Below are 72089 nucleotides of genomic sequence, written 5' to 3' on the forward strand. Positions count from 1 at the left end.
CCAAACGCCAACCCTTTCTGCTCTGCCGACTCGTCTGAAAAACGCCTCATGTGGCTTCACTCTATTAAAATCATACCTTTTTCATAAGTGATATCAATGCTAGTTTCCCAGTGAAAATATTACTCCCATAAGTTGAAATGTGATTATTCTTAGTCGCTAGGCCGTGCTGAGTGGGAACAGTGCAATCACAACTCAAGAAAATCATATTTTCACTGAAACGGTAACTTTCACTATTACTACTTATATGTAGGAATTCAGCTTAGAAATAATGGAGTGCCTGTAGTTGCTGCCTTTGAAAACCAGGGTTCAAATCTCTAGGAGGCCTGATATTTTTCTCGGGTCATTCCCGTGTTTGATTCTAAATGTTTTCCATTTACAATTTCTACGGTTACAGTGAGATTCGCTTCTAACTGTGGGCATTCATATGATGGGAATCGTTGATGCATCATCGAAAAGGAATTCTGACAGATCATGATAATAATGTGGGTGAAGCGATATAGTGAGGTCCACGTTATAATGGCAGTATTTGATTAACGTTGGTGCTGCTTTCGACAAAGTAGGTACCAATATTCTCTTCTAGCTTCGCAACATTACCAGAACGTTTCTAACAATGTAAAAATACAATTATCCAACAAAATATTCAATCTCAATTATCAAAATTTATCATTTAATCACTGAAAGATGTATATATTTTCTTGTGGAATGAAATATGACTGATAATTAAATTTCAAACAGTTAATATTACATCAAGTCTACGGGTTTCAGCTATCCTCTATAAATAGCAGTGGCAAGGCCGAGAATCGGCAACGCTAATCTCATTTCTTTCTCTACTGCCATTATAGCGTGTGCCTCAATGTAGTGAGATGGTTCACGTGGATTAGTTATTGGGAAATAATCACAAATCGTTTTTCGAAATTAGCTTATATTTACACAATGTAACATGTGCTCATCATGGTACAACAGCATCTCTTAACAAGATAGTCTTAAAATCTAGAAAACATCATTATAAAAAGAACTCTAAAACTATAAGGAAGAAACTTTACCAGCATTATTATTAACCGAAACAAGAATGAACTGTAACACAAATCAATTTTGAAAATCAACTAATCCAAAACTTAATCAACTGTCCGATATTTCAAATATAACATTAGATATAACAGTCTTTAACGCCATACAATATTAATAGTTCAGAAGTGTAGCAAATATTCAAGTTTTTTTTCTGTGTTTTGAATTGTAAATTGAGTGTCTAATTGAAAAATTATTACAAATATAAAAAGTAGCTTCGTGATACAATAAAAAAATCTATTCAATCCAATATCATAGCTGAACAGCTATGGAAACAGTTGCAGAATCGACATGTCAGCAATAATAAAATATCAATCATTTATCACAATATTCTAGTGGAAAAAATATGTATGTTCAGAAGAAATAGGGAGCCTATAAATAAAGCTGATATCAGCCCCTCTGATGAAGAAGCTCACTTTCCAAAACTTGAAATATTTTTCAAGTAAGCATAGTAAGAACAAAATATGACAAATATCAAGTTAATCCACCATTTAGCACAGTATAGTAGTTCTAGTGGCAAAAAAAATTATTTCAGAAGAAATAGTAAACCTATAAAGCTGACAAACCTTTGATGAAGGTCATTTTCCACCACTTGAAATATTTCACATTCAAGCATAGTAAGAACAATATGACTGTAATATGAACATAGTAATGACTGATAATAAGAGTGTTTATTTCAATATTGTACTGACAGAACATGAAACAAAAATAATTGAAACAACACTAACAGTTCTTGTTCTCATATTTAAATATTAAAAATCTCCATCAGACAACTTTTTATTTAGTACAAATATGATAGAAAAATTATGATGGAATGATAAGTTAATGTTACTACTATTTCCAAACGAACATGACTGAAAATACTGCTAAACATGATACAAAATTGTAAAGAAATTCTCTCGACAGCTTGAAAATAATATTGTTGTGAGCGACACTTAAAATGGCCCAAATAGTTGAAACAGCAGATTATGATGAGTGTTTTTAGGAATTTTCACTGCACTGCCTTCAATTCCACCTGGAAGACAAGTGTACTGTTGGGTGGAATAGCGGGGGGAGCTCCTCTACTGCCGTACCTGTAAAAAATATTATAATATTAGAAAAACTTCGAAAAAATGTTCAACTAGTTTTTGATTTTCCTGGTCAAGTAGTTTCTTAATTTGACATTAAAAAACCTATTCTGTTATTGATTTATGGAGCGTTTGTTCGTAGCTACAGTATAACTCCAATTTATTATACGAATCAATTAGGACCAGACACCATTTGGTAGATGAATCAAATTTTTGAATAACACGAGTTTTCATAAAAAAATCGGGAAATTTAGAAAAAATGTCTAGCCTTCAAAAAATGTCATTAGACAAAGCCGATAGCTCTATCCTTTTCAACCTCTGCACTGTTATAAAATCGTTTTTTGGCTGAGACGAAATAATATTTATATTATTGTGTTGTAATAATTATACAGAGTGTTTCAGAAGTGGTGTCGAACATTTTAGGATATTGTTCGTGGATGATAGGAGACTTCAAAATAATGTCCTATTTGGAGTGCCCAAAACTCAGAGGTTATCCTTATAGCTGTCATTTCGTTTCTTTTCACTTGGGAATTTTATCTCAAAAACGAAATGTTCTATTGATCTGAAATTTGGCATGAATATTTATGCTATGAAGACTCACTCAACTTTCAAAATAATAAAAAAAAATCTATTCCCTCAAAAATAATTTTTTTCAAAGTTGAGTCTCTTCATAGCATAAATATTCATGCCAAATTTCAGATCAATAGAACATTTCGTTTTTGAGATAAAATTCCCAAGTGAAAAGAAACAAAATGGCAGCTATAAGGATAACCGCTGAGTTTTGGGCACTTCAAATAGGACATTATTTTGAAGTCTCCTATCATCCAAGAACAATACGTTAAAATGTTCGACACTACTTCTGAAACACTCTGTATAATTTATGAATGAATAAATAAATAATTTTAAAAACATAATAATATAATGTAACTACCAGAACATTCAATCTCAATTATGAAAATCTATTATTAAAATCGATTTTTTCAAGAATAAAATATATTTGAGACAGAGTTTATCATTATTACATCAGATATACAGGAATAACTTGAATAACGGCTTCCCTATACAGAAGGCTGTGATAATGCAGAGAATCAGCAACACTGTAGTTCTATAATTTCGACTGACGTGAATCTCACTATGGGATAAATGCTAGGCACAATTCAATAAATTCAATGAGACACAACCCGGCAACAAATGTGTTGACTAACTGAAAATATTATCCGTATTAAAAGATATCAATTTGACAACGCTGATATTTCGTCCATGTTTTAGGGGAGAGACCATATTAGGCGTTTTTCAGGCGACAAACCAATCATCTCTATACTATAATAAAGAAAAAACCGGCTTATACACGTACGGGATAGAAAAATTATATTTGACGCATCATCACGTCTGAACAACTGGACTGATTTACTTTAAATTTTGCATATAGATTCTTAATTAACCGAGGATTGTTATAGGCCTATTTGACAACGCTGGACTTACGCGAGGTTTGGCGGACAAACAATGGTGCGTTGGCCGCCTACTTTCATGCCGGCAACACCCTCGTCCCAGGCCTTGATCACCTCGTTGCGTCCCAGGCGGAACTTGAACGGCGCCCCGCCACGCCGGCACGAGTCGAATGTGCGGCCTGTCGACTGCAGCCGACCCTCGTACCACACCGAAACCTGCAGTGAGATGCACCTCATCAACTAACCCTGTCTCCCACCTCCTCACTGTTGCCAAATTGTTCATAGACAATCTATGTATTTAATGCACACTTCAACCCTGAGACCAGTAACCACTGAATCAAGTTTAATACGTCGAATATAAGGGAATGATGAGTAAGTTGCAGAAACGCATTAAAACTTATGTTTTTTCTAAGATACCTATAATTATCCTATACTATTAAACAATCAATTTATGTTTATTTGTTTATATTTATGTTTGTATGTCACCGGATTTCGAAAACGGCTTTAACGAATCTCACGAAATTTGGAACATAGTAGGTTTATGAAATAAAAATTCGATTGCATTATTTATTTATTTGTGGAAACAATAACAAATCATATAAATATGGTTGGGAAGGAACAACAGGCTTGGCCCATTAAGTCTCATCCTTGGGAAAACTCGCTGAACGACATTAAAAGGATAATAACTATTCATCCTATCGTCGTCTGTCGATAATGGAAGTGAGTGAACGAGGGCATGTGTGTGCAACTGAGACAAAATTATGACTCAGGTACTTAGTGCCGGTTGCTCAAGATCCGGTTAAATTTTAATCCTGATTAATTCCAGGAGAACCAGTCTTTTTAAAATGGTCTTCTCTGATTTGGTTCACGTGGAATTAATCAGGATTAAAATTCAACCGGCTTTTGTGCAACCGGCCTTTGTGAGATTTTTGCATTCCACTGGAAAATCTCAACCCACTGTGATTGGATAGAACCTTTCTGTATAAACTATGAATATATTATAATTTTCTCTTTCGTAATAAATTTTCTATGCTTTTGCACTCCAGTGCGATGCTTGGTCCCTCGATATTTATTCAATAATTTGTCCATTCCACACACCCAACTTAAACTTGGCTGTGACGTCATTGTCAAATTCCATCAATTTCAAACAGCTGATCATGTGTACTATTTGAAAATTTGCTCGGCTCGGCAACGATAGCAAGGCAAAACGATAGGAGCATTGGAGCATCAGCATTTTAAAACTTGGTCACGCGCGCTTTGTAAAAAAAAAAGAAAAAGAGAGGAAAAAATAGAAAAAAAGGAAGAGAGAGAAAGGCGAAAAGAGAGAAAAAGAAGAGAGAAAACCAGAAAACTAAAATGAGAAAGAAAAAGAGATGAGAAAGAGAATGAAATAGAGGAAGATAAAGAAATAGAGAAAGGGAAAGAGATAAATAAAGAGAAAGAAAAATAAATCGAGAATGAGAGAAAGAAATAGAGAAAGTGAAAGAGAGATAGATAAATAGAGATAGAAAAAGAAAGAATTTCAAGTCGAATTTTTCCATATAGATTCTCAATTTACCAAGGATGGTTATAGACCTATTTCAAATTCTTCAAGATTCCAGTAGGTCATGTTTTCAGTTTGTCAAGTTGCTAGTTAGACCCTTGCAGGGAGCATGGCTTACCTGCTAGTGTAGTAATTAAGTGTAGTGAACTACAAAAATATTCAACCTCAAGACCACGTTAAGTTGAACGCACTTGCAGAAATGATAATAGATCAGTGTTAATTTGATAGCCGACTGCAAACACGCACTCTTAAATGTTTTCCTTCTATAAAACCTGTATTGTTGTAGAACATGTACTGTGCACCTTGTCTGAGGTATCACCGCAGGGATAACAATACGTCCTCACATCAAATGTGGTAATGCCGTCAAAATATCATCTATACAGCAGTTTTATCACTACCTATTTTTCTAAATAAAAAAATTTCTCACCGCTACTAAACGTTCCAAAACAGTCGAATGATTCTTGATTACTAAATGGCAGTATGTTCACATAAATAGTCTGTGTAAAATAAATTGAGACTTGGCCCTCCATAGGAAGAAATTACAGTGTTGCCAAATCGTGTAAAATTGCAACTTTCTCAAATGTCCAATTCAACATCAGAATTGGATGTAGAATATCATCCTCGATATCCTAGTAGTGCTAGAAAAGATCCAGGGTTGAAGGATTAAAAGGAAATTTAACTTTTATGATAAAATTGGAAACATCGCGAAAATTTGTTTTTCTTTTGAATATCACTTCTCTTGAATCATGGGGCGTCGTAATGCGTAATAATTTTATATCAAATTAACGGGGAGAATGTCTACTTTCTATTGGTGTCTGGATAATTTTGGCGCGATCCCCAATGCACGTGCCTTGCATTGAAATCACCACCAAGAATATAATTCTGATAATTAGAATACTTCAATTCAATTATTCATAATTTCAATTATTGAATACTAATAATTATGTCCTACATGATTATTGAAAACCAATGATTAGAATAATTATCAACTTATGATGGATGAAATTACTGTCGAATTTTAGAATAATTTATTGTCAAAGCGGTAAGTTGGAATTTTCCGTGTTTCTTCGCTTAAAAGTTGTTTACAACCTCCAAATAGCTAAATATGGTGAGAAATCTCGCCAAACGCCAAGAGTCGCCATGTTGTTTATCAACCTTATATGTGAGGTCTTTCAGGTCTGTTCACAGTGATGTCGATTGAAACTTTGCCCGATGCCAAGACATTGATTGGATAGAAGCATGTACGGAAAAAGATGATTTTGAAAAAAAAAATTCTGTGAAAATTGAGTTTTAACCTCTTTAACCTCAAAATTGTTCCAGCAGATTTTCAACTTGAATGTGTAACGCTAGTTCGCCTCCATGGTGCACATTGGGTAACGTTAAATGGACTAGCAAATAATGGCGGTCAGACAAACTTATGTTCTCCTGACCGAAAACTGCACATCTCAAAAGAATTTGGAAATATACAGTGTGTATCTAGGCATTTGAGACTCATGAGCTATATAGGCTATTTGTTGAGTATCTGCCATACGCTAAATAAATAAATAAATAAAATGTACGGAAAAAAATGAATAGAGCTGCAGTGTGACATGTGTGATGCTAATTGGAGATATAGGTAAATGGGCTTCGGCAAACGACTGTGCAATAGTGACCAACCATTTATGTCAGTGATTTTAATCTACGTCTCACATAGCTATGTTTGATTTTATGTAACGACTCTGCAACCGGGCCTAAAAGTTGAGTTAACATTGAAATTTGGAACATAAACACCCTATACCATGGGGTATCTTCTCTATAGTATATGAGGATAGGAATGATCGCCTACCGTTTGGCCAGGCTTGGCAGCTGGTCCATTGCCAACCTTCAGGTCCTTTATCGTGAGTCCGTTGCTCAAGCGCTGTTTCTTGGCCTTGTTTTTCTGTTGGCTGTTCTGTTGCTGCTGCTGCTGCTGATTGGGCACCTGTTTCTGCTGATTGGGTGTGTTTGACTGCTGCTGCTGATCAGCTGCTCCTCCCTTGCTCTTTCTCTTGCGCTTCTTGCCAGACTGCTGCTGATTATCGGGACTGGTTCCCTGCTCAGAACATCATTTCAATTAGATTACTTTATTCATTTGCCAAAAACAAAATATATGAAAACTTTACAAGAGATAAGCCACTGCACTGAAGCGATACATACACATACAAGAACTTCAGTAACTAAAAATGAGTAATAAAATATTATATTCACTTTGTCTTTATTATTTTGGGCTACTTTTGAATATAAATAAAAATTGAAATCTAATGGAATTATATAGCCGAAACATGTCGAGATTAAATAATTTAAAAAGGGTACTTGAATTTCAATTTTTATAATCATTTTGTACAAAACTATAATATACATTCATTGATATGATAAACCAGCTGTTTCCAATATCATAACCAATATCAAATATCATACCAATATGAAAAATATGATATTGATAAACCAGCTGTTTATATGCGTTGCTATGATTAATTAGATAGTTATCTCAGTTTTTGTTGAATAAAACCCAAGTTCACATCAGAATTGGATACTTCTTTATTACAATTAAAAAACTGAGATAACTATTCAATTAATAATAAATCATATTAACACACGAGTAGTCGCGCCCGCGGCAAATTGTCGCACAATCGTAACTTTTGTATGTAGCTTTGGGAATTTCGTTTTCCAAGGTTGGCAGCTCATGTAATCCTCGCTGTGACTATCCTCTAGACAACCTTGAACAGTTTGAGGATGACAGAATGAACGTTGACTAATTTCAATATATAGGTATTATCTTCCTATTTTATATTTCATCTTCTGATTTAAACTTTCATTATATTTTTATTCTATCTAGATGTCGAAAAATGGGTCAAATAAAGAAGGAATATTCATTCCATTCATGAGTAAATTATTTTATCCCATAAAAATGATAAATTCTAACAATAAATTTGCAGTATGTATTTTTGGAATCTCCTCCATGTATTATGTTATTATATACTATTAAATAGTATATAATAACATTAAAACACGTTGAGAAAGATTTGAAATTAATAAATATTGAAAGAGCATTGTCAAAACCAATTGTTTACAGTCTAGGGAGCCATAAGGGTTTGTTTTTGGTTAAGGAGCCATAAGGGTTTGTTTGGTTAACTTTGTTTTTTTAAATAGGAAGGTGGTCATGCAATACATGATTTCGATACGGAATTTCAAGAAAATATGAATGTTGAAAACCGCACATCGATATCTCAAACCATTTCGAAGATATTCACATTATTAATCAATACCATGAAAATCAGAAATTAAATGCATAAGTGGTATTGATTAATAATGTGAATATCTTCGAAACGGTTCAAGATATCGATGTGCGGTTTTCGCCATTCATTGTCTTGAATTTCTGCATTGAAATCATGTACCACCTTCTTATTTAAAAAAACAAAGTTGCATTCAAAATGGCGGATCAGATTTTAAAAGTCATAGTAAAGTAGTATTTTCAATTTGAGTAGGATCCTCAATCACACCCACTGTCAAATTACCTTTGTGTATGAGATATTGAGCCGTTCTTGGACTTTCACCCACCCTGTATAATTCTTAAAAAGCAAAATTTCAAAAAACCTTGGAATCTCATAGAATTCTATCAACACGTTTGGCCGTAAATGCGTTACAAACATACAGGCAGACGAAGGAAAAATCGAGTGAAACATAGACCTCCTTTCAATTTACATAGTTATTACAACTGAATATTCATTTTATAAATTACATAAAAAAAAACTGCGTAACGGGTCTAAAAACTCACTCCATATTATATTCGAGTCATTCTTGAACTTTTTCGAAAATGTCATTATTCAGGGCATCATGATTACTCACGAGAATTATACACAGGTTGAATAAGTTGAATCAAAGAAAGTAGTGCAGAACTGTGACTGAGAAGTAATTCGTTTTTTCATTTATTTGCTTTTGCAAACAGACGACTCATTTGATGTAATAAATCTTTATTAATTCTTTATTGATTCATAAAATGAATATATCATAAAAATGATCGGAGAGAAAAAATAAAGTGACCTTGTGCTATCCTCTCCCAAATTCAAATAAGGTTACAACTAGATAAATTTAAATATATGCTAAAACGCTATTAATTTTAAACCATGATAGTATGAATGAGTGGGTGGCTGTTGGGTGGCTGGTTGGAGTAAGTGATAACGCGCCGGTCTAATAATCAAGAGAACCCGAGTTCGAATCTCGACCGGGGCAAAAAGTTTTTGACCACAGCACAGGCACATAAATATGGCCACCCCGTCTTCCGGAGGAGACGATAAGCCGTCGGTCCCGGTACCTGAAAAGTAGTCGACATCTCTCATCATCATCCCTCTCACTCATTACCCACGCACATGCCTAAGAGCCCTATGTGGGCATCACCATCAGTATTATTATTATTGATACAACTCACATTGAGCATTTTACCAGCCGGAGTCTGTGGCTTGCTGGTGGGTGTCTGGGGCTTGGAGGCTGGTGTCTGGGGCTTGGAGGCGGGTGCCTGGGGCTTGCCCCCCTTGGCGGCAGGGCTTTGGCCACCCTTCTTTGCCTGTGCCTGCTGCTGCTGCTGCTGACCCTTCTTCAACTTCTGGACAACTTTCACAACCTCCTCCTCGTCCACATCCTCCTCCTCCTCCTCTTCATCATCATCCTCTTCCTCTGTCTCTTCATCATCATCTTCGTCATCGTCATCTGCAATCAATTTATTCATTATTATTAATACTAGTAGTTCTGTGAACAGTAGACCTCGCGCTCAGTAAGTTACATTGATCTGTTGTTATGTTTTCTCAAAAATTAATAAATAATTTATCAATTTAAAATGTCTAGAAAAAATTAGTATTTTCAGAAATACATTAAATTGAATAAAAATAAATAAATAAATGAAAGTGTCCCCAGAACCAGTGATGCTAGTGGAAAAATCCAACAGCCGATTACTGATCACGGAGGTATAGTGCTTTTGCATACCTATGACTCAAACACCTTCAATATGAAAGTGGATCTAAGGGGTATGCATGACACATTTCAAAACAATGCAAGTCCTTCAATACCATAACGATATGACTTGAATAGTGAGGTTCCCACTATAGTGAGGTTCACGTTATAATGGCAGTATCTGATTAGCATTAGTGTTGCAGTAGAATAGTGTAGTGTTATTATTATTCGACAAAGCATCTGAAGGGCCCTACACACCTACGGATTTGGCTCGGCTCGGCTCGGGAGAAATCCGTGAGTGTGTAGGCGATTTTATTGCGAGCCGAGCCAAATCCGTCCAGGGCTACTGGCGCGGCTCGGGCGAAATCCGTGCGTGTGTAGGCTCTCCCGGCCGGGCGCGTGTAGTTACCAAAAATCTAAATCGCCTAAAAATCGAGATAGCAAAATTTTGATTTCAGATTAGGATTCAGCGCCCTTGAATTAGTAGAATGGTTCGCGAGAACTCTAAAAAAGTCGAAAATAAAAACTCTGTGAGCACTTTAATGTTATTATTGAAGAATCCTATTTCTATGAAGAATTTGGTTGAACTTTTAGCAAGAAAGTACTAGTACTGTAAAATAATAATACCAGTGTTTCCCAAAAATTTTTATAAGCTGTAGAATAAACATATTTCAATTATTTATTCAATAAAAATGTACTTATTTTTATATTATTCTTGCCTACTTATGTGAAATTTTAATGAGGAAAAATTGAATCACTATTTTTTGTCTCTATTTTTACAGGATAATATCGAGTAAGACAACCTTTTTCAATCAATGAGCTGTCATAGTATTTTGAATACTATATTACACAAAATGTGAAAAGTTTTATACTGTACTTATTGGGAGCTGGTTGAGGCTTTACAGTATCAAGTATAAAGGTACAATTCTCTCTCTATCTACTGCTAAGCTGTGTGAATTGAGAGTTGGTGTGTGTCTGTGTGAGAAAGAGAGAGAGAGAGATTGATTGATTTTATTAATAGTGTGCTAGGTCTCGAACGACCCATTGAACAAAAACAGCATTACGAAATATATATCCAGATAATTAAACAAAATAAACGATAGTACCATGAACAAAATAGTATTAATGCAATTAAGAAAAAGATAAATTAGTAGATAATTGTATAATGACAGATGAATTGTTATAGATCTATCCAGAAAGCTCTATCCAGGAGGAAGAGAGAATAGAGAAAAATAAGGGGACAGGGAGAAGAGTTGGAGAGGAAAAGTAAAACAAATATATAATTAAAAAGAAACTACGAATAGAGCATAATTACTTCTAAGTGGCGTTGAAAGATCTGATAATGAAACTGCACTTCAGCGGATCTCAAGAAGCCTACTGAATTCACATCCGTCAGAGAGAGCGAGAGAGAAAGAGAGTGAGAGAATGTGTGTGTAGAGAGACAGATAACATAACAATAAGGAGGAAATAGAAGTGAAAATAGTCGGAGTTGAATTCATATTCATAATTGATTTTCTGGTTTCATATTTGGATTCATCTTTTCAACGTTTAAAATTAAAAAAAAGTTTTAAAAATGTTCTTTTTCTGACCTAAACTCTTAAGTGTTCAAACACTTCTAGAAACCTTTCCCTTTGTGAGCAAAAAATTATTATCTCATTAACCTAGTATGTTTTTACTATGATAATAGAAAGCTACATTAAAAACAGCCATAACTCCCTTGTTTTCGGGTATTTTCCAAAATGGGACTTAGGCTACGCTTTAAAGAATTTGGGGTAGCAGAATTCACATCTGAAATCAAAATTCCTCTATCTCTATTATTGGACGATTTAGATTTTGGTGGAGAGGATAGCGTTGAAAAGTAGGGCAGGCCAGGCTCGCGTTGCTTACTACTAGTGTGTAGTGATTTTGCTCCGAGTCGTTCAAGGACACGAGCCAACACAGACCAAATCCGCCAGCCAAATCTGTAGGTGTGTAGGGCCCTTAAGGATCTAAGGGGTATGCATAAAGCATTTCAAAACAAAGTAAAAACAATTCTAATTATTTAATTTGATACAAGTTTTTTTTTTTATTTTTTTGTTTGAAGAGGATTATCTTGAGAGCAATAAGCAATAGTAACAGAATTACAATCATTATCTCTATCATATTTAGTGTAGTATTCTGTTTAGTGTTTTTTGTGAATATAGATCACTCTTGTCAAAGATCTCGCATAAGTTTTGATTTCCTGCAGATTGCTATTTTTATTTTTCAATCAGGCTCTCTGTATTTTTATGTGAGACTGTTGGATACTCTTGAAGATGTACATTACTTCTGTGGCCCGTGTCAAAGTTAGATAGTTAGTTATTTAGAATTGAATAAGAGGTCGGATTCTTCGTTTCTTAGGAAGAAAGAGTTTCTTCTTACTACAATTATTTCCTCAACATGTGTTTAACACTAATTAATCTAGCTCTGGAAAAGAGGTCCTCGTATTGTAAGGAGTGCAGAGATCCATATAAAAAAACTTAATCCATTTTCATTTCCTAAAAAATCTATCAGGTATTGAATGAATACGATATGAGTATCAATGATTGCTTAGGGTGAAATTTCAAGACCGAATCCTCAAGGATATCCCGAGAGGTTTCAGACTAAACCATGAAGATGACAAATCTTGTGAACTAGAGTTGATTTATCTATCTAGTCACAACCTGACTTCAATTATTCGAAAGACTGTTAATACCACAAGTCCAAAATTGCTGTGATTCCAGTTAGTAACTGTTGAAATATTGGAACAATAGCTCCAGATAAAATTGTAGTCACTTTAGAAGCTCTTTTTGTGCTCTACAATCTGAGATCAGGTATAGCGATCTATCTCATATTCCAGGTACACCTGACAACAATGCTCCTTGTATTGTGAAAAACACCTAATTTTCAGCTTCAAGCATCATCACCAACTACATTGTCCTCACATTGATATTTCGCACAACGACATAAGTTCTTGAGATTATGTTCTATGAGAATCACCCGTAAGATACACTTCATTTCAGTATTTCCTAGTGGAGAGGCGCGCTTAAGGATACCTCAAGGATCAAAATTTCAAACACATAACTTTTGACACAATGCTCAGATTTCATCGTACTACACTTCATCCTTCTCGGTTCGTCACGGCGGTTCAAAATCATGCATAATAAGTCAAATTCGGTCGAAAAATGGAAAATGTATTGTTGAGTGTACTTAAGCTCATATTCCAATACACAGAAAATGACCAATTTCTTTATTCAAAGTTGCATGTCTTGTGAAATACTTCTGATAAAATTTCCAAATCTAGTGAGAATGTGGAAATGACCCCCTCTACCCACTCCAATAAAATAATAATACTTTCGATTCCAAAACAATTTGGAAGTTAAGATTTTAAAAATGGCGATTTCAGTTTTCACATTTTTTCGTAATTTTACTGTTGATCAAGAGTTTCTAAAACGAGTCTGATACATCATAGAAACTTACGATTGATTACAAATTGTAGATAAATTCATCCTGTACGAGCTCAGTTTCCTAAAATCCATCTTGAATCACTTTTAGCTATCATAGAACTGCCAAAACCGTTAATATGAGAAAAATATCTACAATTTCCGGATTTTTTTCAACAATCAAATCTCACTTTACGAACATATTTTTTCATGAATTGTTTACAGCAGATGAAATAGAAAATTCTATTGTACATTTCAAGATCATGTAATAATTTATATAATAAGGGGCTACCGAGATACATAGCTTTGAATATAGAAATTGGCCATTTCTTATGTATTGAATATGAATAAGTACCTACACTCAACAATAAATTTTCTATTTTTGACCGAATTTGACTGTTGATGCATGATTTTGAACCGCCTTGGCGAGCCGAGAAGAATGAAGTGTAGTACGATGAAATCTAAGCATTGTGTCAAAAGTAAATTATAAGTGTTTGAAATGTTGATCCTTGAGGTGTCCTTAAGCGTGCCTCTACTAGGAAATACTGAAATTGAGTGCATCTAACGGGTGATTCTTACCCATGAACTTATGTGATTGTGCGAAATATCAATGTGAGGAAAAAGTAGATGGTGATGATGGTTGAAGCTGAAAATTAGGTGTTTTCCACAATACAAGGAGCATTGTTGTCAGGTGTACCTGGAAATCTATATGACATAGAGCGCTCTACCTGATCTCAGATTGTATAGCACAAAAATACGCCTAGAGGGATTTTGAAATATACATCTAAATTGTAACAATCGGAAGATATTGTTGATTAAAAACTAAAATCCATCAAAATTGATTTTTTCTTCAAATTTTACTCATTTTTGAAAAATTATTACAAAGTACTCATTGGAGATAGAGAGTTCCGAGTGATCTCATTTTTTCAGAATTATATATAATCTGGGTGGGATTTGGCAGAAATAGCTGAAAACTGGAAAATGAGCCGAAAATACGAGGTTTTTGGGCTATCTTGTATCCAGCACAAGGAAATCTTGCATGAAGAAATTGGTTCCGGACTTCTCTTATGTACCCAAATAATATATTAAAAAATCAGAACAACAATATAAATTGCAAGCACACCCCCTTTTTTATGTCTATATTGACTGGACTAATAGTATCATCATAAAAACGTAGGGCGATAAACGATGTTCAAAACATCGATGTTCAAAACATCGATGTTTACTGTTCGATGTTTTTCACTTATCGATGTTAGGATGAAAAAAACATCGATGTTCAAAACATCGATGTTTTGTCTTTCGATACCATCCCTAATTTAGTACCATGAACAAAATAGTATTAATGCAATTAAGAAAAAGATAAATTAGTAGATAATTGTATAATGACAGATTAATTGTTATAATTATAAGATAGCAGAAAGCTCTATCCAGGAGGAAGAGAGAATAGAGAAAAATAAGGGGACAGGGAGAAGAGTTGGAGAGGAAAAGTAAAACATAAATATATATTAAAAAGAAACTACGAATAGAGCATAATTACTTCTAAGTGGCGTTGAAAGATCTGATAATGAAACTGCACTTCAGCGGATCTCAAGAAGCCTACTGAATTCACATCCGTCAGAGAGAGCGAAAGAGAAAGAGAGTGAGAGAATGTGTGTGTAGAGAGACAGATAACATAACAATAAGGAGGAAATAGAAGTGAAAATAGTCAGAGTTGAATTCATATTCATAATTGATTTTCTGGTTTCATATTTGGATTCATCTTTTCAACGTTTAAAATTAAAAAAAAGTTTTAAAAATGTTCTTTTTTTGACCTAAACTCTTAAGTGTTCAAACACTTCTAGAAACCTTTCCCTTTGTGAGCAAAAAATTATTATCTTATTAACCTAGTATGTTTTTACTATGATAATAGAAAGCTATATTAAAAACAGCCATAACTCCCTTGTTTTCGGGTATTTTCCAAAATGGGACTTAGGCTACGCTTTAAAGAATTTGGGGTAGCAGAATTCACATCTGAAATCAAAATTCCTCTATCTCTATTATTGGACGATTTAGATTTTGGTGGAGAGGATAGCGTTGAAAAGTAGGGCAGGCCAGGCTCGCGTTGCTTACTACTAGTGTGTAGTGATTTTGCTCCGAGTCGTTCAAGGACACGAGCCAACACAGACCAAATCCGCCAGCCAAATCTGTAGGTGTGTAGGGCCCTTAAGGATCTAAGGGGTATGCATAAAGCATTTCAAAACAAAGATTAAATAAAGAGAAAAACCTTGAACATTTCCTATATTCAATTTCTGTTTATTTGCAACACATTGGAATCATAAGATCACTTACGACAGTCATGTAATTCAAAATTACATTTTGAATCCAGAGCAACGCTGTGGTACTACTTTTTTCCATCGACATTTTAACGTGGACCTCACTAGTAATTCTTTCTATTTCATAAAATATTCTACTCTATTCTAATAAATGTGATTATTACATTTTATATAGCCCGTGCACCGCAATGGTATATTTTGAAACTTCACAAAAAGAAAACTTGAAGTAATAAAATCTTGAAAAATTGAAAATAGGCCTATAACCATCCTCGGTTAATTTAGAATATATACAGTATATGCAAAATCAGTCCAGTAGGTCAGACGTGATGATGTGTCAAACATGATTCTCCTATCCTGTATGTGTACAAGCCAGTTCTTTTCTTTATTATAGTACAGATTATTGTTTATGTAAGGTTACACACTGACCTGCTGATAAATCATCATCATCATCATCCTCCTCATCGTCCTCATCATCTATAACAAAAAAGAGTATTTATTAGCAATATTATTTACCATAATTTACTTTATTATTATTATAACGAAAATGAATCTCAATATGGTAGATTCTAGTAGGCTTACTATCAACGCATAAATTAGTAGCTACAAAATATATGTGGCAACAAAAGAATAAGTAGATTAGACACAAGAATCTATTCATTTATTTATTGGATAGAGCAAACAATACAATCGTGAAAAAGAAAAAACAGGTCTAACTTCTTCTATTTCCTAATTTTGTCGGAGATCGTCCGAATATTATGTAGGTTATGAACATACACTGAGATTAACGTTATCAAGTCAGCACCTGATTAACACTGTTGTTGCTATTCTTGTCTATCATTGAACACAGCAGATAGCTCTAAACATTTCCAACTCTGCACCGTTGCAAAATTATTTGTAGACTATGAAGAATATTCTACCAGAATATTCAATCACAATCATCAAAATATTTTATTTCTCTATTATAATTGAGAATTGATCATTACTGTATTAACAAGAATCGACACAAAAGCCGGTTCAATTTTAACCGTGATTAACTCCACGAGTACGAATCAGAGAAGCAGTCTATTCAAAAAAGTCTTCTCTGACTGGTTCTCGTGAAATTAATTACGGGTAAAGTTAATATAACTGAAACTGACTAATATAACTGACATAACTGAAACTTAGCTATGTAATACAGAAGGCGGTGAAACTGAAATCCGTCTTCCTATTATTCTCACTGATTATAACTTGAATCTAACAATAGATTAGATTTATATATATAAAAGTGCATATAAAAGTGCAGGATATAGAATAAAACTGTAAACAGTTAACATAATTATAAAAATGTAGCAGATCTGATTGAAACAAAGACGATAATTTCATCTCTATCTCACCCACAGAAAAGCAAAATAATTTACTTCCGTTGACGGCCACAATATCAAAAGAAAATTGAGGTGCTTTTTGGAAGAAACATTAGAGCGATAGTTGCGCTTGTTACACTACAATCAATCTCTAAAAAACAGAAAGCTCAAACATTGAGCAGCAGAATAGTGTGGGTAAAGCCCTACAATAATGTCCAATTGGCTGTCGACCAAAAAGGTTTGAGAAAAAAATTCAAATTATATGAGTTTTACAGACTGCACTGATAAGTTTCTTCAATGTATAAGTAGGCTAGAGCCATGTCAGTACTTCCCAAAGATTCTTATAAATAATTGAAAGTCCTTAATTATAAATCCAGCATTCAAGATGCAAATATAAGAATATAACCTTTACAGAAACGCTACTCTAAAAGAGACATATCTATGTTTTCAGTCAATAAAAAAGACGGATAATTTAATGTGAATTTACGGCCGGTTTCCGAGCTCAAGATTTAGCTAAGTTCTAGACTTTAAACAGCTGGAGTCAAAAAATTGGCTTTCCGAAACTGGATGTAGTTGTAGTTTTTATGATCTTTATCTTGGGAGAATCGAGATGGCAGTGAACAGTGATTGCGAGTTTTCATGTGGTGTGTGTACAAAAGTTGTTAAAAATAATGATAATGCTCTGGAATGTGATGGGTTTTGCAATAAATGGTATCATATTAAATGTGCTAAAGTATCTGTGTTCGAATATCGAAAAATTCAGGATCTTGTTGACATAACTTCGTGGTACTGTGCTCCGTGTCGTGTTGAGGTTAGGAGTTTGATCTCAGGAAAAGTTGAAAAAACTAATTCTGAAGTTCTAGAGAATTCTCAAGTAGGTGATATTCTTATGAAACTGAATAAAATTAGTGAAAATTATTTGAGTTTGTGTGATAGAGTTCAAAAAGTTGAACAGTCTGTTTCTTTAAAACCTGCACCTAACGTGTCTCAAACTGAGAAGTTGAACCTGCAGTTACGTGATGACTCTGATTTTGTAACATTTTGTAACTGATGTTATTTGTGTCAAGCCTAATGAGACTTCTAGTATTATTTCTGAGAAAAAATCGCGCAGTCTTAGGGATAGTATTGGAAGGAAGAAATCTAATATTACATCAATCCGAAATCAGGAAAAGAGTTTAAAGTATGATGCAGTGCTATGCACAGGTGAGGTAATTGGACTTAAAACTACAATGCATGATAGATTTTCTAATGATTCTAGTCATTCAAGTGAAAGTAATCATATTTTTCTTTCCCGTATTTCTTTAAGTGAAACTGTTGATACTGTGAAATCGTTCCTAGCTGATAGGAAAATTGAGGTGTCTCAGTGTATTGAACTTAACACTAAATTCAATTCATATAAATCGTTTAAAATTGAGGTGCCTTCCGAATCTTTGGAAAGGCTATTAAATTCTGAATTTTGGCCTTCGGGAGCTCTTGTGCGCCGATTCATACCCTACAGAAACCATGTTAATTCCCGTGTTTTTTTAGGGAAATCAAGCCTCAACCACTACTCAGGCTTATAAATGATGATACTCAAAAGAATATAAAACTAATTGTGGGTCACTGGAATGCCCAGAGCGTGAGAAACAAACAAGGCTTACTTTCATTGTTTGTAGAGAATGAAAAACTTGACATTTTATGTTTGAATGAACATTTTTTGACTACTTCTGAAATTGATTTCTATATGAAGATATCAGACCTAGTTCTTGCTTCAATTTTTTGTAGATGTGTGACGAGATGTGGGGGATGTGCCCTCTATGTTCGAATTGACCTTGACTTCAATGTTATTGATGTAACCCCTTTTTGTTGCGAACTTGACCTTGAAGTGGTTGCCATTTCAGTGCCTAAATTACGTGTTATTATTGTGTCTTTGTATCACTCACCTAGTGGGAATTTTGTGCATTTTTGTGAACTTTTTGAACGGCTATTGATATTTTTAACCAAGAAATATGATTCTGAAATTCTGATTGCTGGTGATTTCAATGTTGATTTTATCAGTGATGCCCCAAAAACTCGATCTGTTATTGAATTGCTAAAATGTTATGGAATGTATATCACCTGCACTGAACCTACAAGAGGAAGAGCTTGCCTTGACAACGTTGCAGTTAGCCTTCAGTCTGAATTTTGCAGCACAAATGTGATAGAGTTGCATGGGGATGACCACTCTGCTTTGAGTACTGCTTGCATCCTCCCGAAGGCGGCTGAGGCACGTGTCGCGCCCTCTTCTACCTGGCATGCTGATTACATTTTTCGAACGAGACCTGTGCATGAATCAGCCCTTGAAAATTTCAGAGGTATCTTGTCCAGTACACCCTGGAATGATATTTTCCTCTCCTCAGGTGGTACTGAGTTGTTTGCAGCTTTTTTTCAATATTTTCGTGACAGATTCGATTTCTTTTTTCCTGAGATTGTCAGGCCGCACCGCCCCCAGGCACTAAGGAGGAGACCTAGACATCTGGATGGCCACAGGGAGTGGTATACTGATGATCTGGCCAGACTTAAGGGACTCATGCTCGCTCTCAAGAACCGATGTGAGGATGGTGATGCTGACAGCTCTGCTAGATATAGAAACTTTAAACAATTCTACAAGAGGAGGATCGAGCTGGCTAAGAGGTTGGCAACTGAGCGACAGATCGAGGATGCACCTAACCAATGCAAAGCTGCCTGGGATGTGATAAATACAAACAGATCCATGCCACGGAAAAAGATCGACTTTGCAAGCCCGGATGATTTTAATGGCTTCTTTGTGGGTTCGGTTCAGGATATAGTGGATTCCCTGCCTGATACTGCCATTGATCCAATTGATCTGTTGGAAGGAAGAATCCAGCCGGGACAGGAGCATCTCTCCTTCTTTCGCCCCACCACACCAGCTGCCTTGAGGAGGATCATACGCTCTTTCAAACCCTCAAAAAGTCCAGATGTGTTTGGCATGTCTGTGAGCATGCTTCGAGAGGTTGTTGATGCCATTGCAGTTCCTCTCTCTGCATCTGTCAATGAGTGCTTGAGGTCTGGAAATTTTCCTGATTTCTTGAAAACATCAAGAACTGTCCCAGTCTTCAAGAAGGGTGATCGTGAGAACCTTCGTAGCTTCAGGCCAATCTCCATAACTCCTGTCTTTGGCAAGGTGATTGAGGCAGTGATAAAGCCTCAGCTGGAGGCCTTTTTCGAGGAGAATGGCCTGTTCTCCAACATGCAGTTTGGTTTCCGAGTTGGGAGATCAACAGTGGGTGCAGTCGACCATGTGGCTGAGCGGATTGATGCTGCCTTCGAGGATGGTGAGTCTCTTGCTCTTGCTCTTTGTGATCTGAGCCGAGCCTTTGACTGCGTGGACCATGGCATTCTTCTTAGAAAGCTGAGCTTTTATGGTCTTAGAGACTCTGCCCTTTCCATCTTGGGCTCTTACCTTTCTGGAAGGACTCAGCTTGTCTCCCTCAGTGGTGCTGACTCCCGGACACTTCCGGTAACTTTTGGTGTTCCTCAGGGATCGGTGCTGGGGCCTACACTGTTTCTTGTCATGATAAATGACCTCGACGACCACGGTTCCTCTCTGATGTTCGCGGATGATGCATCTCTACTGTCATCGGGTGCTGAGCTTGAGCGGGTTTTGGAGGCATCTGCGGAGCATCTTCAGTCTGCCACTTCATGGTTCCTGGCTAATCGATTCCAGCTGAATGAGGACAAGACCCAAAGGATCATCTGCAGCTTGTCACGTGAGCCGCGTGACCCTCAGAATCCAGTGAAGCTGCTGGGTTTTGTCTTGGACAGCAAACTCAGCTGGAACAGTCATATACAGCAAGTAACCAGTCGACTCTCCCGCATTTGCTTTCTGCTGCTCAAGATGAGGGGCCTGGTGACTGAGAAGTACCTGATAATGATGTATCATGCGCTCTTCCATTGCCACATTACCTATGGCTTGCTTCTGTGGGGTCATTCAGCGGGGGCTGCTGATGTGCTGAGACTGCAAAAGAGGGCTATAAGAATTATAACAGGCAGCGATCATCTTGCCCACTGCAAGCCCATCTTTGCTCGCCTTGGTGTACTGACTGTCTTCAGCCATTACATCCTCCTGTGCTTGGTGTATGTCAAGAAGATACAGCATACTCTAGCTGCCCGTAGTGACATCCACCGCCACAACACCAGGCGCAGTGAGCTGTTGGATATCCCCAGGAGACGCCTCCACCGATCACAGGCCAGTTACAGGATTTCAGCCCTGAAATTCTACAACAAGCTGCCTAATAGTGTGAAGCAATTGGATGAGGCCGCCTTCAGGAGAACCGTCCGGAAGCTACTGTGTGCAAAGGCATACTACAGTGTGAACGAATTTATGAGTGATAATTTGAATTTTTATTGAGAGCATGAGCACTGGATCACTGCCATCTGAACTGTTACAGTTTTTTTTTTCATGTGTTTGTACGTGTTTTGATTTTTTGACGCCATCGATCCCACAATTGTGGGTAATGGATGAAGCTGAAGGTATTAAGGTATTAAGGTATTATTTTCTCATTTCTATAATTGGAAACATTTTTCCTTGAAGGAATGAAACAATCCTAAATAATACAAAATAGCTGAAACTTTACACTATTTTCTCTTCATTTTATTTTGTGCTCAATTTTCTAGTTTTTCGAAATAAAATTTAAACGTAGACTACGACTACGTCCCGTTTCCAATTTTCTGACTCCAGCAGTTTAAAGTCTAGAACTTAGCTAAATCCCGAGCTCGGAACCGGCCCTAAATGGTAAAGCATCTCTTAATAACATTCTACACAACACAATACCACACTATAACCATAGATGCACAATGTGATAGAAATGTAGCAGTTCTGATTGAAACCAAGACTATAATTCAGTCTCCATCTCACCCAAAGAAATGCAAATTAATATTCTTCCGTTGATTACCACAACATCAAAATAATATTGAGGAGATTTTTGGAAGAAATGATATTCAACAATAGAATTCAAGATACAAATAAAAGAGTAGAACTTTTTCAGTAGGCTACTTTCAAAGAGACTACTATAATAAAAACCACAATAATAATTTTGAAGATTTGAACAGTGGTAAAAACAAGAAATAAATGGTAGGCATGACGTCAAACTAACAAAAACAAAATATTTAATGAAATGTGAACAATTTTCTAGAGAATGCACACAATCATTTCTGCATGATTCGCTGGCAACTGATCTCATATTTAGTATTGCACCACTGCAAAAACCCATGTCAAAACATATGACACATGTTGATCGTTAGTGCTAAAATCATCTGAACTTTTCCAATACAAGCAAAACAATATTAAATTCATCAGTAGATTAGCAATAAAGTTATCAGTTTTGAGTGCAATAAGTATAAAAAATATTTTTTTACAATGTGAATTGGCATTTTGAACATGCACTAGCATATATATATAATAGAGTTATTCAATATTGTGAGTGCAACTCAAACTATGATATTGATGTAATGTGAGCAATTTCAAGAGAATACATGCGATTATTTAACACACGACATTCACTGTCAACTGATCTGTTGTTTAGTTTAGCACCAATGCTGAAGCAGTTATCAAATAGTATGATATCTGTTGATCTTTGATGCGTTCCAAAGACTATAGTGAGGTCCACGTTATAATAGCAGTGAAAAAAGATAGGAGAACAACGTTGCCGATCGTCTATCATGTCAATTCCTTCTATGGAGGGTAACTGATACCAGTTAATTGATGTAATATTAACTGTTCATTCTCGTTTAAAATAATCAATTGTATTTCTCAAGCAAGAAATAAATTATATTTTTCAATGACTTCATGATACATTTACATAACTAAGATTGAATATTTTGTTAATTATAATTCTATTTTGTAAAAATCAATCTGGCAACAAAGCAAAACGAGAAAGAGATAGCGTTATCAGTTTTTTTTTAATGATAGACAAGGACATATCAAACACTGCCTTTATAACGTGGACCTCATTGGAGGCAAATATACATTCAATTCACACGCTCTGTCCATATTTGAATGAATCACCCAATATTAAAAATATAACTATTGCTAAAGTACTACATCTCAATTTATCACAAATGGGATATAGTACTTTAGCAATAGTTATATTTTTAATATTGGGTGACTTATTCAAAGATGGACAGATTTGATTAGAATTAGTGATAGGCCTACGTCACACTGCTCAGCAAACATGCATTCAATTCACTCGCTCAAACGTCCTACAATGATCAATATTAAAGTTATCATTTATATATTATTGCTGTCTTTTGCTAATCACAACATAAGAAAAGAATAAAACTGTCAGTTTCGAAAACAGCTGATCCTAAACCTGATCTCGTATAAAAGTGATGATTCATTGGAAAGCAATAACACTTTTAGGGCCGGTTTCCGAGCTCGGCATTCAACTAAGTCCTAGATTTTAGACAGCTGGAGTCAGAAAATTGGTTTTCCAAAACGGGGCGTAGTCGCAGTCATTGTCAAAAATTGAACAAAAAATAGAATGAAGAGAAAATAGTGTAAAGTTTCAGCTATTTTGAATTATTTAGGAATGTCTAATTTCGTCAAGGAAAAATGTTTCCAATTACAGAAATGAGAAAATAAAAACTACGACTACTGTTATAAAAGCTGCGACTACGCCCCGTTTTGGAAAGCCAATTTTCTGACTCCAGCTGTTTCAAGTCTAGAACTTGGTTAAATCCCGAGCTCGGAAACCGACCCTTAATATTCAACTGCAACCGTAACGTTCATACATAAAAATCTTTCGAGTCATCTAATATAATGCATTTATAGGTTAAGTGCTCTAGCTGAGGCGGCTCTAACCACGCGTTGAAAGACGCCGTTAAGGAATTGCACCTTAGATAATTGAAAGAATTATCACACAAGAGAATGTGAGTGAGAAAAATCTGGTGTGGCGCACTCACACTACTTTCCTTGCCGTTATGAACATTGATCACCTGACGCTAGTGTCCCGCGCATCTCAAGTCTACTTAAAAACAAAGTAAAGTAAATTCCAAGGGACTTCCCGCAAGGGACTCCCCACCAACAAAAGCCATTCGAATTTACTAAAAACAAAGATCTAAGCCAGCTGGTGACAGGACTATAACGCTGGAGACACGAGGTCTGCCATCTCTTCATAGTGAATGATTTAATAAAATCAACAGTTGCCAACAGTTTGCAATTGAAATAATAACATTTTCTCGAATTTCGAACTTATTTTAAATTTTAGGTGAAAATGTTACTGAACATTAATTGTGGAGATTTTCTTGCTCAATCTTTTCCATTTGGAATTTTTTGTTTAAATTTTATCTGAAGCCTGATAATTGAGAATTTAAAATCAAACTTTGCATAGATGGGGCGGAGCTCCTGGAATTTTTGCAGATATGGGATTTGTGGAAGTTGATAGAGCTTATCAATGACTATTTTAGGTATAAACTTTATCAAAATAGTTGGAGCCGTTTTCGAGAAAATCGCGAAAAACCCTGTTTTTGACAATATTTTGCCATTTTAGCCGCCATCTTGAATTGCATCTGATTGAAATTGTTCGTGTCGGATCCTTATAGTGTAAGGACCTTAAGTTTCAAATTTCAAGACATTCCGTTAATTGGGAGATGAGATATCGTGTACACAGACGCATATACACTCATACACACACACACACACACATACAGACCAATACCCAAAAATCATGTTTTTGGACTCAGGGGACCTTGAAACGTATAGAAAACATGAAATTAGGGTACCTTAATTTTTTTTGGAAAGCAATTCCAAATTCTTTCCTTACCTATGGTAATAGGGCAAGGAAAGTAAAAATATGGATATGATCACATTGTATGCACCTATTTGCAAGTGCACGAAATACCATGCATACTACGCGTGCAGATGGAAAACATATTCTAAAAACATCAGAAAATATTAAATAAATTGTGAACAATTTTCTAGAGAATGCATACAATCATTTCTGCATGATTCGCTGGCAACTGATCTCATATTTAGTATTGCACCACTGCAAAAACCCATGTCAAAACACATGACACATGTTGATCGTTAGCGCTAAAATCATACCAACTTTTTCGTCAACAGAAAGGTCAAGGTCTGAGACGTTCTTCAAATCAAACAAAGCTTCAAATAAACTATGCACTATGATCAAATAAATGCATTTTACCACACTTGAGATCTTCTTGTGCCAGTAAAGAAAGCAACACTACAACTCTAAAAAAAATAAGACTACTATCTTTACTTACCAGATTCCTCTAATTTCTGCTTCTTCGTAGCATTCCTGATGGCTTTGTCCAGAGCTTTTTTCGAGCCCTTGAGCATCAACTTGTCTGCAATATAAGGAAAATATTCATATAATATTTATTCGATCAAACACTTTACAATTTTAAATAGATACTAAATTAATAAAGAATTGAAACAAACAATGAGACAGAACTGTAAAACGTGAAAATTAACTACAATCCAAAACGTTTTTCCTTTGAAAAAGCCTTCAATACTTTACTTAAGGTACAATTCCATAGAGGCATTTAAGCAGCGCCGCTCGAGCAGCGACCTATAAGCAGGAAGCTCTTGACGCAGTCAAGCAAGCTTACAGCTGCGAGCTTCCTGCTTATAGGTCGCTGCTCGAACGCCTCTAAGGAATTTCGCAGCTGTAAAGCTTGCTTGACTGCGTCAAGAGCTTCCTGCTCATGTTCCATCTTTTTGGGAACTATCGGCCGACGAAAAAATCAACAGCGTGAACCCAGCCTAATGCAGCAGGGTGACAGGCAAATGGGAAATACTAGAATTTGCTCCTAACCACACCATTGAACATCATTGAGCTAGACAAAGAAAACCTACCGGTTATCGATTCGTCTTCTTCGTCTTCAATTTCGTCAAGATCATCATCATCCTCATCACCGGGAAAATCATCGTCTTCTTCAGGAAGAATGTAACCTGTAAGACACAACAATCATCATGAATCTATCAAAATACAAGACAACATGTTTGAATAAACTACATTCAAGAAGCAAGACCAAGAATAAGGAGGGAGGATGAAGTAAGAGACGATATCCGAAAAATGGGATGTAGAGGATGGAAACGAATGAACCGAGTAGAGTGGAGAGCTGCAGTGGAGGCGGCCAAAGCTCATATTGGGCTGTAGTGCTGAAAAAAATGTTTGCATAAGTTACATCTGTTTTTACCATTGAACGCTAGAGAGTAGATTCGTGTGGCTTTTTTGATGGTGGAGATTCCCTTGCGGGAAGGTCCCACCCTGCCTGAATATATAATTTAAGCCGTCAATGGGCCTTGCGACTGTCATGCTTCAGCCGGGACCGACAATCAACGTGCCCATCCGATAACACGGAATACAGGATAACGCTGTACCCATCGTTTAAACTATGAAATCCATCTTAAGGGAAACGCACACAAGCTACAGACAGCCGCCGTATGCAGACAGACAGGGAAACAATCTCTTCCCGTTGCGACGTCCGTCTGTCTGCACATGTCTCCTGTGCTAAATTTATATATAATTTTATTTTTGATTAATAATTAAGTCTAAGATAATAACGAAAAAGCTTTATGCTTTTGGTATGTGAAGTTCATCAATGATTCATGGAGCAGTCTAGAAATTCGGAAAAAACAACTCAAATAACTAAAATTAGTTATAATTCCAAGCATGCTTTTCATAAGAGTCCATTAATTCGAGAAAGACTAATATTAATCCTGAAATTTAACCTAAAAACAAAATATCCTATACGAAAAATATGTAGACAGTTAACATAAAAAAACATGAAGCAGATCTAAGATTAACTTCATCTCTATTTCGCCCACAGAAAAGCAAATTAATTTACTTCCGTTAACAGCCACAATATTGAAAGGAAATTGAGGTGCTTTTTGGAAAAAATTAAATTATTCAAGATATATAAATGATAATATCGAGTGAACTGGTTGGCTTTCAGTGCCTCTGAAATTGGGCCCGTTCTGTGCACATGGAATGTGCAGGTGAAAATTTTCGCGTCCTATGGGAAGAATTTTGACAAATTCTGTACCAGAAACTAGTTACCAGTAACAATGCATTATATGGATAAATTGCATTGCACAATTTACCAGGTAAAAAAGTTCAGCGTTCCATGGGAAGAGTTTTGACAGATTCTGTACCAGAAACCAGTTCCAGTTCCAAATTCCTGCCCCACAGTCTAAGCGTGGTAAATTTTCCGGCCTGGTACAGTTCCAACTATCTGAGCTCTCATTGGTCGATTATTGTAGTCTGCTTGCTTCTATGCACATGCGCTGATAGTTTGTTTACAATAGCAGTCATAGAATACATAACCAACAATACGATGTTTGATAACCATTCATTAAATGAATTTTTTTCTAAAGAAAATTTGAGAGTAATGGAATAAAAGAACTGCACACTTTTCTAGAGGGTAAGTTCGTAAAACAGCCTTTCTTCATTCACGCAGCTAGTAAACGACACATTTTGGTGTAAATCAACTTTATAAGTGCGCGCCAAAAAGCTTGAACTAACGATTTTGAAATGGCGTTCCATGGGAACATTTTGCACTAGTCACGTGATGGAACAATTTACGATTGCAACAGGAACAATTTACTGTACACAGAACGTACACATTACCTAAAGACTGTTTCCAGGCAGCCGGGACCAGTGGTTCAACATGTCCATCCAAAACACGGGAGTGGCCCCAAAAAAATATCTTGCCCGGGCCAAGATTCGAAGCCCGGGATCTTTATGAAGCCCGCATTCAAGATGCAAATATAAGAATAGAACTTTTTCAGAAACGTTACTCTAAAAGACAAGAATGTTTTCAGTCAATAAAAAAAGACAGACTATTTGATAAGAATTTAGGGCCAGTTTCAGAGCTCAGAATTTAGCTAACTTCTAGACTTCAAACAGCTGGAGTCAGAAAATTTGCTTTCCGAAACTGGGCGTAGTCGTAGTTTTTATGATAATCTTTATTTACTCATTTCTACAATTGTTCCTTGACAAAATTAAACATTCCTAAACAATTCAAAATAGCTGAAACTCTACACTATTTTCTCCTCATTTTATTTTGTGTTCAATTCTCTAGTTTTTCGAAATTTAATTCAAACGTAGACTACGACTAGGCCTACGCCCCGTTTCTGAAAGCTAATAATTTTCTGACTACATCTGTTTAAAGTCTAGAGCTTAGCTAAATCCCGAGCTCGTAATCCGGCCCTTAATCAGTGACAAAAAAAAATGAATAGGGAAAATGACTTCAAATTAATAAACAAAATATTTAATGAAATGTGAACAATTTTCTAGAGAATGCATACAATCATTTCTGCATGATTCGCTGGCAACTGATCTCAAATTTAGTATTGCACCACTGCAAAAACCCATGTCAAAACATATGACACATGTTGATCGTTAGTGCTTAAATGGAATATCAAAACCCTCATGCACAAAAATATTGATTTACATCAATAAATTCCGGAAAAATTCAAGTCTGAATCAAAACCGAGAGAGTGGTAAAAACAAGAAATAAATGTTATTTATTGTAGATAGTATACGCATGACGTCAAACTAACAAAAACAAATTATTTAATAAAATGTGAACAATTTTCTAGAGAATACACACAATCATTTCTGCATGATTCGCTGGCAACTGATCTCAAATTTAGTATTGCACCACTGCAAAAACCCATGTCAAAACACATGACACATGTTGATCGTTAGTGCTAAAATAGAAATTCAAAGCCCTCATGCACAAAAATATTGATTACATCAATAAATTCCTGAAAATATCCAAGTCTGAATCAAAACCGAGTCTTGGAGACGACTGACCCGAAACGCCGACCCCACCAGAGTGGGGGAAAAGACTGAGAAGAAGAAGAAAACGAAGAAAATTCTGATTCAGTAGTCTCATTTACAAGAATTGGCTTTATTTTCAAGAAAACTATCATGACGAAAGGGTAAAATACCTTTCTCAAATTATTAATTCATGCGTCTTAATTTCAATTTTCCTTCTGGATTTGTTTGGTATTTGATGTTTAGACATTATAAAATTTGTTCACTACTTTGGAAATGATGACTGTGACATGCATGCATACTTTTGTTTGATGATCATATTTAAGCAGATAAAAATGGAATTTCAATTTTATTATCATTCAAGGCTGGGGGGTACAGAAGAACTGGAATATATTTCAACTAATGAACGGAAAAAACAAATTAAAGAGCGAAAAATGAACTATACTGACATAATTATTATAGTTAATAAATGAACTATTATAATGTTACATGTAAATACCTCTCTGTGTTGAAATGCCAACACAAAGAATGAGGATCCCCTTGCGTAGCACGGGAATATATAACAAGTTAATAAATAGAATAAATAATTGTCCCCAGAACCAGTGTTGCTAGTGGAAAAATCCAACAGCCGATTACTGATCACGGAGGTATAGTGCTTTTGCATACCTATGACTCAAACACCTTCAATATGAAAGTGGATCTAAGGGGTATGCATGACACATTTCAAAACAATGCAAGTCCTTCAATACCATAACGATATGACTTGAATTGTGAGGTTCCCACTATAGTGAGGTTCACGTTATAATGGCAGTATCTGATTAGCATTGGTGTTGCTGTCCTTGTCTATCATTCGACAAAGCAGATATCGCTATCCTTTTCTAGCTCCGCAACGCTGCCACATCGTTTTTCAACAATTAATAGAAATAATTAATATTGAACACAAATCAATTTAACTAATTAAAAATGGATATATATGCGTTTGAAAACTAATTTAATTCGAGTAAGTTGATAGTCTATTCACCATTCTATAACTAGTAGAAATTCAATCCCATGGAAACCGTGGTATTTTAGTCCACTTAAAATATACATATAATCTCTAACTTGAATTATTAATTAATCATTGAGAAATATATTTCCTTGACCATTTTGAACAACAATAGTTAATATATGGCTACATCAGATATATCGGTATCAACAGATCCTTTATAGAAGACGGAGGCAAGGTGGAGAATCAGCACACTGTCTTACGCCAATGCCATTATAACGTGATCCTCAATATACTACACAGAATTGTTTATGAGGAAGAAATTGTTAGGTGATTAACAAATGATGCAAACAGTAATTTTAGAAGCAAAACTCTAAAAATGATTGAATGGATTGTTATGCCTTTAATCTGTACAAAATTACTTTGACTTGGAGGAATATGCGGCGCAGGCGCAGAGAAATGGAGGGAGATCAGTCAATTACAGTTATGAATAGTCATAGGTAGGAGCACAGTTGCCAATTTGTCGACTGAGAGCTTCCAGACAGGAAACTGCATGTTTAGCATGAGCACACGAACAGTGACTAGAAATTACAGAACGCTGACCGGTTCAGAACGGCAACATAGCACCTCTGTATACCTACCTTTGCTGCACATGTCCCTCCAAGTCAAAAGTAATTTTGTACGGACTATAGTCCACACTATCACCAGTTTAGTGATGGTCTTGCATTCATACTGCAATGTGATTCTTTGTGGATGCTCGACTGGCCACTCGCCTTCGCTCGACAAAAATCAGAGCGATGGCAAGCAAAGGCCAATGAAGGCGAGAGTCCACACTCGTCATCATTCGTACGCATTGGGCCAGAGTGGGTATGCGGCGGCATTAGGAAATGATGCTAACAATTACGTGGAGAGAAAAACACTTGTAATAGATGCGCACACATCTAACTTACCAGACAGATGGACGATTCCACTCCCCTTCAATTCGAAAGCAATCGAGTCGCCGGTCATGAAGCTAAGGTCCAGGTTGACTTGGAAACAGTGGCGTTTCGACAAGTTGCAAATCCTGTATTCTTGTTTGTCGTTCTCTAACAGAACGTACAGCACTTCCGTATCTGAAATAAACAATATAAAAAAAAACTGTAGTAAAGTAAATTCGTATGGCTTTTGTTGGTGGGGAGTCCCTTGCGAGAAGGTCCCACCGCCTGAATATATAATTTAAGCCGTCAATGGGCCTTACGACTGTCATACTTCAGCCGGGACCGACAGTTCAAACTTTAGTGAGGTTCACGTTATGACAGTACGGTATCTGATTAACATTGGTGGTGCTATACTTGCCTATCATTCGATAGCGGTATCCTTCTCTAGCTTCAATTGTGAAAACTCAACTTTTACCTAACCATTAAAAATATATTTTATTGACGTGTGAAATATAATTTACTATTTTAAACAAGAATGAATGGTTAATACTACATCAGATAAACTGGTACTACCCTCTATAGAAGACAGTGGCAAGGCAGAGAATCGGCAACGCTGTTTTCCTGCATTCATCCACTGTCAATGAATCGTAGATCTCACTATAGTTATCTCCTTCTCTTTCAGGATAAGGAAAAAAATGTTGATTTGAAATTCATCTCAAAGCTCTTTAAATAGAAAATTTGTTTCTCAAATTCTCGGATGAATAGAGGAAGTGAAGGTTTCAAATGACTATCGTACACATGCTAAAATTGGTGATTCAAATATTAAATTATACGGAGTGAGTCATAATGTATGGGACCCCTTCAATAAATTGGAGACTGTTGTACCTGGATATATTATAATACTGTAACTTTCAGGATAAGTTACTGGTCAAATACTCTACCTTTTGACGTACAACTTAATTTCAACCCCTCAAAAGGGGGTGACTTAGGTAACTCAATAATTTAAATGTAAACACCCATTGAGTGGTAGGTAGGCTACATCATTTTCAAGGCTTTTTTAAAACAAGAAAGATGACAACAAAAATATTCGATGATACTTTTATCTAAAATGGCGGATGATTGAAGTTTTAGTTTTTAATGAAATAATTGATAAAGTTCAATCAGTCGCCATTTTTGATACAAATATCGTAGAACATTTTTATCGATGCCATCTTTCTTGATTTGAAAAGGCCTTTAAAATGATGTACCACACAATGGGTGTTTACATTTAAAATATTAGAGTTACAGCCCCTAAGTCACCCCCTTATGGGGGGTTGAAATTCAGTTGTATGTCAAAAGGTAGAGTATTTGACCAATATCTTATCATGAAAGTTATAGTATTATATTTAAAACAGTCTCCAACTTATTGAAGGGTTCCCATACATATGACTCACTCTGTATAATAGTAATTGAATATTATATTTTCTATTTGATCTATTACAATTGGCATTAATTCGGAAAATGAAAGAAATTGAATCACCTCAGCTAAGGTAACTAGACATTGTATTTTCCATTCAGCCTACTTCAATTTTAGCATTGATTTAAGAAATTAACAAAATTGAATTACCTGAGTTAACAGAAGAACAGTCTAAGCACGCCATGGAAACATGGAAAGCTTTGTCTACGGTGGTACTGTACCGCTTTCCGGGCTCCAAAATCAAACCTAGAAAATTATAAAGAATTTAAGAAAATCAAGTAAACTTATTCAATTACAAAGTAATACATTAGTAGAATCAATTTTGTTTTAGTTTGCATTTTTGCAACAGGAAGAAACTAGAATTATAAATCTTGACTAACCTTAACACAAGATTTACTGATGTTTTTAACAACCTAATAAGAAAGACCTATAGGATTTTCAAAAAAAAATGGTCAACATTTTACAATTGAGTGGGTAGGCTACAGTACCACTGTAAATAACATAACACGTGATTATATTTTTATATTTGAATGTTGTAGCGGAATATTTGTGTTAAACAGTATAATGTCTATTGAAATTGAATTCTATGATGCCATCGATCTTACAAGTGTGGGTATGGGTAAGACAGAATATGTTATAAATAGTACCGTAAGTTTTAGAAAAGGATTAAAATAACATTAAAAAAAAGACCAATTTTAATAATATAGGTTCATCTTGTTACAATGATTGCAAGTAAAGAAATTCGAGTAAAAGAATGAAAGTTGTATACCAGCACTCCATTTCAACATAATAATTATGTCATATCATGACATAATATTATTATAATTAGAATACAGTATAGACTATGATTGCACAAAAATAAATTAGACTTAATTTATCACTTGCCACGTTCAAGAGAATATTCAAAAGAGAAAATTCAATGACGAACATGAAATATTTGTCAGTTATATCATTGAGAAAAGAAAGCATATATTCAAGATTCATTAATTATTATACCAATATTATAATAAGAAGATATCCCATGGTATAGTAAAGGGCGTTTATGTTCCAAATTTAACTCAAACCGATAGGCCTAGTCGTAAGTTACTTTTTGTTGACGCTAATTTTCTTTCGTTCTCACATTCTTACCCGGTCAGTAAGAGACAATAATAACATACAGTAGTCGGGTTGAGTTAAGAAAATATTGGCTTGAAATTTGAAACATACTACTTATAGCATGGCCACGGGGTATCTTCTTAATATTCTACTTATATTTTCTTCATGGTTATAGGCTATAGATGGAAATAAAATAGAAAATCATTTCAAACTCATATATTAAAATGAATTAAGAGGATTTTAAAGGATTCGTCTGTTTTACCTTATTCAATATAATTTCAGTAATAATTGCTAAATAAATAACATAGTATATCGTATTGGACAACCATAGCCTAACATCATAGCATTCTGAATCTGAAATGAAATAGGTTAGGCTAGGCGAATTCCAGTAAAATAATAAATGTCTGAGACAAAATTATTCAAACGTGGTCAAATTAAATATAATATCAGTGATAAGTAGAATTTGAAATTGCTTCAAAACTATTCTAAAATCAAACAGTAAATTTTAATAAAACACAACACGTGCAATTTTTGAAGCACGAGGTAGCTACTTCAAGGCTTAATCTTATGAAATATTTTTTAATAGCATTAATAAATATTAGACAGAGAATGAAATGATTATTTTGATTAAAGAGTATAACTTACCCCAAAACATTTTGCTAAAATTTTATAAATTCGATAATATAAAGTTAGCCAACTGGACACTGGATAGTGGATACCGGAGAGTTAGAATACAAAAAGAGTGTTCAGAAACACGCCAAGTCGCCAAATGAAATGAAATAAGCTCGCTGCCACAGCCTACTGGATAAATATAATCTTCTTTGTTCAACATTCCAGTTTCCGGTATTTTAATATGGATATGGATATAATAATAAAAACATTTGATAGCACAATTTTTTGACCAATGAAGTAATTGATATGGAATTGATTAAACAGAAGAAGTTACTTCATCAAGATTAATCGAAAATGTACATTTCTAAGACAACTCTTTCCAAATTCTTCAAATGGATGAATCAGTTTCCATTATCAATAGAATCCAAAATTGAATCAAAATAGATAATGTGAATTTTTTCAATAGATTATTCATATATTGCAAATTGATATCAAAAATATCTTCAAGTTTTTATGAATCACCAGCAACTACTCTGTGATATCGCGATGCGATCTTGTAGGCTTCGCTCATCATAATCATAATAACATAACCAAAAAGAAAACACAAGAGTTCTTTCTTCACGTGGTGTAAGTTTAGCCTAAATGTCATAACATAATTAATTGAAACAAAATGCGTATTGAAAATTGTTATTTTTGCTCTTCTCGTATATATCCTGGTCATGGTATACAATTTGTAAGAAATGATTGCAAGGTAAGTTCAAAAATTTTATTTCTTTATTGAACTTTTTGTATGATGCGTAAAACAGAAAATTGTCCATTATTGGTTGAGTGCATCCTTCTATAATAACCATTATTTATTTACTAAAGTAACTTTGCTTTCTCAATTAGAGTAAAGTACCGTATTTTGATTTCAAATAGACCTATTCAACTAAACTCGTGAAAGTAAGCTAACGTAACTGCATCGGTAGATAGCATTGACAGCAATAAGTAGATCTAACCTTACTTTTGCTGGTATGTAGTTTGTAAACTTTATATTGTATTCTTGCTAGTTTACTCTTAAGTGTTGGATAATCACCAACACTAGGTTATTTAAAACCAAAGTTATTAGAACTAGCTTTGTAAAAATATGACATGCTATCCTGGCAAAGAAAATACAGTATTCGACACACTTTCAAGAGTATGTGCAACATTTGACTGCAGTACAGGAAGCATTAAAGAGCTCCACAAAATATAATGTTCTTACTGGCAGATATTCGAATTGTAACTAGCCTAATTCATGTAAAGTCCGTTCTAAAGCCACAAAAGTTTTTGAAACAAAATGCATCTATAATTAAGGCTATTTCTTTCACCATTTGAGAGACTAAAGATTGATTTCAACCCTCAACTAGTGATGTGTCAAATTGTAACATATCTGGTGATGTGAGGCATTTTTAAATTTTGAATAATAAACAGGACCTGTCTTTATTTTGGATGATGCCCACATGAGCTTTTTGCTTGTGCATGGGTTATGGGTAGTGCGAGAATGAATTAGGCTATGAGATGATCTAACGTCCATGCCTATTCGGCGGGATCGAACCCGCGACCAGCACTAGCAGACAGAAGGGTGTAACGCCTCAGTCAACTCGGCTATTTGACCTTACTACAGACATTCCTAAATCTTGATTAATAAAACTACTTCTCACTGTTTTCTTAGCACTACAGCTTTGTGTGGGCCTTGGCTTCCTCCGTCACACTCCTCCACTCGTTCCGGTCATTCGTCATCCTTCTCCATCAACGAATCCCCATCCTATTCAGATCACCCTCCACATCCCACATCCTCCTGGGTCTCCCTCTTCTTCTCACGCTGTAAATTTTACCCTCAAGCAGATGTCTCTGCTCCATTCTCCAGACGTGTTGATGATTTGATGAAGAATATGTTTTGGAGAATATTTTTTAACTCTCTCTTACTTCTTATCCTCCACAGATTTTGTCTATTTTTCATGCGTTTTGTATGTAATTAAGAATATTTTTAAGGTTGAGTTTGTTTATTATAGACTTGATCCATCCTACCAAACTGGTACAACAATGATTTTCCTTTCAAAGATTCTAAGGGTCTGTTTCCAAGCTCGGGATTTAAGTAAGTTCTAGACTTTAAGCAGCTGGAGTCAGAAAATTGGCTTTCCAAATCGGGGCGTAGTCGTAGTAAATAGTTGCAGCAAAATGAATCTTTATTTTCTCATTTCCATAATTGGAAACGTTTTTCCTTGATTAAAGATTCGTTTATAGTCAGAACATTAAAAACAATAATGAAAGACGTAAAAAAATATACAAGCCATCACAGGTCATAAGATTACATCACATTATTAAGTATTAAAACAAATTCAACATCAATATAATTATAACAGAGTAATTCTTGACGAAATGAAACAAACATTCCTAAATAATTCAAAATATCTGAAACTTTACAGTATTTTATTTTTATTTTACTTTGTGTTTCATCTTCTAGTGTCTCGAAATTTAATTTAAACGTGGACTGCGACTACGCCCCATTTTGGAAAGCCAATTTTCTGACTCCAGCTGTTTAAAGTCTAGAACTTAGCTAAATCCCGAGCTCGGAAACCGGCCCCTGCGAATATATCGGCTACAGTTAATTTCCATGCTTCACCGCCACATTTAACTACTGGTCTACTGGATAATAGAAATGTTTGTAGAAACGTGGGTGCGCCCCCTGTGGGTTGGGGGAGCTTTGAGTCGAACATCGTACTCAAGAATGTGTTGAAAATCAGAATTTACCCACAGTATCCCTGCTTGTCGTAGGAGATGACTAAAAGGGACCCCAAGGCAACTCCAGAAGTTGCCTTGCCTTCAAATCCATGGGATCTGCCCCATCAGGGCAGTTTCGGAGGGGCAAAAAGAAAAACCCAAGAGACCAGAGATGGGTAAAACTCGCAGGCACAAATGTGGGTCAAGAGGCTGAGTCGCGGGTGGCCAGGTGCCCTAGAGGCAATTTGGCGACCCCTCCTTAAGCGAAAGGACCTACAAAGAAGGCCAGGAGTGGAACTCACGTAGGTCACGAGTTTGTGGGTGGAGAGACCAAACCTCACCACTGCTCAAAGAAGGGCGGCCATTTAGGCAAAACTTTTTGGGAGAGGTGAGGCTTTTGACACGAAGTTTCGGAACATAATACTTGGGAACACGATAAACTTCGGTTGACGTGTGGGGTTCTTTGAACCTTTGGATCATTGGATCCGTCCCTTCAAAAACAATAAACAATAATAACGTGTGTGCGATTTTGTTTGGCAGGTGTTCAAGTTTTGTCGGCCCAAGTGTCACGCAGCCTTCAAGAAGAAGAAGAACCCGCGTAAGGTGAAGTGGACAAAGGCCTATCGCAAGACAGCCGGCAAAGAGTTGGCCATCGACCCGGTGTTTGAGCTGGAGAAGCGGCGCAACCAGCCGCTCAAGTACGACCGGCAGTTGTGGCAGAGAGCGGTCGACGCCATGAAGCGGGTGGAGGACATCAGACAGAAGCGGCAGGGAGTCTATGTGATGCAACGGCTAAGGAAGGCCAGGGAACTGGAGAGGGTGTCCGATGTCAAGGAGGTGCAACGCAACATGGAACTCATCAAATCACCCGCTGCCGGTTAGTTATTCATTTATTCTCCTCCTTCTCACCCAACACCTCCTCTTCTCCTCCTCCTCTGCCTCATACTCCTAATCTTCCTCCTCCTTCTTCTTCTTCCCCTCCTCCTTTTCCTTCTTTCTACAACTCCTCCTTCTTCTCCTTCTCCTGTCTTCTTCTTCCTACTTCTTCCACTGCTTCCTACTACTTCTTCTTCCCCTCCTTCTTCTCTTCTGTCTTCTTCTCCCACTTCTTCCTACTACTACTTCTTCTTCATCATCCCCTCCTTCTTCTCCTCTCCGTTCTTCTTCTTCTTCTTCTCCTGTCTCCTTCTTCCACTTCTTCCTACTACTACTTCTTCTTCATCATCCCCTCCTTCTTCTCCTCTCCGTTCTTCTTCTTCTTCTTCTCCTGTCTCCTTCTTCCACTTCTTCCTACTACTTCTTCTTCATCCCCTCCATTTTCTTTCTTCTTTCTACAACTCCTCCTCCTTTTACTACGGCTCCTCATCCATCTTCTTCTTCTACTCCTGCTCGTGTCTTCTTCGTCATCTTCTTCTTCCTCTTCCTCCTCCTCTTCCTCTTCCTCTTCTTCTTCCTCTTCCTCTTCCTCTTCCTCTTCCTCTTCCTCTTCTTCTTCTTCTTCTTCTTCTTCTTATTCTTCTTATTCTTCTTCTTCTTCTTCTTCTCGCATTTTCTAATGAATATATAAGTGTATTTCTTATGAAAAACGAGATTATGATTCTAATAATCCTAGTTACGATTTCAGGACACATCGTCAGATTGATTTATTAGAGAGCAAACTAAAAATTTGAATGATGAATTCGAGTACATTTATAAAAAAGTAGTTGCAACAATGAACGGCCAAAATTCAAATCCAATATGCAATAATAGGCCATGAATTACATTTATAATCAATTATATTGTACTTATCCTATTATTTTTCCTGTAGAGAATTGCTATCGCCAGCTTCTCTTGGAAGGAAATATGATTTCGTGAGTTATTTCATTATTTAAAAAAGATTTAGTTCTCATCTCTCATAAGAGATAATAAGAGAATGGAACTAGGAAAGTGTGATGTCAGGCCATACAAAGATTTATTAAATGATGAGCATTTTACCTTTCATCTGTCTACCTTCTTTTTTATATATTTATTTACTATCTAATTTTGTACAAATACTTGACATGAGGAAAGGCACAACAGGCACATGTCCAAAACTGTTCCATTTCCAATTTCTACTATAGGCTACAGTCCGAATCAAATTGTAGGTTATGTCACTTTCACTTTTCAAAAAACAATTCACACTCTTTGAAGCTTAGAAAAACTAGCAAATTTTGAATCAAATATATAACCTAATCATATATTATAATTGTCTAAAATTAACAAAATCTAAAACAGTAATTAGTCATCATCATCGTTGTCGTCATGGATTAAACTTTTCAAGCCTGTTTCGGCGTCCATCTCTTCCTCGGTCTACCCAATACTTCTTCTGCCTATTGGCTTGTGGAGTAGGGCATTCAATGGGAGACGGTCTTCAGGCATTCTAAGGACATGATCTGACCACTTATTTCTATATTTTTTTAGAACATTTTTTTAACTCATCACTGGTTGGACAGTAATTATTCAAAAAGTTTAAATTTTGAATGAAACTAGAAAATTTTGAGCCAAAACTTCAGTTTTGGGCTTTAAGCCTGTTGTTCCTTTTTCAATCATTCATAATTGAGAATGATATTGTATGTACCAATGTATAAATAAATTGATAATTTATAACAACTAGAATTTTTGCCAAGCTCCAGATATCTCTAAATAAGAGATGTATTGATATATTAATCGGGCAGCTCAACTGTTCATTTTTATCAATTGTCTGATGTGATAAATATTGTATCATTTTGCTGTATTGTTGTGAAGGTGATGTCATGGTAAATATCCATATTTTATGAAAACGGCTTGATATTGTCCAAACCACTGGGTTTACTAGAGATTGATGATGCAGCCGTGTAACAACCAAAACTAGTATCTGAAATTGTTTTAATAAATCAGTGATTTTGACTTATAAAAACCGAAACTAGTATACAAAATTGTTCTAATAAACCAGCGGTTCTGACCTTCTGACAATATAAATTCGTTTCTATTCGAATCACTGTTTTGTTCAGCAGGCAGATGAATGAATTAGAGATCTTCACTGAGCTAAATAATAATTAACTGAACACATTTCACAGAATGAAATTAACGAGAAATTGCATTTGTTATTTGTTCAAATATCAATGAATAAATGGTTATTACATTTGAAAATATTTTATTTTTGCAGGTCTCAAGGAGAGAAAAGCTTTGGAAGAATCTATTGTTGAAGTTACCCATGAGTCTGACGAGGAAATGGAATTGGATGAAGAAGATAGGAAAGAAATGGTTGAAGTTTAATAAACATGTTCCAATACAATCTGTTTGCTCATTCATTCTACAGTAGGCCTATTCCTTAAACTCGTAATAATGCTGTAATAGTACTTTACGTAACAAGTCCGGTAACGATAATTTACCGAATAAGTATGATTGTTTTTGCCCAAAACGTAGTTGAGGGCAGAATTATCATACGAATGCGGTAAATACGTTACCGTACAAGTTACGTACAAATTTTTTTGTCATACTTATCTGAGAAAGAATAATATTGCTGAGAAACAGAAACCATTACCTGCTTCTGCTCGAGCTACTGCATTCTATGAACATGTCCTTACCCGTAGCGCCTAGTTCATAACAGACAGACCCATCGAGCTCAAATAAAATAATAAAGGCCTGAATTATAAGATTTCAGATGAGTTTTATAACTTGAAACTCCTTAAATGAATTCTTGAATATTATTTGAGTTAGTTTATTAATTTATTACTCAGATGTTATTAGGACTCAGTGGAGTCCTAACATACTCGACTGTAAAGAGAACATCATAATATGTTATAATTATGATCATAATTATTATGATCTCTTTACAGTATAGTATGCTGTAATGGAAATCACATGTTTTCTTGCTCTGCAAACAGCTGTTTACTAACTTGATTTAATTCATAAAAAACAGCTGCAATTAAGTAAGTATGCCAAAAATAGTTTTCATAACCTCAAGTGGACTATTTTTATCAAATCAGAGAAACAGTTTTGGGTTTATCCTGTTGATTCTGTCCCAATCATTAATTTGATATTGTGATTGTGGAATGTAATAAACTTCGACCATAATTACTTATAGTGATGTCCACGTTATAATGGCAGTAGAGAAAGATAGGTGAACATCGTTGAAGATTCTCTGTCTTGCTACTGCCTTTCATAGAGGATAGATACCGGTATACCTGATGAAATATACTTGACGAGAGGAACAATAATATGTCATCTCATTGGCGAAATTCACTGCTATTCATGAGTTGTAAGCATTTGAAGATGAGTGATTTCTGTGATCTGAGAGTGGAGGGAAGATTCTATGTTTGAGTGAACAACTCACCCTGTATTGTAGGAAAACGTCTCATATTATAGGATGACACTTGTTAACAATATATAGATATCTACAATTGTTGGTCTAATTAGATCACCAAACCTGGGTCCATGCCCGAATATCACCAAATCTGAGAGGTTATCATTTTTCATGAAATCCATGAATAAACATCATGGATTTTTGCAAAAATTGAAAACGCTCAAACTCTGAGGAATGATAATATAGTACTTGACGATAGGAACAATAATATTTCATCATATTGGCCAAATTCACTCCTATTCTTGAGTCAATAACTCACCCTGTATTGTAGGAAAACGTCTCATATTTTTGCACAACACTTGTTAGGTCAACCTCTATCCATAGCCCGAATATCAACCAAATCTGGGAGATTTACAATTATCATGAAATCCATGAAGATGAGTTATTTCTCTGATATGTTAGTGGAGGACAGAAACTTGTAATTTGAGTCATCAATTACAACGGTAAATTTAAAACGCTTCATTTACATTAAATTTTGATTTATTGACCGAGCGAAGTGAGGTCTAAGATTCAAGTCGACGGTTTGGCATTTCTCTTAATGTTTGAATGTTTATATGTTGCGCATTTACAGCGAACGCGGTAATAGATTTTCATGAAATTTGACAGGTATATTCCTTTTTTTAATTGCGCGTCGACGTATATACAAGGTTTTTTGGAGGCCATTTCAAGGATAATATAAAAGGAAAAGGAGCCTCCTTCATACGCCAATATTAGAGTAAAAATCATACTATAGAATTATTCATCATAAATCAGCTGACAAGTGATTAAATAGATGTGTGGAGAAGCCAGTCTATTGCTGTATTCCCATAAGGTCTATAGTTTCAATCAGGTACTTGTGGATGAGAATACTGCGTGAGGTCTACTGTTCACAGAACTACTAGTTATATTGGATTTAATAAAACAAATTATTTTATATTAGACATTATATTTGTTCAAAATTTTCAACATTTAATACCAATAAGAAAATATGTAATGGGCTACAACTATTTACATATTACAATAAATCTTTCAGACAACAATAATTTGATCAAAGTACAGCTTATTGACAGAAATTACGACAGATACAAATTTCAATATTGGGCAAAATTCCATTAAAATCTTCCATAGCATGAAAATAGTGATTATATTTGTTGTAAATCAATTCATTTATTGATAAATATTTACATTAGGTTAATCATGTATTCAATGTGATCCTCTTGATAAGAGAAAGAAATTTGTGAAAAGTGTAAAAACCCAATCAAATTGGCCAACTATAATACACACATACATTAGGTAATTATTTAAAATCTCTAGATAATCTAAAAACGATATAATCTTCCACAGATTGATTGATACTGGAAAAATGTCATGACTTTTTTTGTATCACAAGAATATAGAGAACATGAAGTGTATGCACAATGGAATAATACCAAAAAGTAGTCAAAAATTCTAGAAAAGGATAGCGTTATCTGCTTTGTCGAGTGATAGACAATGATAACAACACCAATGTTAATCAGATACTGCCATTATAACGAGGAACTCACTATAGATAAAAATACGTTGATAACCAGTAGGCTAAAACATGGAAAATTAAGTGGAAATTTGTTAATTTTTAGATTTATCATCATAATTTCAACTAGAACAGTCAGAAACATTACACTTGAATATGAATATTCAAGAAGCATTTCACCCACTAATAAATCAACCCGTAAAAAAACTTTTATATCTACAAATATTGATGAAAAATCGACCTAGGTTTTCTGTACAATCACACGTGTTTAGGTAGCATTGAATTCATTTGAATTTACACTTTGTTTCTTCCATGTGTTAGTGAATTTCAAAAAAAGATCACTGTCGTATCCAAATTTTGTAACAATATAAATCTATATAGTTTAAAACTACAGTAATTAGCCATTTTAACAAGTTATATTAACATACTATACATTCAGAAGTAATTCAACTTGTTTGATTTGAAAAGATATAACCCGGTTGCCAAAGAGCCTGTTAAATTTTAATTATGATTCAATTCCACAAGAAGCAATTAGATAAGGTTTTTTTGAAAATAACGCTTTTCTGATTGGTTCTCGTGGCATTTAATTGGGATTATAAGTTGAAAGACTTTTTACATTATCAAAATTGTCAGTTTTCCTATGAAAAATGTATGACTTTTTTAAAATCTTAACCAAACAGCTTGTAAGATCTGGTTCTGAATTTGCAGTGTGAATCTTAAAACAGGGTATTATTTGATGTCCCAATTAATAAATAGGTTTTTATTGACCACCATCCTTAGTACTTAACATAGCACTACCGAGCTTTGTAACCAGTCTGGCAAAGCTGTAGATTTATCTACTATAAACTATATTACAGTCTATGTGGTGTTGTCATTTCAATTGATTGTGAATCAATAAATGAATGTATTAATTTGCAATACAGTTCCACTAAGGATTGAAAAATTTGAAATTTTCTGAAAAATTGCAAACAAGTTGAATTGCGAAACTACATTATCGATATAGTAAACACAATCATATATAAAACGCATCTTTAACAAATCAATGTTCATCAGTCAAGAACTCAGAGTACTGTAGCCCTCAATACCTAATTTATTAACAAAGAGTTCCATATGTTATTAGCTATTTGCTCCCTGTTAAATGACATAATATACATTTGATCGAATTCCAAGTTATTTATAATTGATTTACATAATCTATTATTTACATAGAAGATAAAAACGAAAAAATAAACTCCGCTTACTAACATACATTCATTCCCATTTAATCTATCAACAGTAAAATGATTTTTGTATATGAAAAGAAATTCCATTAAGAATGTCAGTAGGATAAATTTGAAATACAGAGTGATTTTTAGTCGTTTGTGTTGACCTACTGAGCTGATTAACTTGCATAAAGATTCTGAATTTACCGAGGATGGTCATAGGCCATTTATATTATTTATATTATTATATTATTTATTTTTATTGCCATTAATCAATTAATTGTAATTTAATAATAAAAACTAATTTATCCAATTTGTGATTAGTTTATGTACCGTAACTATAAAAACCCAACCAAACAGGGCTTTACTCCAAGTGACTCCTTAGCTTAGTTGGTAGCGAGCGCGGTTCATGTATCAAAGGTTGAATTTTTACTTTGCTGGAAATGTTCAAATCTTATAAAGATTATCCACGAAATTTTAAACAAAATAATAAATAATTTATATATTTTTTATGTTTCCTGGACACGAGGAGATTGCATTTTACCACACCAAATTTTCCCCAGAGCAAAGCACGGGTTACATGCTAGTTTCTAATAAAGGAGAGTTTTGTTTTGTCGCACAAAGTTGATAGCCCTACTCAATCGGTAAACACACGGCAGTGCGAGTTGATTATCCTTAAGCTGTGTATCATTTTGTGAAGATCCCGGTCGTCTTATGAAGACAATGTATTTGTCTTTTTACATTTTGACAATGTATTTGTATTTTTACATAGAACATGAATAGTATGGTGAAAAAAGTCAAAGCATTTGTAACTTAAGTAGGTGGACATTATGAGAATATTCTTTAATAATCTTCATTAACTAAGAAATGAGTGATAAAATATTATATTTATTTTGTATATAACTCAACAACTATACATTTTTACTACCTTACTACTGATTTTCCGTTTTGCAAATTAATTAAAAACTGGGTAACAGGACTAAAACATCACCCGGTACAATTAGAAAGATCATTGGCAATATGTCGTTAAAATTATTTTGGAATACAATAACAATATGCAAGTAAATTGTAAAGATAAGAGATAATAATAAAAAGATAAAAGTAAGATAATAAAGATAAAAGTAAGAGATAATTATTTTGGAGATTACAGTATGGCTTCACATTTGACGCAGAATCCAAGCCTCAAGGAGAATCTGAACTTGTGAATGACATGATTTTGGCCGCGACACCACACGAGTTAACGTCACACCTGCCGTTCGCATATCCCGTGAGGTGTGACACGCGAGCTACTACCAATCGGCACTGCCAGGTCGGTAGGCGAGTATCATAGAGTAGTTCAGCCTGCATTGCAGTGGAACCACCGCTGTGCAGTTCCGGTGGTATATGGGCCTGGCCAGGGCCAGGACGTATCCTCTACCTCGTCTACCGGCCAGGAAAAATACTCGTGATTCCCAATTGTATACCTCTCCAGGGTGGGCGCTTGCACGTCCACCACACAGGCGCCCAAAAGGGGACGCGAGCGTTTCGGAAAAAAGCACCAGTGAGAGGGTTTTTTCGTAATGCTATGATGCTACTTCCAGAGACGGAGGCGCTACCCGACTCTGGTGTAAGGGAATTTCAGATGCCTGCTACTTCCAGAAACGGGGGTACCCTGATTCCCTTAGTCTGGTCTCTCATTGTCTAACCCCGGACAGCCTTCACTGTGCCCAGCTACTCCCAGAGACGAAGATTTCAGGCAACTCGGTCAAGCCTAGAACCTCCCAGTACACCCATAAGCCAGGCAAATTCCAGGGACGGAATCACACAGTCATCACGTGTGCTATGGTCCCCCCTGGTTGGCATTTTTCCCTTCACCATGAGAACCAGCGCCAGCAACTGGGGGATTCAGTACTTCCTGAGACGGGGGCGAGGAACGAACTCCAATGGAGCTCAAACTCCAACCTGATCCCTCATGATTTTCACATCCACACGTTCAGAATTTCCTGACGGCAGGCTTACAAATTGAATCAGAGAAAATGAAATTTTCGCTGTAGGCCTGATAAAGTATAACCTATTCTGGATAAATATATTATGAATTCAGCACGCTAGGGAAAATTGTTCCAATAAAATAGGCTAAAATAAATTCTAATGAAATTGAATGAATATTATCATAACCATATTACAGAAATGTCCACCTAGGACAATCTATACTGATGCCTAGTACCATAGCCACCTCTAATAAAAGGCCTTGGCCTACGATATTGCAACGTCGAAGTGTAGGCCTAGAATCTAATACATGATTGGTGAAAAAGATCAGCTGGTATTTTTTTAATCTTTTTCATCAATCATGTATTGGATTCTAGGCCTACACTGCGACATTGCAATATCGTAGACCAAGGCCTTGTATTAGAGGTGACAATGTCTAGTACACATGTGCCCGGCTCAGTAAGCTGGCCCAGCCTGCAATGTGACCAATGGTAGCCAGCGTTGGCAAACCACCCATCCACACATTGGCGGCGCTGGTCGACATTGGCCTTTATTGGGCCAACATAAGTAGATGCGGCAAAAAAACGGAAATATATGGACAAAGTTTATGAACTTGAAGTTCAAACATAGCGTAATATTCATTTATTCATGTCTATGAATAGATAAATAATTATTACGCTATGTTTACGATACTAGATTTTCCACTGACGAAATCTATCCAGCACAAGCTGGGCATGGACTGATGGAGAATTGAATTGAATTTGGATTTCAAATCACAATATCTCCATTCACAATCTATCTTCACTTTTGATCGACACATGTGTTAAAAATTTGAAAACTTGAAAAAATAATAGTTTATAGTTTAAAATATGACTTAAAGTAGTACATCTTATATAGATAGGACTATATAGTATATCATTCGGACCAGTTTTTAGACTATTAAATTTGGGAGCAGAACAAAACATAGAGGTATTGTTTCTTTTACTCAAAAAAGAATAAACTAATTGGAAATTCATGGATTCTTTTATTATTTCCTAACAATTACAACTTGATAAAAAGGGTTTCTACTTTGTTCTTACAAACCCAAATCAATACCAAGGATAATAATATTTTTCTGGTGATTGTGACATTAAAATTTGACAAAAATAGCTTTTTTAGAAAGGCTATCCTATTATTTCTTATCAATTTCAACGTGATAAGAAGGTTTCCACTTTGTTCTTGGAGGTTTTCTATTTTTGCTCTTAAAACCCCAACATGAAATCGAGGAGAATCATATTTTTATGGTTAATGTTACATTGGAAATAAGTTGACAAAAATAGCTTTTTCAGAAAAGGCTAACCTATTCTTTCCTATCAAATTTATCAACTCTATAAATAGGTTTTCCACTTTGATCTAAATGGTGTTCCACTTTTGTACTTAGCAACCCAACACGAAATCAAGGGAAATCCTATTTTAATGGTTATTGTGGCATTGAAAAGTTGACAAAAATAGCTTTTTTTAAAAAGGCTTCTAAATTTGTTCTTACAAACCTAACCTAATATTTATAATATTTGTGTTTTTGTTGTGACATTTGGAGGTTATGTCTGGGTAATTGTTGAGACATTTAGAGGTTATGTCTGAACAAAGATGACGTCATTATCTTCATCGGATTCACCTTCTCTCTCACACAGCTTTGTCTGTTCGTCAATCAATGCATTTTCCTCGACACAGTTTTGTCTCCGCAGAGGAATCTTCGAGTAGCCACCGCCTGGAGTTTCTGATTTCATCTGTAAATATAATAAATATAATAATTTAATAATAATTATCATTATTGAACGAAAATCTAAATTGAATACAATTTATTTTTCTACAGGCAATATACATGGGAATCAGTTAAGATAATATTGTCAAGTGCATCAACACATAAGGCTGGGTTGGTCTATAGTGAGTCCATGTTAAGCTGCGTACACATATACGCTCTTCCAACACGCACCGAGCACGCTCCTCCCTCGTACCGCCCTCGTTCCTCCATCGAACTACAGTCGCGCCGCCCACGCACCCATCATGAACGTTACGGAAGATGTTAGATCTTCTCGCGTTCCCTGGTCGAACCATTGTTGCTCCCCGGTCGATCATCAATCGCTCTGCTGGAGTGACGTTCGGTTGCGGAGCAGAGCGAAAGTCTGTACGCACCTTTATAATGGCAGTTTTTGATTAGCAATGGTATTGCTATCCTTGTATATCAAACAACAAAGCTGATAGCGCTATCTCTTTCTCGCTTTGCTCTGTTGCCTGATCTCAAATTGTAGAGCACAAAAATACACCCAGAGGGATTTTGAATTATACATCTAAATGGTAACAATCGGAATATATTGTTGATCAAAAACTAAAATTCATCAAAATTGATTTTTCTTCAAATTTCTCTCATTTTTGAAAAATCATAACTCAGTAGGCTACTCATTGGAGATAGAGAGTTCCGAATGATCTCATTTTATTCAGAATTTTATAATCTAGAGAAAAGGCAAGTGGAAATGTTTCGGTCCGATTACGAGATTTGGCAGAAATTGCTGAAACTGGAAAATGAGCTGAAAATACGAGGTTTTTGGGCCACCCTGTATCTAGCACAAGGAAATTTTGCATGAAGAAATTGGTTCTGGACTTCTCTTATGTACCTAAATAATATATTAAAAAATCAGAACTACAATATAAATGGCATGCACCAATGTATATAGTGACTGGACTATTTAAAAGTAGGTAGGTAGTTTTATTTATAACAAATGACAAGTTCGACAAATTTCTACGTTATCACCTCCTGTTGCACATAAAATACGTAGACGATATTCAATTTCACGCCATACATTTTCGATCTGGAGTGATGTCCTGAATTGCGGCTTTAATTCTTCGTTTTAGTTGATCAATATTACATAACTTACTTGCTTACACGGCCATACTCTAAACTAAACCAAAACGTCTCTGAACGGTAATAACCGATTTGCTCTCGTGAAACCACAGAACGCACATAACTTTCTCCTGATGCTCTGTCAAACCACACCATTTAGCCAACTGTGTTTCTATGAAGTTCATCACAAATTATAGAAGCTACACCAATGTTTGCCACAAAAATGGGCGCGCCACTACTATTTGTTACTTTTTTATTAACCTATGGAATTTGTTCAATAATTTATGCTCACTCTGTACTTTGTTAATAAATTATTACCTACAATATTGAAAAATGATCTGGCAACGTTGCGGAGGTAGTAAAGAATAGCGATATCTGCTTGGTCGAATGATAGACAAGGATAGCAACACAACTGCCATTATAACGTGGGCCTCACTACCCTTGTTACCAATCGATACCAATTAAAGTTACTAAAAAATGTTATTCTTGTAAAGTTTTTGTAAAACCAACGGTTTCTGAGTTATTTAAGAAACAAAATTTTAAATGGCCGCCATTTTGCTTTATGAATTTGAAAAATTATAATTGACCGAGCGAAGTGAGGTCTAAGATTGAAGTCGACGTTTTGGCATTTCTCTTAATGTTTAAATGTTTTTATGTTGCGCATTTACGGCAAAACGCGGTAATGGAATTTCATGAAATTTGACAGGTATGTTCCTTTTTAAATTGCGCGTCGACGTATATACAAGGTTTTTGAAAATTTTGCATTTCAAGGATAATATAAAAGGAAAAGGGAGACTCATTCATACGCCAATATTACCGTAAAAATCATACTATAGAATTATTCATCATAAATCAGCTGTCTAGTGGACTATAATACTACCCGTTCAAAAACATCGAACATCTTGAAAATGTATCTTTCCATTAACGTTAGTAGACAGTTGACTATAATACTACCCGTTCAAAAACATCGAACATCTTGAAAATTGTATCTTTCCATCAACGTTGTACACAGTTGCAGCCAGACCTGATAACAGCGCTCACACTCACATTCCGGGACGACACGTCACCGTACGATACGACAGAAAACTCTATGTTTATTTAGGATTCTTTCTAGACATTTTTAATTGATAAATTATTTATTAATTTTAGAGAAAGCATAACAACAGGTCAATGTAACTCACTGAGCGCGAGGTCTACTGTTCACAGAACTACTAGTAATTTTTTTCTAGCTTTGTCTAGTTCCTATACTAGTAACTGAAGACTTCCGGACAATTTAAATATGATATTAAGATGTGTTTTTTATCCAGGAACAATGCCCTAGAGTATAATTATGTAGGGAGTTCATAAACACCCTGTATATATACATTTAATTTTCGTAGGAAACTATTAATTGTGAACAACATTTAGTTAAAAACTTTATGTAACTTTTGTTGAGCACTTTGGTGTAAACCAGTACTGACCTGTAGCCTGCCAACAACGACGGCCATAATGAGCAGTGAACATATGCAGAGGGCGACAATCACGTTGCCAGTGGTGAGCAGCAGGGTGAGCGGTGTGGAGGAGGAGGAAAGACTGGCCGCCTGCAGTTCATCGATGCGTTCCCTTTCCGCTTGCTCGACACTGATGCGCCGTTTCCCAGCTGTCACCGAATTCTGGCAGCCACCTGTAAACAGTAGGTTTCAATCAATCAATAATTTTATTCAATTCAACACAATATACATAAAAGAAATCAAAATACGAAACATCATAATCAAAAATTGAAATCTATACTATAATATTTATTTTATTTTTTCTCTGTCATGTAACCCATGTCAGAGGTATTAATTTATTAAACATGAAAAATAACTATTACAATATGGAAAAAAGTCCTTGACATACTTGCATTAATTTCCTTAAACTATCCTGGAGCATCCCACTATAGAGTCGGGATGCATTCATTCTAAAATTCTAAATATAATATTTTAAATACAAATGAATTTCTTTACAATACATTGATCTGGGCTATTTCTACCAATCGAATACCGTAAATAGCGCTAAAAATGAATAAGAACTAATTATCGTAGTAAAAGAAAAAAATATTGGATAGTGAAAAGCATTGTTTAAATAGAGCTCAAATTTAATAACATGCAATATTAGTTAATATACAATAGTTGTTCAATACCTTAATTTCAAACGCTTATTAACATATGTTTGATACTTTTTTGAACTTTGAAATGTTCATTCCCATTACTTCCACAATATTGAGAAGAATTGGCTTATACACTTACGGGATAGGAAAATTATGTTTTGGAAAGAACTGGCTTATACACTAACGGGATATGAAAATTATGTTTGACACATCATCACGTCTGAACTACTGGACTGATTAACTTGAAATTTCGCATATAGATTCTCAATTAACCGAGCATGGTTATAGGCAAGATTTCATTGCGTCAAGTTTTTAGTTTGTCAATTTTAAAAATGAACCCTTGCGGAGCACAGGTTATCTGTTAAATTCTAATAAAATACAAAAACAGGCTTCATGGTGGGGTGTGCTGAAAAGAGAGAAATGAGGAAAAATACCTAGGCAACTATGGTTTGCCATGTAATAGGCAGGTAGAGGGTATAAAAGCAAGGAATGAAGGGTGAAGAGGAACAGAAAAGGAAAGAATTGGAGAAGAAGGTAGGAAAAAATATGAGCAAAATTTGTGAGCGACTCCAAATGTATCAAAAAGAAATGGCCTTGCAATCAGTAGTTTAAGCAGAAATCTCGAGCCTCATAAGTCGATATGGAAGAAAAAGTTACTGTAGGTCCAATTTTTTATTTCTAGTTTAGTTTTTCTACTAATCTTAGAGTCTATGAGGAAGTGGTCCGGAATAAGGTTTATCATTTTAGTGCTTATATAGATAAAATATTTCCTTAAACATTCCATATTGGTGTGATAAGTGACATATCGATTTGCAGTAGATCTTGAATGATAATTATTGACAATTGAATTTAAAGTGGATTTATATTTCATCAAGTATTCAATTACGGGTTTTATATATATAATTGGCGTATTGTCATTACCTAGTAACACAACCACCTCGGTAGATTACAATCTAGGTTTGTTTAGAATAATATTAATGATCAGTTTTTGCGCTAGAAATAATTCCTCAATATGACAGTTGAAACAACCCCCCCCCCCCCAAACAGCTATGCCATACTGCAGAATTGATATTTGACTAGAGCCTGATATACCATTTCTAAATTGTTCTTATTTAGAATTCTATTTATTGATAGAGCCTGTACTATTTCTCTCCAAAAATGTTGACAAATGTTAATGCTGTCCAAAGGTTAAGGTTTTGAAATCACACACTACTTCGTCACTTGATTTTCGGTCCAGGAATAATGATTTGAAAATTTCGAAGGTTGACGTAATACTTTGAATGAATCACAATAAATTAGAGACTTGAGAAATATGTATTTATTTATTTTGAGATATACAGGGTGATTCACGAGGATATGCGGTAACTTTGAGAGCTCATTCTATATGTAAAAATAATGAAAAAAACTTATATAAACATAGGTCCGGAAATGTTTCGTTAGCGAGTTATACAGGGTTAAAGATTTCGCCTGGATTTCAGTTCCGCTGAGTAAATGAAGACTCTCTGAAATTCTGGGAAGTTAAATTTAGGAGCAAATGCCATTGTTTCTTATGGTTTTGTACCTGAAAAATTGATTAGAACAGGTCCCAGAACTGTAAGATGAGTAGTTTTTGAGTAATCCAGTGTAAAATGCAAAAACATTGAGTAAAAAAACACAATTTTTACATTTGGCCAGCAATCGCTTTGTTATTTTACCAATAAACTGATCAAATTTCAGAACAAAACTTGTAGAAAATTTAATTCTAAACAAAACGGTATGATTAAAGTATACAGAAAGTGAACAGATAATCGATTAAAGGAAGTTTTATTGAAAACAGAACAACACACGTTTTTCATTTGGCCGACAATAACTCTGTTGATTTCTTATTAAAGATCTGTAAAAAGTTAATGATTTTTACTTAAATTTAACACCTTAATTTTTTTACTAAAATTTCAAAATAAAATAATATTAAAACACAGTTTTAAAATAAAGAAATAAACATAAACAACAAACATAAATAATAAAAAAAATACACATGTTGAGCGGATAATTTGTTTTTCATAAGTTGGCACTACAATAACAGCTGATCAACAATGATGTGATTTGAAATGTAGAATTTTAATTCCTTGAGAGGTAACAACTGAGTTTTAGTCCACGTGTGTATTGTTCTGTTCGTCGTATTGAATTTTAGTCCGTGTTAGCATTGTTTTGTCCATAGTAATTATTAAATTGTTGGAGTAGTAATGCCATACTTATTTTCAACTGAAGAATACGCCGATATGGTGTTTATTTACGGTGTATGTGAAGGCAATGCTACAATCGCTGTGGAAGAATACAGACAACGTTACCCTTATCGTAGAATTCCAAATGCTAGAACCATTATTTCTACATTTCGTACGTTACGGGAAACAGGATCACTTCCAAGCGTAAAGATCCAGTCTGACCGCCCTCGCCAACATGATGTTAATGTAGAAGAAAACATTATTGCTGCTGTTGAACGTAGTCCAGGTATTAGTACAAGACGTATTTCAAAGCGGTTTAGGGTTTCGCAAAGTAAAGTTTGGAGAACACTTAATAAGAACAACCTTTATCCCTACCATAAACAAAAAGTACAGCATTTACAACCAGGAGACAATGAACATCGCTTGGAGTACTGCAATTGGTTAGTCAATCATCGTCAACTCTTCAAGTACATTTTATTTACCGATGAGTCACAGTTCACTCGTGATGGTATCAACAATTTACGAAACCAACATTCATGGGCAGAAGAGAACCCTCATGCAACAATTGAACGTAACTTTCAATACCGTTTTAACATTAATGTATGGTGTGGTGTTATTGATGATAAGCTAATTGGACCGTTTATTTTTCTAGAGCGCTTAACAGGTCAGGCGTACTTACAGTTTCTTCAAGAAGAATTACCGACATTGCTGGAAGATGTTCCTCTTGCAACGCGACGCAAGATGTACTTCCAGCATGATGGCGCACCGCCACATTTTTCAAATGATGTTTCCACCTATCTAAATCATCAGTTCCCAAATAAATGGATCGGTCGTGGTGGTCCTATACACTGGCCACCAAGGTCACCAGATCATACGCCATTGGACTTCTGCATATGGGGATGGATGAAAGATCATGTTTACGAGGTCAAAGTAAATTCCCGTGAGGCGTTACTTGATCAAAAAGAAATGGCCTTGCAATCAGTAGTTTGAGCAGAAATCTCGAGCCTCATGAGTCGATATGGAAGAAAAAGTTACTGTAGGTCCAATTTTTTATTTCTAGTTTAATTTTTCTACTAATCTTAGAGTCTATGAGGAAGTGGTCCAGAATAAGGTTCATTATTTTAGTGTTTATATAGATAAACTATCTCTAACGATTATAACGAAATTGAAACATAGTAGATTTTTAATTCTTCAATGTTGTTTTCCATCACGAACTGCTTATTATTAAATCACTTTTTGCTATTAGAAAAAACGACTAGCAGTCAGATATTTTACAATCGAAAGATCTCGTTGTCACAGTGAGTTATTAATTCATTTATTGGAAAATATCTGACTGCTAGTCGTTTTTTCTAATAGCAAAAAGTGATTTAATAATAAGCAGTTCGTGATGGAAAACAACATTGAAGAATTAAAAATCTACTATGTTTCAATTTCGTTATAATCGTTAGAGCCGTTTTCGAGATCCGGTGACATACAAACATATAACCAGAAATTGCTCGTTCAAAGTGCATGTGTGCTCGTTTTAGTATACTTAAATATACTTGCTCGCTAATCCCATACTGTTAATAGTATAGGATTATTAAAATAAAATCCCAATTAAATGCTGTAATTGATGCTCTTTACAGCATTTAATTGGAATCTTCGTTTAATAATTATTTGAGTAAGTTTTGAGGCACGCACCAGTTGATGGATCACAGTGACAACAGTCGTGTGACAGATGTGGGTCACGGCAGCATGGCACACACTGGTTGTTGAGTGGATGCAGCGGCGCGGCACACGTGACACAGGCCTGTGGCCCAGGACCTGAGCAGGTCTTGCAGGTTGGGTCACACGCCTTGCACAGCTGGGTCGGTGAGTCATAGTACTGTGACCCAAGACATTCCATGCACAAACCGCCGTCCAACATGAAGCGCGGTGGACACGATGTACACTGAAACAACACAACACAACTACAGTCGAAACCAGACACAAAAAAGCATAGAATAGGTCATAGAATCATCAAACGTCTATCAAAGTTGCCTATCAAACTGAATTCAATTTATATAATGTTATCCTGCACTGATTCAAATTAATTATTTCCCTCTTTACTATTGAAAATTGTCTCTCAAAACTGAACCCAATTTATATAATGATATCCTGCACTAATTTCAAACTCTTGATAATTATATCAAAATGAATATTTGTTTAACGAATTATATTTTGTTTACGTTTATGTTTATACTATGAACTACTCCACTATCATGTTTTTTCTTTCTCTTTTTTGAAAGTGTATGCTAATTTTTTGTTTGAAGTGTTTGCTAAATTTTTTTTTGTTTCTACAGTTACTTTTTTCTAGTTTTCTCAAATTGGAGTGCTTACTGAATGCTCGTTGCTAGCACACAAGCTTTGTTTTGCTTGCAACGCCAATATTATATATTTTATTATTATTTAGTTTCAATAAAAGCTTTTGTATTTTTGTTAGTAAATTTCTAATGTATGAAACTGAATTTTGTTTTCCATGTTTTGTGAATTATTTATATGAATTTGGCAATAAATTTGATTTGATTTGGAATCATCGGAAACGAGAGACAAAATAACACAAAAACAAAATAAGTATCTGTAATAAAATATTAAGTAGGAAAAGAAGACAGAAGAAGAAAAAAAAGAAGAAGAAGGAGAAATGCAAAAAGAAAAGAATCATAAGAAGAAGCACTATTCGAATATGATGTTAAAGTGGGACACACACCAATGCCGCCCCACAGTCGAATGGAAGTGATACATGGCTCCTATACACATGAGATGGTGATAATATTGAAATAAATAGATGAATTATGGGTTTGTGTTTTCATAGGGATAAATTTAGTATGGGTTCATTCGAAAAGTGTAGAATTAGGACTTCAACAATGAGACTTTAGTGATCTTGTAGCTGAATTTTGTATGTAAATTTTTATCGTGAGCAATTTATTTTCCTGTTAAAAAACCATTTTTTCACATTAAGATTTTGCTAACTTGTTTCCGGGAAGACTCCAATTTTATGAAGGGTTGAGGTATTCTCACGGAACTGTATTTCCGTTAACGATGGAAAATACACGTGTATTTGGGAATATTTCAAACTTGCATTATTTTCCTTTCCCACGGAATTATGCTCGTCTCCACGTGGACCGTTGTCTCGTTGGTGGAAGTGGAACATAATTTGCGTGGAATAGTTCAGTTCCAATCAAGCCGCGGCCGAATTCACATTTAAAATCCAGAGGTAGCCTCGGGCCTCGAGGGCTCAAAATTAACGTGTGCGTTGAATTTGTTTGCTGTTTAAGTTTGTTAATATGTATTATTTTTCGCCGCAAGTCAAGTTGAAGTAGTTTATTAATTATTTGAAGTGAATATGTCAATGTTTGTTTAAATTAGTAAGTTATTCGGGAGTAATCAGTGTAGTGAAAATTTCTAAATAGTAATGAATTATAAATTGATCGATTGTTAGTGCCATTATATTTTCTAGCTCATGCTAAAAACCCTTGAATGACCGAGTCCCTAGTATCATAAATTTGTAATTGAGAAATGAGTAAAGTCCACGCTACCTTCGTGAACAGTTAGAATCCAAATAAGCAGTTAGCAAAATCTTACATGCAGTCATCTTGAATTTTTAGAATGTGCAATGAACCGATATAGATTAATTTTTGTTATTGACCAAATTTAAATCAGTTTAATTCATTTAATAAAATTTTACAAGTTTAATAGAATTCTGAAGTTTGTTGTTTAATAAAGTCCCATGACTCGCCCTTTAGAATTTACGGATCTCTTAATTCTACCCCCATTTGGGGGTTGGTTACACACACGTACACGATGTACGTCGTGACGTCATCACTGCTTGTTATTATTTTTCCGCTCTCACTTTGTCGAAGTGATAACCGTATGATATACTGCTGTTTTGCCTCACCCCATAAATAGTAATCTGGTGGCGAAGATCTTGCAGGCCACACATTTTTGGAATGGATTTTTTCTCCGATAACTCTTTTAATTAATGTAATCGTCAATCGTATTATTGCAAATAAAAGCATTAGAAACTATAACTTAATAAATGGTTTGTCACGGAACTTTTTGAATTATGAATGGAATAAATTATAGATTGAGCCACAGGATCTATAGAACACAAAGATTCAACAAAGATATTCATAGTAGAAGTGTTCCTAAATTTGAAACTCTATATCTTTCACCCTCTTTATCTCTGTAACTAGAACAAATTCAAGAATGATAAGTCAAAGCATTAGAATGAATGATTGAGCCGATGTATTTGCTAGTTAGAACCAATTTGACAGCGATTATTCATTCAAGCTATTGATTGACTATTTGCTATTTGCTAAAAATATTTTTTTCCTACAGATACCTTGAAAAGTGACCATTTCTGCACTGATTGCAGGCCGCAAAGAATCACTTTTGTGCTCTAGTGCGCAAAGTATTACTTTGTTTACTCCAGATTTCAGCATGACAACACAAAATAGTTAACTATTAGTTAACCATAAGTCTAAATATCTGAATCCTGTTTTTAGCTGGATGAAACGAATTTAGGTACAATTCTCTCCACTAGGTCGCGCGCTTGTCAGTTCAGCCATTTTGCAGCCATCCCAATCAGCTATCAACATTGAGTTCAAAGCCACTGATCAATTCCATCGGGTTTTTTTTACGTTCAGTAAAAAACCTGATCACAGATGAACCACAGATTGGAAAGTCGGCTAGTATTTTGACGCCATAATCCCCCATCTTGAAAGAAAGTGTAGCATTGTAATACAGCAGTAGTTTTAATTTCTAACAAGATGATGCAGTCATGTGTCGTGGTCTTGGTGCACTCAAATCTTGGTTAGATTGATACCTTTCATTTTGTGTGTATTCTGTGGCTGAGCGGTTGCTCATGAGTCATGACTGACAGATGTTTCCCTTGTTGATCATATTTTGTAAACAAAACTAGAACTTAACCTATTTCATTGTAATCAATTAAAATGGAAAACCATCAGGTGATTGGAGTAGTTTTAAATGCTTTGTAAAATATTTTAAATGTTATTGAATTTATGTAATCATGCATTTCTGTGCTCCCAAATACATAATAATGGAGTCCATCATTTGTAAACAACCTCATATTCAGCCATGTATGTTTACGTATGTTTATGTATGCTACTCTATTTACGTTCTTTTCCATCGGTGGAAAAGTACGATTAACTGATCAGTGAACGAACCGGATATGACGTTTTTTTTTCTTATTTATTTATTTATTCAATTTAAAAATGATACTTAATGGTAAGGTTCAACAGGCTTAAGCCCAAAACGGTCTCTCTTCCAATTTAGAATACAATACAAATAATAGATAATCTAGGTTATGTTGTTTTTCCTTCACAGTCACAAATTTTCACTCAAAACAAACACTTAAACAATAATAATTTTAATAATTTGAAGATAAAGGGAAAATTATAGCCAAAAATAGCAAAATTATCAATAATAATGATATAAATTATTTGGAAATTTGACATTGAAATAATTTTGAGACAGAAAACAAACTAACTAGAAGCCACTACAGCTGTATCAGTTAGACCAAAGACCTTGAAGAGGTATAAACGCACAATACCTATGCCTTCCCAATGCTAGCTCTTACTTGAAATTAAAGGTTCCATTGAGGTATTTTAGCGCGAGATATTATACAATATATATATTTTTTGTAATATTATAGATCACAAAAATCTTCAAGATCTCTAGTATGTAATAATCTTCCAGGCTTTCCCCTTAATGGCCGATTTCAATTCCAAATAATCTAGCGCTGCATGTGAGTCTATGCATTATTCAACGACAAAACAGTACATCGTTCAGAGCCACGTTCACTCACCGATCTCATCGTTCACTCACCGATTAGTGGCTTTGAACTCAACCAACTCAACTCAACCTTAGTTGTTGACTGTGAACTTTGAATGCGAATTTGTTCTATCTGTCCTATTCTTTGCTGATTTTAGTATAATTATAAAACTGAGAACTTTTGCTAATAATTTTCAACTTCAATAACAATTATTCATGTTATTTTGACAAACTAAATATTTAAAATAAATTATTAGAATTAGAAATGAAAATTGTTCTAATTACTAATTGATGAATTAATAATAAATAAATTCACTTATATTCTTATTATTTGGAATAATATAATTCATAAAAATATTAAATATTGAAATGAAAATTAATGATTGTATAATTAATAAACCAATTTAATATATATTTAATGTATATTCTATTATACATTTTGAATTTTATTTATCATTCATTATTTCAAACTATATATTTTTTTATTTAAAAATTGATTGGTTGATAAATTATTTAGAAATTGAAAATTATTTACATTTGCAAATTAATTGGTTTATTTCAATTATTAATTGAAATAAATTTTCAATTGAATTACTAATCATTATAATTAAATTATTATTTTATTTTAAACAAATTAAGGTTTTATTAATAACAAAATTACACAGAAACACATTTGATGGATTTCAGGGAATTTTACCTATAATTAATCACTTTTCATATTCAATGGTAACTGTAGGAAAAATTTAATGTGAAATATGTGCGCAAAGTTAGTTTGCTGCACTCAAGAAACCTTCATTCCGCACTCGCCTATGGCTCGTGCGTAAACGTTTCTTTCTGTGCAGCAAACTGTCACTTTGCGCACTAGTTGCACAAATAACTATTAATGAATCACAGTCACATTGGTCCTAGCCCAATCTTACATTATCAATTGGAATGGAATTATAGGATAGAAATCTGTATCTCATTAACTAGGCTAATATGTTGTCATAGCAAAGTAGTGTTTTGCTTCAAGCATCTTTAGGATACTGGTGTGAATTTTAACTTCGCTCCTTCAATCGAGGAACGTAATGTCGGCTGCTAGAGAGAGCTATATGACGTCATTCTTGATGACGTAACTGGCGTTAACTTTATAACGTTTAATATGCGAGTGGCGAAAGCATTCTGACCGCGGGGTAGAATTAGTGGATTCCCGTTAAAGTGAGTGTGACATAGCATACCTGAAGTGGTCCCTCTCCCTTGCATGTGTGACAGTAGTGGTGGCACTTCTGGCAGCCATATTGGGACATGAAGAAGCCCTGCGGACACTCGGGGTGACACTCGCCGGCCGCCAACTGCCAGCCCTGGGGACACGTGACACATTGGTCACGTCGCGGCCCGCTGCACGTGCGACACGACAGGTAGCACTTGCTACACGTGCCCACGTCGCTGTAGTACCTGCCAACATAGGAAATTGCAACATAGGACATCGTTCTACGAGAAAAATCCTCTCCATATGAGCCAAAAATGATCAACTCCCTGCCCCACCATCTTAAGGATATTGACAATGGAGTGTGACTCAAGAAAAAATTAAAGAACTGGCTGGCTGATTGTTTTTATGACATGAATGACTTTTTGTTTTGTAATCTGCGACGATTGTCAAACAGTTTTATTGTTGTACATGCAATGAGTAATAAATTCTAATTCAAATTGATATCTTGTCTAATCTCGAAATATTGATTGAATTATCGACATAAAACCGAACTACTTGCTTCAACTTCGCATTAGAAAATCTATTCCTAAAAGACTTGATATCGGTGAGTACATTTTTATTTTTGGCTTTTTATTATATTTCAATTAGTATATCCATAATAACCATAGTTGAACTGGTTGGGGTTCTGTTGTGTTACTAGTGGTGATCCGTGGTCTAGTGGAGAGAGTGCTTGCGTAGCAGCATAGAGATCCCAGGTTCAAACCCTCTCACAACCAAAAGTTTTTTAACCAGATCACTCCCGTGTTATCGGATGGGCACGTTAAACTGTCGGACCCGGCTGAAGTATGACAGTCGTAAGGCCCATTGACGGCTCAAATTAAATATTCAGGCGGTGGGACCTTCCCACAAGAGACTCCCCACCAACAAAAGCCATACGAATTTACTTTACTAGTTAAATACAAGGTCACTATAAGGTTAAACTTGGGGTGACTTTGTGCCGGTTTAAAAAAAAACCATCTCGTGAAATTGTCCACGATTAAAATTTAACCGCCTTTTGTGCAACCGGGCCTTTTTATCAATAAGAAAAATCATTATATTATGCAAATACAATTCAAAATATATGATAAATATAATGTATTCTACTTGATAAAACAAAATATTCACCTTTCTTGAAATTAATACGTTCTCAATATTCATTTTTTTTGCTGATTCTGCAGCTGGAGCTAATATGCCTCGAGGCTACAAAAGATCTTTAGACAGCAGGAACTAAAATTTTTTCAATAAATAATTTGTGATTTTTCAAAGTGGATCTCATTTGTTTTTAATGTCATTATTAATTTTAAAGATCAACAATTAATTTCACTTTGTCTAACTCTTTAAAATGAACTTTTTTCCATATATAAGTGAGACAAAGTCACCCCACCCACTGGTTGACATTGTCTCTTATTTTCAAAAATATCTTTGTTAAAGTGAAGAGAAATATAACTTTCTATAATGAAGAATACTCTTCATACATTGCAGAATACATTAAAAAATATTGCAAAAGATATTGCAAAAGATTTGTATCAAGTTGAGTATTTATTGCAAGCTATTTACAATTTTAACACCCTAAAATTGGGACAAAGTCACCCCGGTCTACCTTTGAATTATCGGGCAATAAAAAATAGGTTTGACTGACCCTTGGGCGCAGGCGGCACGACACTGGCCGCTCTGCAGGTGCAGGCTGGGCGCACACGCGGTACAGTTGACGCGCGACGCACACTCGGTGCACGCGTGCATGCAGCGAACACACTGCGCCTGTTCGGCGTAGAAGCCACGCGAACATTCGCGAACACACGTCGCGTTCTCCAGCAGCAGCGGACTGGCACACGTCACACACGTGTCGGGCCCGTCACACGTGTCGCACGACACGTGGCACGTCTCGCACGTGTCACCATCTGACGTCAGGTACTCCGCTGTCAATCAAACAGCACAGACATCAATTCAAATTCATTTTGAAAACACAAATTGAAATTGTCAATCACTTTTATTATTATATCATAATAATTTGTAAAATTTGTTATGATTAATATTATAAAATATAATAATAATATTTGCGTTTTCATTATGGGAAAGTACCACATCACATGCAACACAACTGTAATGTTCAAATTAATTCATTTGTCATAAAAGTAATTACGTACAAATTAATAGAATAAGTATTCTCAATTACAATATGGCAAAGGAACACCGGCATTTACAAAAATACACCACCGGCAAAGGAAAATTTGAATAGTAGATGTAGATGTATAGTGAGGTCAACGTTATAATGAGTATTTGTTTTTGTGAATATTTTGTATGAATTTCGAGTGATTAAATGATATCTCAAAAGAAAATTATCGGAAAAGATTTTTCATGAGAAAACTTTTTCATTTAAATAGCTTGATAGTATATAAATCGAAAAACTTTGAAAAATATCACCAGTAAAAAGTTTTTTTACCCTGTTGCACAGCCTTAATTCAATGGTACGTGGTTAGATTACATTGGATTTCTTTATTTATGTATGTTACAATAATTAGTGTGAGAGGATTGGATTCTTAGCCCGCAGTGTATGGATGAATCAACAAATAATGTGATAGGCTACTGACTTTTTGATTAGGGCTACTCTTATTATCTGGAAATGGAAGATCCAAGTCCCTTTTTTTAAAACTTTTATTCACTTTAAAGAGTTCAAAACTAGGGACCCCCTGGGTTGGAGAATTCGCTCAAGAACTGCTGTATTATTATCTTTGAAACCTGCAACTTTTAATTATAGAGTTGGTGTAAATTATGAAACAGCTAAATATTTCTTTTACAATAATAATTTGACAGTAGGTTTCATTGGGGATCCTATTTGAAATGAAAAATTACTCTGCCGCTTCATCTTTGTCCCTCATTATTCATATATCCAAATTCATTTTTTTTCAGAAGGTGGTCTTGTGATACATGATTTCGATACAGAGTTCCAAGAGAAAATAAATGGCGAAAACTGCACATTGAAAACTCAACCCGTATCAGTATGTTCAATGTACCTAGAATGTATTCTAGGTACCTCGAGTTTGTTGATGTAAGCCTCAGCTGATGTTAAGAATGAATGAATAGAATAACTGTTGTAATTGCATGCAATGAGCTGACTAAATTATCAATCTCAACGAATTTTTTCTTATGCACTTTCAATGTTATTTTTATATCCTGAAAAAGGACGAAGGAGTGAGTCAATTTTGTTGTCCAACGAACTTGACCAGTAAAAAGGTTCGAAGAATACGTGTTCAAAATATGAAGCTGATCAATTTTTCTGAAGTTATTGTAGAACATAGAAACAGACGGACAACGACTATGGCCTTCAGTAAGTCAAAAGTTAGAACTCGCTAACGCTCGTTTAAAACACTTTTATTCACTTTAAAAAGTTTTGAAATAGGGTACTTAGTACTAAATTATAATTAAAAGTACTTTAATTTGCAAGTAATGTAATACTTACATGGCGGACATCGAGCCGATCCCAGTTTGACACAGCGCGACTTGTTGTCGAGTGTGTATCCGGCGTGACACGTGCGACACGCGGCCGCGTTGCACGTGGCGCAGCCACGCGGACACGTCACGCACTCGCGACGCTTCTTGTCGGCATAGTAGCCGTCGGGACACACTGCATGACACGTGCCGTCCAGGTACATGAGGCCACTACGACACGTCACACACTGCGTCACTCCGTCGCCACTACACGTCTCGCACGTGTTGTGGCAAGCCATACATCTAAACAGCAAAATAATACAGTGCAACTTGGTTAGAACGCCATTCAAGGGAGCACACATTCAATGAACCTTTTTCAGAGACTATATAAGAAGAGTCGCAAGGTAGCAATAACAGTCGCAAGAACAGTACCACATAATATGAAACACGATCCCGTGATGTATTGCAAAATCGCCATTTTGTGGGGTTCTAGTTCACCAATTATTATCAAATTTATCAGCTGTTATCATTATAGAGTAAACAACTTGATGTGTTATTTGTGATATTTTCCAAGGGACATTGCTTGGCTTTGAATAGTAAAATAAATTCTTCCGACAGAATAATAGTATTTAGATTTCAACTAGGAACTGAATTGTTGATTTTTAGATTCAATTGGTTTGGAACTTTCAACTGTTTTTGAGGTTAGCCTCATGTCCCAATGCCTTATGAATCATAACATGTTACAAGAATAAGAAAAATAATTTTTAATAATAACAAATTATTGAACCATTTATCATTGAAATTTCATTATTAAAAAATCGAAAACCTGAATATCTGAACCAGAATATTGTTTTTAAAATGCATAATGCATGATTTTGTTACAAGCAAATTTAATTGGATTGGATTTTCAAATGTGCCGCCATAGAAACCGCACAAAATGGCCGCTCCATAAGGAACACCGGTGTCTTGACCTGGTTTTTATAGACCTTGATAAGTGACAAGCAACTTTTCATGGAAAACGCTGTAAGTGCCACCAGCCATGATGACAGTGCCCCACGCAGAAACAAGTAGACTAGGCCAGTAGCCAATGCTTTGTTGTTTATGGTAACACGCGTTATAACCTCACTTCACCCTTCGATACATGTTCTGTATGTTTTTGTGGTTAGTTATTGAGTTTGTGTTGGTGGTCAAGTTGAATGATAAGCGAGAATAGAAGCAGGCCATGACCAGATATAGTTCTCTAGTTACACTATATTAGTCCTAATCAATCTAAATTTGGGAAAGGAACAGTATTGGGCTTTAAGCCTGTTGTTCCTTTCCCAATAATTCATAGTTGAGAATGATATTGCATGTATCAATGTATAAATAGCCAACAGTAGGAACTGGCCACTCTCGCTTACCTGTAGTCGTCAGTCTCGTAGGTGTAGGTGGGACAGGCGGCATAGCACCTGTTCTCGTGGAGCACGAGGTGATGGTCGCATGTGGTGCAGTGGTCTGGTCTTTCCAGGCAGCTGGCACAGTTCGCCTCACACGGCATACATGTGCCTTGCTCTGTGTCTGCAATGCAACACATCAATTATTGCGGTGTAAGGCTCAACTCACATTAACTCGACTCTAGTCGGGAGCATGTGTTTTCAAATGGTGACGTCGCGAAGACTAGAATCGACTGGTCTGAGTGTAACCACTTGAAAACACATGCTCTCGACTAGAGTCGAGTCTCTTCTCAACCTAAATGGCGTAAGTGTGAATTAGGGCTTTCGGTCATATAATTATATCGATAACCGATGGAAGATCGACTATCGATACGAAATATCGATACTTTAAAAGATCGATTAATGATACGAAATATTGATATATTTAAACATCGATAGTCAAGTTAACATTATAATCTATTTAATTTGAAAGCTGTTGTGATATGAAATACTGAATAATCAATCAATATGGCTCGATAAAATAGAGACTAGAATCTAGTGACTTAGTGAGGTCAACTTTATAATGGCAGTGGAGAAAGATAGGATAAAAACGTTGCCGATCCTCTTTCTTGTCAATGCCTTCTATAGACAGTAGCTGATACAGGATTATTGATGTAATACTAACGGTTCATTCTCATTATAAATAATCAACTATGTTTTATTAAGCAAGAAATAATATTTTTCAATAATATAATAATGCATTTTCATAGGCCTAATTAAAATGAAATATTTAATTATAAATTCTATTGTTAAAAGACGATCTGGAATCAGAGCAAAGCGAGAAAGAGACAGCGCTATCCGCTTTGTTGAATGATAGACAAGGATGGCAGTACCAATGCTAATCAAACACTGCCATTATAACGTGGACCACACTATAGTATATCTTGACCTTATTACAAAGCTCAGTATCAACAAATAAATATTTAATAGTAATGCCGTCGTCGACCATGACAGGGTGAGGATCTCAGATTGTGTAGATTTCAATTTGTCTAAATAGCCTGAAGAATTATGTCCAATTTATGTTTTAATGTGGGAGGTTGAGTTTATACTTTTAAATGACAATATGTTGATATTATTAGAAACGTTTTGATTCTAGAATAATAAACACAAATAATGAAAAATTGTTTGATCAGCTTGTGCCGAGCACTATTTTTAATTCAGGCCTTTTCCCAAGTTATAATAGTACATTTAATACGCAATAGACTAGAGCCATTATTGTAAGTGAATTAGCGAAATAAATTATTTTCTCTCTCTATTATGAACGACCATGACTTCGAGTTTCCCATGATAGATATTTAAAAATTGTGGCTCCGAGTCGTCGAGGAATGTAGATTATGGAATTATCTCTAAAACTTAGCCTTCCTGTCGCGACATGGAGTGCGATAAGCTGGAAAACAGCAAGCATTGAGATTATAACAAACTACCGATTTTGCAGTTACTATTTGGTCCAAAGGCTCTAGAAGCCACGCGACGATTGGTCAAATTGATTCCCTTCGCCCAATAGGAGACCTGTTTCTAAATACAGTAGTGGGGGGGGATTCCCCAGCCGCGAGACCAGATTACGTTTCGGAGGACACTTTGCTAGGAGCACTACGAGAGTAAAGATGTAGTCATTATGTTTCGCCGTTTTTGGGCCAGTTTATATCATTAGTTAATGTAGGAGCTAGTTTTATTTTTATTAAAGTTTAAATTTTCTAGTAGTGCCATGTCCTGAAAGGTTTAATTGTGTTTCTTCATCATGTACGAATAATTGTTTCTTCAAATAACCGCTAAGGTACGTAAAATAAGGTTATAATATAATTTAGGGAATTTAATTGATTGAAACTTCCATAAGAGTATTGTATTAACAAAGCCTGTTATTTTTCAAGTTAATAATATTGATTGAGAATAATCCTTTTGATTTTATTAGTGATGGAAGATAATTATACTTTTTTTTTTCTAAAGAAGTATAGAAAGTTTTCAGTTACGTTACATTTGAGTTATTGTTTCTGGAAATATATTATCGTAGAGTATTGCTGAAAGTCAGGAAGATAGCCTTTAAATTGGAATGAAATTTTTAAGATTATGTTCATATTTGAGTTTAAGACTCAATTTTATATTTTTCTGACTGTGTTTTCTCATGGCGTTAAGGCTTTTAACTGAACGCTAATTTATTAAATTATAACAGAACTTTTGAATTATTTGTGAAGAAAGATCCATTAATTCTGATACAAAGAATCAGTAGTTTAAAGATAAAAATCTATATAAAATGAGGATTCAAATAGAACGAGAGAATTTAATTAATTGTAATCAATAGATAACTCCTATTTTAGCTTTTGATGAATTGTAGGAAGAGTTAGAAATTAATGCTGTAATACATTTATTTACAGCGGTTCATGTGTGCCCCCAAACCAACTTCATGTACCACCCCTTTGGTTCCGCAACTTTATGTAACACCGCTTCAAGACACCCGTTCAGACGACAGGTCTAGGGACGTAAGAGGACGTCGCCGTCAAGCCAAATTCAACCGGTAAAAGTTCACCGCCAAAAACAAGGTACTGTAACCCCGACGATAAAGCAACGTACAGACCAACGAAAGTGCAGTGTAGTGAAACAAAGGTTCATTCGAGAATGTCAATCAAAAGTGGGGATTCAAAATTATTATGAAATGGGTTATATGGGTTACTATCGACGAAATTTGGGTTCAACGGGCTTTTCTTTCTTGAGTAATTTCATGTTGAAATTAATTTGTTATTTTATGACTGATATTGTTTGGTTTTGTGACGTATTGCTATCTAAATGAGGGATAGTAATGCGCCCCCAAATCAGATGAAGAATGTCAACAAAGTAACATGAAATTGTTGTTTCTGTTGTTCGATTTTAGTTGCCAATGTTTATTGAAGTTGTTTGTATTTTTTTAATTATTTCAAAGTGTAGTGTTAGTTTATAGTAGAAACCTAGTAAATCAGGCATGGCAAGATTAATTGAAGTTTTCTTGACTCTAGCCCGTTCACCTGCATGAATTAGGTATAGACTCGGGTATTTTCTAGATGTGTCGGCCTATTTCTAAATTCTAAATTTTATTCAAAATTATCTTCTTTATTATCTTTTAAAAGGTTAGGCACAAGCTGTTTTAGCATACTTTAAATTTGGACAATATGAATGTCAACAATGCTTGTCGGCGTCGACTGCAGAAGTTTATGCACAAACGAAAATGCAGCTTTACACACACATCGATTTTTGGACGTACGATATTTTGCCGTCCTTATAAATTCTATAAGATTAAACATCTGATGTTTGTCAAGTTCCGTTTATTTTGATAGAATTCATAGGGACGGGAAAATATCGTACGAACAAGAATCGATGTGTGTAACATCATGTCTATCATGTATGTTCTACCGTTAGTGGCCAGCCTATGGTTTGCACAGACTATAGTTGTTTATTTGTAAACAAGTGCCGTTCTTGAATAATAATAATTCATCAAATATTAAAAAATAATTACCCAAAAATCTATTCTAATACGGTATATATATCGTATTGCTATGTCAGCAAATCTTCATTCTTTATTGATTGATACATTAAGTTCATCATCAAAAATTATAGGGAGAGAGAAAATAAGGTAACCTGGGGCTATTCCTCTCCCAAACTTAGATAAGGTTACACATAGCCCAAAATAGGTCAAGTCTTGTAGTTGTTCATTTCACAAAATTTTCATTATTATCACTAAAATAGGAAATATTCACATATATTGTACATTATAAATATATAATAATTATTATAAAACATACAAACAAAGATAATAGTTGAGTTGACTTATGTTTTGACTCACTCTCATAGTAGCCCTCTGGACATATTTGCAGACAGACGGCGAGGTCGGTGACACGGAGATGCGCAGGCGCACACGTCAGACACGCGTCTTGGCCTGGGCCGGCACACGTGTCACACGTCTCGTGACACGGCCAACACGTATTGCCCTGGTTGGCAAAGCTACGTGGCGGGCATTGGCTCACACAAGTCCTGAAATCAGTTTTTATGATGCATTGTTGGAAAGCTATAAGCACTGAAAGAGCAAAACATTGTATAAAAATCTGCTGTTTTAACAATTACACACCTTCAAGAGCAAATATCTCGGGAACTGTTGAAAATATCACAAAATTCCACTGAACAAAAAGTGTAGAGCATTCATGAAGCTTCATTTTTGAATAGTTATGTCGATTGAACGCATTGTTCTGGAGATATGAGCGTCGAAGCAAAACGCTGAAAAAGGCAACTTTTAAACCACCCTCATCCCCTTAGAACATGAGTTAGGAATGAGGACTTTTGATATGTTCTCCTCCTAACTAGTCTCAACAAAGCTGCAAAGTCAAAAAATTTGTTTAAAACATTCCCTCCAAATTCCTTTGTCAATAATTGGTATATTGTTGCAAAAATGGAGATTTCACACTCAACACTAAATCCGCTGCAAAAGGTGTAGGGAAATTCGTAAATGTGTAAAATTATACATCAAATTGAAGAGAATTCAATGCTCTATGAGCTCATAATCAGCATAAATTTTTCTGTTGATTTTTAGAAAGTTATAAGAGCAAAAATAAAACAAAATTGGTGGCAAACATGGTTTTTTCAAAAATGTCACACCTTCAAGATGGGATATCTCGAAAACTAGAGGAGATATGAAAATAATTGAAGAATGAATATTGTAGGAAATAATGTACGCTTCCATATGACAGTAAAGTCCTTAGGATACATAGTTTTTGATTTTTATGCGAGAAACCAAGAAATGGTACCTTTAAACCACCCCACCTTCTTAGCACAGGAGGTAGGGGTGGGGACTTTTTATATGTTTACTTCCTTCCTACCCTAAACAGAACTGCAGTGTCAAAAATTGTCTTCCATAATTTCCCTCTATACCCTTTTTTGAGCATTCATTGCCTGGACTATTAGTATAGTATAGATTTTTTTTATTAGATTATTTTAATTTATTGAGTGACAGTTCTGTTAGCACTGACTTGTCGAGTCGATAGTGTTTGCAGGCGACACACTGGCTGGGCCCCTTGCCGTAGCAGCCCTGTTGAGGGTCACATTCGGCATCACAGCTCCCATCATGCCTCACAGGCGACGCCACCTCGTTCACATGTGCGCCGCTCTGCCACTCACTCTTGCCTCGGCCACCTTCAAACACATTCACTGCATCAATATTTCAGTGGACGAAAAGAAAAATTACAAATTAATAATTTAACCTCATTAAAAAATGCACAACAAAAAATCGAAGATACAAAAACCTAACCATAGTAAATTTTGTTGGAAGCCTTTCGTTGTGATGACACAACAATGTATGATGACTTAGTATTTTGTAAGTTAGAATATTTATTTTATCAATCTGTATTATTTTATGACAAATAAATGAATTTGAATTTGAGTATATGAATGCATGTTCTACCGTTAGTAGCCAGCCTTAGGTGGGCCGTCCACTGGAACCGATTTCGTCCGAACTAGCATCGGCCGAAAACTACCGAACTCGTCCGAACGATCCCCCAACAAAGAAAGGAATCGATGCTGGTCCATTGCAGTAAGTTCATACGACCGTCTCCGGCCGATCAATTTTTCCATCCGAAATGAATGGGATTTTCCGGCTCTATCCGGCCGGACAACAACTAGTGTTCCTAACCTAAAATTGTTACAGTCTTGTTTGTTTTTGTTTTTTGAAGTTGTTCTGCGTCATAAAGATGTTTTACAAGCATTGTTCTATTTCAATGACGGCTAAAAATTCAACACATCATCATACTCTATAATTGTGTCATAGCGTTCATCCTCAAATAACCCTCCAAAGTCATCAAACAATAACATTTAAAGTTTTTAAATCTGGAGTAAACCAAATGGTAACTTGCTTTGTTGATACACTAAATTTATTAATATTTCCTCTAACGAGATACATATACCACACAAGAAAAAACCCATTAAACCATGGATTACTCAAGGGTTAATTAATGCCATTAATAACAAAGATAAAATGTACAAACAACTAAAAAGGGAACCTTTTAATACGAAATTGAAGGGAGATTTAAAGGTCTATAAGAACATATTGAATAAATTGATACTGTCAACAAAATATAACTATTATTCAAATGCAATAAATAAAAGCAGTCAAAATCCTAGAAACCTCTGGAAATGCTTTAATGAAATCATAGACGAAAAACATATCTCAAATGAAAAGATTAATATAGAAGCATCCACACTGAATAGTTTCTTTGCTAGCGTAGGTTCTAGACAGGCGGAAGCCATACCAAAAAGTGGAAATCCAACGAATTTGGAATTTAATAATTATTCTACCCTTCAAAACTCTTGTTTCTTAACTCCAGTTGGCCCTTCCGATGTAGAAAAAACAATTCATAAATTGAAAAATAATGTTAGCCCTGGGATTGATAACATATCCAACTTCATTCTGAAGCAAATTGCTCCACTTATTGCTTCACCCACAGCAGACATTACAAATAAAATTTTTGTTACAGGTATATTCCCTGATCATTTCAAAATTGCTAAACTAAAACCATTATTTAAAGGTGGTGACAAAACTAAAGCAAATAACTACAGGCCAATCAGCCTTCTCAGCAATTTAGCTAAAATTGTTGAAAAACTAATTAAAGTAAGACTAATAAATTTTTTATACAAGCACGATATAATAGAGAAATGTCAATTTGGTTTTCAAAGTGATAAAAGCACAGAGGATGCATTATGTTGTTTCATAAATGAGATTAGTGACAATTTAAATAGGCTAACAAAAATAAAACCATGTCAATATTTCTAGACCTATCTAAAGCATTCGACACGATACAACACGAAACACTCTTGAAAGATCGATCCCAAATTTTAACCCTAAATTCTCAAAAAAGCACACTAAATCTAACATCGTATGGCTTACCGCAAGGAACGGTCCTATCGCCTGTTTTATTCTTAATATATGTTAATGACCTATTAAAATTGAATTGAAAAATGGCAAGATTGTTTCATTTTGCCGATGATACGGCTATAATCTTATCCAGTGCTGACTGGTTAAGCTTGTTTAGTGATGCCGAAAATGATAAAATGATAATAAAGCAATGACTTGACTTAAACACCATGAGTTTAAATGTGAATAAAACAAAATTTATAACGTTTTCACCAACTTCCCATGGACAAC

The 72089-nt window shown here is 35.2% G+C and overlaps 3 protein-coding genes across 4 annotated transcripts in view; 1 reads left to right on the forward strand and 2 right to left on the reverse strand.

Moving 5' to 3' along the window:
- Positions 1 to 905: 905 nt before the first annotated feature.
- On the reverse strand, positions 906 to 34219 carry LOC111043757 (46 kDa FK506-binding nuclear protein). 2 transcript variants are annotated; one of them, XM_039435408.1, is made up of 10 exons: positions 34065 to 34219; positions 32475 to 32570; positions 30902 to 31063; positions 26035 to 26130; positions 25440 to 25523; positions 16264 to 16311; positions 9568 to 9845; positions 6949 to 7194; positions 3615 to 3796; positions 906 to 2138 (listed from the first exon to the last, which is right to left on the reverse strand). In XM_039435408.1, the coding sequence occupies exons 1-10, from the start codon at positions 34072 to 34074 to the stop codon at positions 2057 to 2059; spliced, it is 1284 nt and encodes a 427-aa protein (XP_039291342.1). In that variant the 5' UTR covers positions 34075 to 34219; the 3' UTR covers positions 906 to 2056. The 2 variants fall into 2 exon arrangements, with proteins under 2 accessions (XP_039291342.1, XP_039291343.1); XM_039435409.1 differs by lacking the exon at positions 3615 to 3796 and having other exon boundaries at positions 34065 to 34207.
- A 93-nt stretch (positions 34220 to 34312) lies between these two features.
- Positions 34313 to 40065, forward strand: LOC111043750 (probable ribosome biogenesis protein RLP24). Its single transcript, XM_022328792.2, has 3 exons — positions 34313 to 34782; positions 37314 to 37650; positions 39937 to 40065. The coding sequence occupies exons 1-3, from the start codon at positions 34702 to 34704 to the stop codon at positions 40044 to 40046; spliced, it is 528 nt and encodes a 175-aa protein (XP_022184484.2). The 5' UTR covers positions 34313 to 34701; the 3' UTR covers positions 40047 to 40065.
- Positions 40066 to 42225: 2160 nt separating this feature from the next.
- LOC111043758 (furin-like protease 2) overlaps positions 42226 to 72089 on the reverse strand; it is a 42665-nt gene continuing 12801 nt past the window's right edge. The window contains exons 5-13 of the mRNA XM_039435411.1: positions 69922 to 70084; positions 68745 to 68932; positions 64865 to 65021; positions 63496 to 63767; positions 61678 to 61954; positions 60028 to 60244; positions 54680 to 54929; positions 50131 to 50333; positions 42226 to 47558 (exon numbers count right to left, since the gene is read on the reverse strand). Coding sequence (XP_039291345.1) covers positions 47403 to 47558; positions 50131 to 50333; positions 54680 to 54929; positions 60028 to 60244; positions 61678 to 61954; positions 63496 to 63767; positions 64865 to 65021; positions 68745 to 68932; positions 69922 to 70084 — 1883 coding nt within the window. The 3' untranslated portion in view covers positions 42226 to 47402. The remainder of the gene's footprint in view (positions 47559 to 50130; positions 50334 to 54679; positions 54930 to 60027; positions 60245 to 61677; positions 61955 to 63495; positions 63768 to 64864; positions 65022 to 68744; positions 68933 to 69921; positions 70085 to 72089) is intronic.

This window comes from Nilaparvata lugens, chromosome 9 (assembly GCF_014356525.2).
Source record: "Nilaparvata lugens isolate BPH chromosome 9, ASM1435652v1, whole genome shotgun sequence".
Taxonomy (NCBI): Eukaryota; Metazoa; Arthropoda; class Insecta; order Hemiptera; family Delphacidae; genus Nilaparvata; species Nilaparvata lugens.

Excerpts from the sequence above, each read along its gene's own strand:
- LOC111043750 (XM_022328792.2), top strand. The coding sequence starts at position 34,702 with ATGCGTATTGAAAATTGTTATTTTTGCTCTTCTCGTATATATCCTGGT. Across the intron at positions 34,783-37,313 it reads TTGTAAGAAATGATTGCAAG|GTGTTCAAGTTTTGTCGGCC; the intron begins GTAAGTTCAAAA and ends TTTGTTTGGCAG. Across the intron at positions 37,651-39,936 it reads CATCAAATCACCCGCTGCCG|GTCTCAAGGAGAGAAAAGCT; the intron begins GTTAGTTATTCA and ends TTATTTTTGCAG.
- LOC111043757 (XM_039435408.1), bottom strand. Across the intron at positions 16,312-25,439 it reads GCAGAAATTAGAGGAATCTG|ATGATGAGGACGATGAGGAG; the intron begins GTAAGTAAAGAT and ends TTTTTGTTATAG. Across the intron at positions 2,139-3,614 it reads GTTTGTCCGCCAAACCTCGC|GTACGGCAGTAGAGGAGCTC; the intron begins GTAAGTCCAGCG and ends TATTTTTTACAG.